The sequence below is a fragment of the Mixophyes fleayi genome, chromosome 11 (assembly GCF_038048845.1).
Source record: "Mixophyes fleayi isolate aMixFle1 chromosome 11, aMixFle1.hap1, whole genome shotgun sequence".
NCBI lineage: Eukaryota > Metazoa > Chordata > Amphibia > Anura > Limnodynastidae > Mixophyes > Mixophyes fleayi.
Genome location: NC_134412.1, coordinates 39,339,349 through 39,411,437, shown reverse-complemented (window position 1 = coordinate 39,411,437; position 72,089 = coordinate 39,339,349). Strand labels below are relative to the sequence as shown.

General features: G+C 39.5%; 1 protein-coding gene across 1 annotated transcript; it reads right to left on the bottom strand.

Annotated features, from left to right (window-relative positions):
- Positions 1–15,101: 15,101 nt before the first annotated feature.
- Positions 15,102–66,550, bottom strand: LOC142106604 (vomeronasal type-2 receptor 26-like). The gene is made up of 7 exons (XM_075189607.1): positions 66,455–66,550; positions 66,078–66,215; positions 65,674–65,760; positions 25,686–25,910; positions 23,261–23,263; positions 17,814–17,937; positions 15,102–16,024 (listed from the first exon to the last, which is right to left on the bottom strand). Exons 1-7 carry the CDS (start codon positions 66,548–66,550, stop codon positions 15,102–15,104), a joined length of 1,596 nt encoding a protein of 531 aa, XP_075045708.1.
- Between the last annotated feature and the right edge of the window lie 5,539 nt (positions 66,551–72,089).

Genomic DNA, 72,089 nt, shown 5'->3' with positions numbered 1-72,089 from the left:
GTCCCCATAACTTATGGCCTGGGCTGCTTTGAACCATCTGAAATATTCCATTGTATAGGAGGAGTTACTTAGATTTGGGGCATGTCATATTAACATTAAATATGATGTCTTTCTTTGTATCATTTCCTTTTTATAAAAATACTGATACATTAGAATAGCTACAATCAGAAACCCCTACATCCTTATTATTGTTTAACATGAAATTAAATTACCTTTTTTATGAGTCTGTGTAATAAATTTTCTTACCCACTGGGCTCTTAACTAACATACAGATATCAGAGTTACCAAACACACCTGCCAATCTCAAATACTGATTTTGAGGGAGGTATGTAGCTGAAGTATTTTAAACTGAAGGCATATTTTGTTTCTAGTATCCCTCTGCTTTACTACCTTATACCAAGAGACTGGTACTACATGAAAAGGTGTATTTTCTGCTGTGGGAGAGTGTCACCCGCCGGGGTATCAGGCAGCTCACCCGACCCCCGGCAAACTTACCTGCCTCCGATGGTCCGCTCCGTCCCGTTGCAGACCCGCAACTTATGAAAACTATGGCTGCTCTCCTATTGGCCAGGCAATCCTGGCGCCTAATACAAAAAGGCACTTCCTGCAAACCTTCAGTGCCTGTTCCTCAGTTGCCTTTGGGTACCTTAGACGTGGCTACTTTGTTTCTACTCGTCTGCAGAGCTGACACTCTCCTCACGTACCTGCTACTACTCGTCTGCAAAGCTGACACTTCATTCAGGTACCAACTATCTATTCTACTCATCTGCAAATCTGACACTTCATTCAGGTACCAACTATCTATTCTACTCGTCTGCAAAGCTGACACTCTACTCACGTACCTGCTACTATACTCGTCTGCAAAGCTGACACTCCATTCAGGTACCAACTATCTATTCTACTCGTCTGCAAAGCTGACACTCTACTCACGTACTGCTACTATACTCGTCTGCAAAGCTGACACTCCATTCAGGTACCAACTATCTATTCTACTTGTCTGCAAAGCTGACACTCTACTCACATACCTGCTACTATACTCGTCTGCAAAGCTGACACTCCATTCAGGTACCAACTATCTATTCTACTTGTCTGCAAGGCTGACATTCTATTCAAATACCTGCTATCCTACCTGCTGGTCTCCAAACTTCCCAAGAGGGCCGCGCTCAGTACTCCAGCAGGGGCCGCGACCTGCGAGCAAGACACAGCTAAGACCATACTGCTTTGCGGCAGTTCCTGGTAAACACCGTCTGCTCGTTAGACTCCACGTCCTGTTGGTGTAGCGCTAAACTGTGCAGACCCTAGGATTTGCATCGTAAAGACCTGCTATCGCTTGAGACCGTGACAGAGAGATATGTGAACATACCCAACAATTCATTTTATTGGTTAGTTGAGCAATAATTGTGTGTGTCCATAGCAACAAGTTTTCACTCCAGGAGTAGTAGTAGTAGTAGTACAGAATCTATAGAAAAGAAGCATTAAGACAACTTACAGATATTAACTTTTACAAAAAATTGTCTAGTAATCCGATGGGTTTATATCAACAACAACTAAAAGCTCTTTTGGATGCTGCTGTGCTGGATCAGATTATTACCTGTGATACACTGGGATTTCTGTTCATTCCCTTTCTCATCACTCCCATATACTATCACTTAGCAAAAATTCATAAGTCACTTTTGTCACCTCCTGGGTGTCCCATTATCTCTGGGTTGGGTTCCCTCACTTCTAATTTATCCCAATATGTAGATCATTATTTACAACCTCTGGTGTGTTCCCTTAGATCAGGGGTAGGCAACCTGCGGCTCCCCAGGTGTTGTGAAACTACAAATCCCAGCATGCCTTGCCACCTATCTGCTGATTATCTACTGGCAAAGCATGCTGGGACTTGTAGTTTCACAACACCTGGAGAGCCGCAGGTTGCCTACCCCTGCCTTAGATCATATATCCGAGATTCGTTGCATTTACTTCAGCTAATTAAAGATATTGTATGGTTAGAGGACTATCATTTTTTAACTTTAGATGTACAAGCTTTATACACGAATATTCCACACAATTTTGGAATTAATACAATCCAAAAAGCTTTGCGAGATCAAAATATTCTTTCTGAAAAACTTCAGAAATTTATTATTGACTATTTCATTTATTTTAACTCACAATCACTTTCTTTTTGAGGGATCCCATTTTCTACAGGTGATGGGAACGGCCATGGGGACCAGATTTGCCCTGAGTTATGTTAACCTCTATATGGTTGCGTTCGAACACAAGCACATCTGGTGTGGTGAATTCGGGGTGAACCTGGTCTTCTATGGCCGTTATATTGACAATCTTTTTATTAATTGGAAGGGGAGTGAACAGATGGCTATGGATTTTGTTCACTATCTTAATCATAATTCATATAACTTAAAATTTACATATAGTTTTAATGATTTGTCTATAGATTTTTTGGATTTAACTTTTTTTATTAATGAAACTAAAATAGAAACACGTACAATTAAGAAAAAGGTGGATACTAATGGTTTTCTCCACTACCGCAGCAGCCATTATAAAGCTTGGAAGAAGAAAATTCCTAAGATGTAAATGATGCGGTTAAGACGCAATTGCTCTATCTTGGAGGATTTTAAACAACAAGCAAGTGATTTAATTATTTATTTTGAAGAACGTGGTTATCCATCATAACTGTTACAAGAATCATATAAGGATACTTTAGCAATGGGTAGGAAAACTTTATTGCCCGATAGATTTGAGAAAGTACATACAGAGCCAAGTTACAGTGATTTGGCTTTCATTTCAAAATTAAATAGTGCTTCGTACCAAATTAAACAAATTATTGGCAGATTTTATCCGATATTAAAACAAGATCTCACTTTGAAGACCCTTCTTGCAGACAACCCTAGAGTTATTTTTAAAAAAGGTTATAACCTAAAAAATCTATTAGCTCCGAGCTTTTTGAAAGTAAATAGTCCATCCAATAACCCAGTACATCAGGGTTGTTGTTGGCTACCTAAACCCCCTTATGGTACATTTAGATGTGGTCCAATCAATTGTATCACGTGTAAATTTGTTCAATATGGTTCTAAAGAAGTGGTTTCTTCTATCACTAAGAAGAAGTTTAACACTATAGGGTTTATTAATTGTAATACTGCGTATGTGATTTATTATTGAAATGCAGTTGTAATCTACAATATATTTGACGAACAATGGGGCCCTTAAAAAGGAGAATAGTAGAACATACGTGTAATATTCTAAAAATGTATCAATATCACAGTGTATCGAGGCACTTTGCTGAAGTCCACAATGGAGATCTGACTGGTTTGGTTGTTCAAGAGTTAGAACATGTGACTACCACCTTGAGAAGTGGGGATAGGTATAACAAACTGTGTAAGCAAGAAGTTATGTGGATGCACAAAATTAATTCGGTCCACCCAGAAGGTCTAAATGAGGCCATGGAACTAAACAATATACTTTAAGGTCGGGCTGAATAGTTACATATGATGTTGATATTTGATTATATAGGTGTTTAATTATTCTTATATTAGTCACCCACTATCTTTATCAATGGTTCTGTATATATATTTTTTTGGTTGTTTCATTGAATGTAGCTAAATAGAAAAAAAATAATAAAAAAGTGGAATACTAATACTGAAGAATAGAGATTGAAATATACATGTTTGTAATATAGATATATTTTTTATTTTCATTATTCTTTATTATTTATTTTTTATTTTTATATTTATGTTTACATTTATTTTTATTTTATTTTTTTCATTTTTATATATATATATTTATTTTCATTTTTATTTATTTTTATCTTCATATTATATATATTTATTTACTTTTATTATGTTTTATTATTTATTTTTTATATTATTTATTATTTACTATTTTTCATTTTCTATCTATACTCTTCATTTATTATTTATTTTTGTTCTACATTCCTAGGTTTAGTGTCATTATTAACATGATCAGTAATATCTAATTGGATAGTATTCTTTTATTATATGGTTTTGGTTTTTCAGATCTATATAATGATATTATGATGCTAAGGCATTGGACTACGTTGGGGTTAACTTTTATATATCTGTTTTAGCATGTGAACACCACCTGAATCGCTTAATTCTTTGATTGTTTAATTGATGTGCTTTTTTAACCACACTCTATGTGTGGCTCTAGACATGGTAATTTTCTCCTCTGATCAAGTTATTTTATAACGATACGCGTAAGCAGTTCATTCTGATTATATAGATGATTCACTAATGCAACCTTATATTGAACTGATAACCTCTTGAAGTTTGGAGGACAGAGCTGCGACTACTATCTCCAGGTTTCAGGACAAGTCACTTTTACATGACCATCCACAATTACAGGCACCGATTGCATAAGGCTATTCACTCACTCATCTAAAGCTCTGAATTAGGAGTCTGCGCACCTAGAAACAGTGGAAAGCCATGCCCGGGATTTCCGTGAGCTGATCTTTGCCGCCGGAGGGTCCTGCTGGAGGGTCTCACCAATACAGCAGAACATTAGAGCCTATGTGGTTCAAACCCAGAGTGAGGATGCTGCCATATTATTCTGGTGTCTGTGAGTAGTAAATCAACCTGCTTTTGGTTCCCCCAGAGCTACCTGATGCTGACTGATACAACTCCAGCCTGGGGTTTATTATGCCTGTCTAAACTGGTGTACCTGGAGTTGTTGTCGCAAGAAGACTGGGGATAGTGTTCTTTTACCGATAGTATAGGGGAAGCAGTTACCTTTGTCAAAGATGTTTTATTTTGGATGAAGACAATTTATTAATATGAAAATATTTATATTGTTCTGTCTTATTTTGGTATATCATTGATAATTGATGTGGTGTTGTTGTGTCGGTTGGAGCCTTGCGTGTGAGCTGGAGAGAAGGAACGAGAATAAAGGAGTTATTCAAGGGACAGATGTTTCTAATCACAGATGTTGGAACAAAGAGTTGCAAGAATATCTTCAGAGTTTCCATTGCATCTAGGGAAGCCGGGGGGATCAGGATACGCCTATATACCATCTCAGCCAATTGTAATATGATATTTGTAAATTGTAGTACAACCTATTTTTTAGTTTGAACAAAATCTACGTGTCTGGTCTGTTGAAGATTAGAGTTTTCAGTTTGAAAATGGAAGTGATAATGTTATCACAGCACTTGCTTTTTCTTTTGTAAATAAACAATGATATCATTTTATTCTTAAAGTTTCTTTTGCTGAAGGAATTATTTTATTACTTTATTACCTTCTTGCAGTGTGGGATGTGTGTCCACATTGACTTCTCTCCCACCTTGACTGAAGTTGAAGAAGTCAGGAGAACTTGGAAAGGACCTTCCCACTAATCAGTCAGTCCTCTTTTTCTTATGAACAGCTTTATCATCACACGGTCACCTGGACTTAGATCATGACATTTATCATTATCATATCTCAACCTTTCCACTGGCTTGTGGATGGTAAGGGGTGTGTAACTGTTGCTCTTTACCAAAAATCACACATTACATTAAACACCTTTCCTTTGAAATGCGTACCTTGGTCTGAGGATATCACTTTTGGTAAACCATACTTATTATTATTATTATTATCATTTATTTGTTAGGCGCCACAAGGTTTCCGCAGCGCCGCACATAGTACAAACAGTAGACTATACAGGGTATAACAGTACAGAACAATAAACAAAAGTACCAATACTTCAGAAACTCCAGGCAGGCAGATGCAATAGACACGGAGCAGAAGAACAGGTAAGGAGACTGGAGGGAATAGGGCCCTGCTCAAGCGAGCTTACATCCTAAGGGAGGGTTAAACAGACCAGGCACAAGAGGAGCCAGTTGAGGGAATGGGAGAGAGGGGAGAATGAGTGGAGGAGATGGGGGTTAAGTGGATGGTTGGTAGGCTTTGAGAAAGAGGTGAGTTTTGAGTGCACGTTTGAAGGAGCACAGAGTAGGAGAGAGGCGGATGGAGCGAGGGAGGTCATTCTAGTGAAGGGGGGCTGCACGGGAAAAGTCCTGGATTCTGGAATGGGAAGAGGTGATCAGAGTGGAGGAGAGGCGGCGGTCATTGGCCGAGCGCAGGAAGCAGGTGGGAGTGTGAATGGAGAGGAGGTTAGAGATATAAGGGGCAGTAGAGTGGGAGAGAGCCTTTTAAGTGGTGGTGAGGAGTTTGAAAAGAATTCTGTAGGGAAAGGGGAGCCAGTGTAGGGCAAGGCAGAGAGGGGAGGCAGAGGAGGAGCGGCGTGAGAGGTAGATGAGTCTTGCGGCCGCATTGAGTATAGAGTGGAGGGGGGAGAGATGGGAGTGGGGGAGGCCGGTGAGGAGGAGGTTGCAGTAATCCAGGCGGGAGATGATGAGTGCGTGTATGATGGATTTGGTGGCCTCCTGAGAGAGAAAGGAACGGATGCGGTGATGTTGTGTAGTTGGAAGCGACAGGCTTTGGCAAGAGAATGAATGTGGGGGGCAAAAGAGAGAGAGGAGTCAAGGGTGACACCCAAGCAGCGGAGTTGGGTGACAGAGGAGATGGTGGTGTTGTTAATGACAATGGAGAGGTCATGGTGGGATGGGAGGCTGGGAGGAGGAAAGACAATGAGTTCAGTTTTGGAAATGTTGATTTTGAGAAAGCGCTCCGACATCCAGGAGGAGATGGTGGATAGGCAGTCAGAAACCTGAGCGAGGAGGGTGGAGGAAAGATCAGGTGAAGAGATGTAAAGTTGAATGTCATCAGCATAAAGGTGATACTGAAGGCCAAAGGAGGAGATGAGAGCACCAAGGGAGGAAGTATAGAGCGAGAAGAGTAGAGGGCCGAGAACGGAGCCCTGTGGGACTCCTACAGCGAGAGGGTAGGGGGAGGAGGAAGAACCAGACATGGATACAGAGAAGGAGCGGTTAGCGAGGTATGAGGTGAACCAGGCGTGGACAGAACCAGAGAGGCCGAGAGAGAGAAAAGTTTGCAGCAGGAGGGGGTGATCCACGGTGTCAAAGGCTGCGGAAAGGTCAAGGAGGATGAGTAGGGAGAAATGACCCTTGAATTTGGCTGATAGGAGATCATTAGTAACCTTGGCCAGGGCAGTTTCGGTAGAGTGGAGGAGGCGGTAGCCGGATTGGAGAGGGTCAAGGAGGGAATTGTCCGAGAGGTGCCTGGTTAGGCGGCTGCAAACAATTCGCTCAAGTAATTTAGAGGCATAGGGGAGAAGAGAGATAGGGCGATAGTTGGCAAGAGATGTGGGTCGAGATTGGGTTTCTTGAGGATAGGAGAGATGAGAGCATGTTTAAATGAGAGGGGTACTACACCAGAGGAGAGTGATAGGTTGAAAAGGTGTGCAAGGTAAGAGCAGGCAGTGGGAGAAAGAGAGCGAAGGAGGTGAGAGGGGATGGGATCGAGAGGGCAGGTAGAGGGTGGAGAGGAAAGAATGAGAGAGCGAACTTCTTCACCTGTTGTAGGGCCGAAGGAGCACCAGAGTTGGGTGTTGGTGGGAGGTGAAGCGAAGAGGGAGGCGGGAGAAGGGGAGGAGGAGATGTTCAGTCTGATGGCCTCAATTTTGGAAGAGAAAAAGGTGGCAAAGTCAGAAGCGGACAGGGAAGTCGGGACAGAAGGGGGTGGGGGGGAGAGTAGGGAGTTGAAAAGGTGGCAAAGAGGCGGAGGGGATTGGAGGACTGAGAAGAAATGAGGGACTTAAAGAAGGATTGTTTGGCGAGGGAGAGGGCGGAGCAGAAAGAAGAGAGGATGAATTTAAAGTGAAGGAAGTCGGCCAGGGAACGAGATTTCCTCCAGAGGCGTTCAGCAGTGCGAGAGCACTTTTGGAGGAAGCGGGTGAGTTCCGAGTGCCAGGGCTGGGGAATAATGCGGCGTCTGCTGACAGTAAAGGCCGGGGCGACAGCGTCCAGGGCAGTAGAGAGGGAGAGATTGTAGAGGGAGGACGCCTGGTCAGGACAGACCAGGGAGGGAAGGGGTGATAGGAGAGTTTCAAGAGAGGAGGACAAGGAGGTATGGTCAATAGCGTCAAGGTTGCGCCTGGTGTGGGTGGCTTTGGGCGAGGCAGGAGCAGGGGAGGAGGACAGAGTGAAGGAGAAGAGATGGTGGTCAGAGAGTGGGAAGGGAGAGTTGGAGAAGTCAGAGAGATCACAGAGGTGAGAGAAGACAAGGTCAAGGGAGTGACCAAGACAGTGGGTGGGGGAAGAGGTCCACTGAGTGAGGCCTAGGGAGGAGGAGAGGGCGAGAAGTTTGATGGTGGCGGGGTCAGAACAGTTGTCAATAGGAATATTAAAGTCACCAAGTATGATGGAGGGAAGGTCAGAGGAAAGGTAGTGGGGGAGCCATGAAGCGAAGTTGTCAAGGAAAAGGGAGGAGGGGCCTGGGGGACGGTAGATGACTGAGACACGGAGGTGGATGGGGGAGAAGAGCCGGATGGAGTGTACTTCAAAGGAAGAGAAGGAGAGGGAAGGTAAAGTGGGAATGACCCGAAAAGTGCAGTTGGGGGAAAGGAGGAGACCCACTCCACCTCCTGCACGCTCATCCGGTCTGGTGAAGTGGGTGAAGGAGAGGCCCCCATAGGAGAGGGCGGCAGGTGAGGCCGTGCCAGAAGAAGTAAGCCAGGTTTCAGTGATGGCAAGAAGATTTAGAGAGTTGGAGATGAAGAGGTCATGGATGGAGGCCAGTCTGTTACGGATGGACCTGGAGTTCCAGAGGGCACATGAGAAGGGGAGGGAAGGAAGAGGGGAGATGCGGATGAGATTGTCAGGGTTGATAGAGTTAGGGGGAGGGGGAGGGGTGGGGCAGCGAGAGATGGGCGAGAGAAGGGGGCTGGGGGAGAGGATGGGTATAGGAAAGGAGCGGGGTGGCATGGTGAGGGACAGGGATGGACGGGGATGTACTTCCATACAAATTCCTAAACTATCTGTTTGCAGTAGTTTGCTGTGGCTGTGACCACGGGCCGTGCCTCCAACCACCCAGAAAATATGTCTACGCAAACCAAAACATATTGCAACCTTCTTCTCTTTGGGAGTTAAATAAAATCAATCTGGATTACCTGGAATGGTCCCTCTATAGATGGGAGATGTGTTGGTTCTGTGGGAACAGTGCATTCAGGATTTGCACAGAATTTTGTAGCTAGTGTAGAGTCCTGGAGCATACCAATAGTCCTTAATCAATTGAGCGATAGCAGTCTTTGATAAGTGTGTTAAACCATGACTAAGCTGTGCCAAAGCAGGGTGCAAACTTTTTGGTGCAACAGGCACCACCACCTTTGTGGTGCATCTTTACTGCACCACAAAGTTATGTGGTCTGGTTCACATCCTTCCTGCTGCCAGCTGCAGACCTTCTGTGGAGAGCAAACTTTTGCATAGAGATTAACAATTGTTCATCAAGGATTACAGTTACAGTCATTATTTCACTTTTTTTTTCTTTTTCTGCTGCTGATTTTGATGTTCTGTATTGTTTGTTTGAGAGGCATGTTGGTGTCAGTAGCTGAGGGGGAGTGCTGGCACTGTATTGCCATTTGGAGGCTACTGGGGTACCTCTTGGTAAGTAAGATCTCAATTTAAAAACACATATATATATGGCCGAAATATATGGAATTCTCACTGTTTAGAGTTAGGGCCACCCTATTAGCAAAAGTGCTGTGGAGTAGCAGGTGGCTTAACATACATTTGCAAATGGGTGCAACTGAGACTGTTGCATTTTTATTTACAAGTGGAAATGGCAGTTCCTTTGCTGGCTATAGCAGTGTGCTGGGGGATTTTTCTCTGTGTTTGTTTCTTTCAAGATAACCCCACCCTTTCAAGCACCTGCTATGAGCCTATAAATTCATAGAGCAAGTTCCACTTCTGTATAGACTTTGATGTTTTGTCAGCTCTGTCATTACCTGTGTACACAACATCCATGTTTGTGGTGTGTGCACTTTGTGAGGTCATACAGCATGGCTGCTATATGTGAGAAATTTGGGATATATTGTTGCCAATAATGCATTATTCCTAGGAAGTTTCTCACCTAATTTTTAATTTTGGGACATTGTACTGCTTGCACAGCTTCTATTGTCTTGGTAGTAAGGTGTCTGTTACCTGGTGATAGACACAGGGCCATCTTAACAACATTATTGGCCCCAGGCAAAGCAGTGCATTTGGACCCATACCTACACAACCACTCACAGGAATAAAAATGAAAATTGACAATAAAATTAAGTTTATATTTATTGCAACAAAAATCAGTGTTTAAACATTAAAAAAAACTATAGAGCTGTGCCTTGATACATGGGTGAATAGATTTTTTTTTCTATTTGGCCCTGCCTATGGGGCCCCTATGTTCATTTGGCCCCTGGGCAACTGCCCAACGTGCCCATGGGGAAAGATGGCCCTGGATAGACAGTGAACAATGTATTCAACTTTTTGCTGTCACAACTGCACTTTGTCTTTAGAAACCTTGTGTCCTTTCTTAGCCAAGAAACATAGGAAGGCAACTGTATCTTGTTGAGTAATTTCTAAGCTTTGTGAACACAGCAAAATGTCGTTCACTTTTTGATGTGAAGTTTGAAGCCACCTGGTGGTGAAAAATGAGCTAAGTCTTGTGATAAAGCTTTGCTGAAAATTATGGGGCTATTAATGAACCCCATGTGAAATTTGGTCCATGTACAGTATTTTGTTACCCCTTGTAGGTAAATTCAAACAAATAATTACTTTCTGGATGTAAAGGAATGCTGTAGAAAGCGGAACATAAATCAATTACATTAAAATTACTGCTATTTTCTGGTATCTGCATCAAAGTTGTAGCTGGATTGGGTTCAACAAGAAAAATAGGTTGCACCACAACATTAATAGCTCTTAGATCTTGAACCAGCATGTCGCCACATCCACCACACTTTTTAATGGGAAAAAACGGGGTGTTGGCACTGCTCTTTGCTTTAATAAGCACCCTTTATTCTAACAATCTCTGTATTACTGGAAAATGCTCATTTCAACTTCAGGCTTCAAAGGAAATTGAGGCAACTTAGGTGGGTGTGCATGGTTCTTTAATGAGAATTGTACAGGAAAGACTGAGACAATCAATCCCACATTGTCTAGGCCATCTGTCCATAGTGTGAGAGGGACAGAAGAGAGGAGTGTTTCATCAAACTGTGTTTGCAACATGATGCTGATTGTGTTAAACTAAGTCAGCTACCAGTGGTGCCACCTCATGCCCATGATAAACACATTGCCATGCCAGGGCATAAGACCAGAAAAAGCACCTCTTGTGTTTAGAAATATTTTTAACATTTTAACTGTGGTGACATAATAAACATGTTGTCATTCTGAATGTCTACATGTTAACTATGTCAACATTCTGATTGTCAACCATATGGTGTCACCATATCATACCCAACCCAGATGTTTTATGATAGCCAGTTGCACGCTTATGTGTACTTTTTAATTATTATTACTAATTATTTTTATAAAGACTATGCCATAACAGTCATCACTATCCGTCAGCATTTATACCAGTATTAGTAGATGCAAATTATATAGTTGAAAACATGCACACTTAGGAGAAACTCAGCACTTGAAACGGTTGCATCTGCATCGGAACACCCTTACAGTACATGGCATCCGTTAGTCCACCTTTTCCCTTACCCTTCCCGCTTTTCAAGATGTAGACAATAGTAGATGTCATTTGCTCTCAAACAATAATTTCATGCAATTGAGTTTATTGGCAGAAGGTCTGCTTCTGAGCCTGCACAGAGTTATTTCACGCAGGGTAAGTTACGGAAATGAATATACATCCAAACATAAATCAGGCCAACTATATTCAGGGAGCTTTAATCAATGTTTGCTGTTACTACATGAATAAGCAAATCAAGGAGTTATTTCAGTGGATAATATGTTTTAACAAGGAATGATTGCTTTTTATGTCACGATAAAATGTTTAAAATTTTTTAATTATTTATTTGCCCTGGTTCAATTACACCACTGCTTAGCACACATCTTCAAGATCATTGGTCCACAAGGCCACATAACTCTATTAATCACAGGAATGAAGCAGCAAGTAATAATTTTTACCAAGAATAGCATATACTTTTATTTAAATATAATTGTATTCATGTCTCCGTCTCCATATTATAGTACATTGTTTTAACCCAGAAAATTTTAATTTAGTTAAAAGAATTTGGAAAGCAATATGGAAAATCCAAAATACTCTTTCAGACATCAGAGTGAATAGCATTGGTGAAATACATCTCTTAATTATCTGCAATCACCAAACTTTATTATAGCAACTCACTTCAAAGTTTTCCCCTTCTGACCAACTCATTGGCATGAGTTGGCCAGCTCAACATGCATTTCAATATGTAGAACTAACTGCTGATTTTTAATACAGAACATAGCTATAATTCAGAGCACAGCCTGAATAATTGGCTATAATAGCATTAAAAATGTTTGGTAAGTACAGAGGATTCACATATTTTTGCTTATAAAGTGTGGCTGCATTCTTCTTGCACCGCAGTTCTCATTTTATTTTACTGCTATTTATTTTATTAAATACTTGTGGTAGAACACATTATTACATAGTCTTTGTGGGTGTGAATATCTATATTAATGTGTATATATATATATATATATATATATATATATATATATATATATATACATATATAAGGGATCAGACCAGCCCTATTTTTCTCTCAAATGTAACTGGAATAAATGGAAAAAAAACTTATATTCAAGAGTGAGTGGATCTGATGTCCTTCAAAACTCCTCAATGTTGGGCACCAGGCATAAAAATACAAATTTACTATACACTGGTTTACACATAGGTATCATAGAAAGATTTTCATACACATATCTGAGTGATGCAGACACTCCTAACATGGTCATGGGTTAATCAAGCGTATAGTATACAGATGTAGCCGCCCGGGATGTCACACGGCAGACCTCCTATGTAGAAGTTCTTTCCAATGTAGAATTTTCTTCTTCTCTCAGGACACACTTTCCAATGTGTTGCGATCCTTCTCAACGATCTTTTCCAAGGTGACTACCTGTTTCAACCAGGGTATAATAAATTTGTATTTTTTATATATACATATTGCACTAGATTCTTTTATATATATTTTACATGGTGCTATTGAAATACTGGGAATAACAATTTGCTTTTGGACTTTGTGTGTGGAATTGAGACTGAAGAAGACCCCTAAGCTGTCCTTACATGAACATTTCAAAAAAATGTCCTGTAAGTAGGTTTGTTTTGGGAGAGATACATGTTGGAAGGTGACAGATACAAGCACATATTTGGAGTATTGACACAAGTAGTTTTTGAGTAAGTTTATGTACAAAAGGGAAAGTGCGGTGACAATCAGCATACAGAATATAAAACTGAAGAATCCACTCAACCTAGTAATAAGAACTCATCTATACATGTACAGTGTTGCACTATTTGTTTTTTGTTCTTGTTTTTGGCATATATGCCTGGTTTTCAACATTGAGGCGTTTTAAAGGACATATGTTCCACTTATTCTTGAAGTATATATCCATTTATTCCATGTAAATCTGAGAGAAAAATAGAGCTGGACGGACCAGTCTATTGTTGTTTATGTTCATTTGATTTATCAACCAGTATGTAGTTAAATTAGGGACCTTCCAGCAGCAGATATTTCTATATCTATATATCTATATCTATCTATAAATATATATATATATATATATATATATATATATATATATATATATATATATACATATACACACTTATACACACACACACACACACACACATAGTGGCCACTTTATTAGGTGCACCTGTACACCTGCTCTTTCATGCATATATCTAGTCCAACATTCACAATAGCAACTCAATGCATAAAAGCATGCAAATATGGTCATGTGGTTCAGTTGTTGGTCAAATGGCTTTGACGATAGAATGATTGTTGGTGCCAGACTAGGTAATTTAAGTATCTCAGAAACTGCTAATCTCCTGGGATTTTGATGAGAGAGGTCAGAGGAGAATGGCCTGACTGGTTCAAGCTGACAAGAGGGTCACAGTAACTCAGATAGGCATGTCTTACAACAGTGGTGTGCAGAAGAGTATCTCTTTAAAATGGATAGACTACAGCAGCAGAAGTCCACACCAGCTTCCACTCCTGTCAACTAGGAACAGAAAACAGAGGCTATAGTGGGCACAGGTTCACCAAGACTGGGCAGTTGAAGATTGTAAAAATGTTTCCTGGTCTGACAAATTTCGATTCCTGTTGTCGACATGCAGATGGTACAGTCAGAATTTGGCATAAACAACAAGAATCTATGGATCCATCCTGTCTTGTGTCAACATTGCAGGCTGGTGGTGGTGTAATGGTGTGGGTTATGTTTTCTTGGCACATATTAGGCCCCATAATAACAATTGAGCATTGTTTAAATTCCACATCCTTCCTGACTATTCTTGCTGACCATGTTCATCCCTATATGACCACAGTCTACTCATCTTCTAATAGCTACTTCCAGCAGGATAAGGCACCATGTCACCAAGCAGACATCATCTGAAGCTGGTTCCACAAACATGACAATAATTTCAGTGTACTTCAATGGCCTCCACAGTCAACAGATTTCAATCCAATAGAGCATCTTTGGGATGTGGTGAAACAGGAGATAAACAGCATGAATGTGCAGATGACAAATCTGCAACAACTGTGTGATCTTATCATGTCAACATGGACCAGAATCTCTAAGGAATGTTTCCAGCACCTTGTTAAATCCATGCCATGAAGAGTTCCGCCTGCTCTGGGGGCAAGGGGGGGTCCTATCCAGTACTAGAAAGGTGTACTTAATAAAGTGTCCACCAATCGTGTGTAGCAGATGACATTACAGGTAAGCTTTCATCTGCCGATTGAATTTGCATGCATGTCCAAAGATGATTAAATGTCTTTGATCAGATTTTTCTCTGGGCATTGCACTAAAATTAGTGACTATTTACCTGCTGCAATTTGTAACAATATTGTTTTAAATAGTGTCTAATTTTCATTTTGCAACTGATTTAAAAAAATCTCAATAAGCAGTCACAGTTTCTAAAAAATATTCTAAATTGTTTGGTGGGTATTCCTTCAAATAAAAATTTGGATGACATACAGGAAACCCGCCAACTAATTGAAATATTTTTACTTTAGGAACAGTCTATGTTATATCGACTTTTTTTTCCAATCAGACGTTTTTTAGTGTTTAAATCTGGCCTTATCATAATAATATAACACTTAGGAAGGAATATGCAACTCAGAAGTCCAGTACTGGAAGCCAATATTGCAAATATTTCAACAGCCACCATGTATTTGCCTTTAGTGCTTAAATATGCTGGAAAAAATGACAGCCAAACACTGCAAAATATGAACATACTGAAAGTTATATGTGTAGCCTCATTAAAACAGTCAGGTAATTTTCTTGCTAAAAAAGCAATTATAAAGCTCAGCGAAGCTAAAATTCCCATATAACCCACAAGACAGTAAAAGGCAACAACAGATCCTTGATTACATTGGAATGTCATATTCACAGATCTTTCACTTGTATCAAAATATGGAAATGGTGGATTGCACAAAAACCATATAAAGCATATTATAACTTCACCAAGTGAGCAAATGAACACTAAATATGTAGTAACTCTGGATCTTATCCATTTTCTTGATTCACTTCCAGGCTTTGTAGCATTGAAAGCAATAACAACAGTTAAGGTTTTAGCCAAAACTGAAGAAACAGCAATTGCAAAACTAATCCCAAAAGCTGCTTGCTGAAAAAAACAAATGATATTATTTGGACGTCCAATGAATAATAAAGCACAAAGAAAGGACAATGTGAGGGAAAGAAGCAGAATGTAACTTAGATTCCTGTTGTTTGCTTTCACTATAGGTGTGTCTTTGTGTTTAATAAAAATAGCCAGGACTCCTACAGCAGCAACAGAAAGAAGAATAGTAAAGAAAGATAATAAAATGCCAAGAACATCTTCATAAGAAAGGAAGTCTATGGTTCGGGAGATGCACTTGTCTCTCTTCTCGTTAGACCATTGACTTTCAGCACACTTGATACAGTTCTCCATATCTAACAAAAAATAAATACATATCTAATTCAGATATTTTTGTCTTGAAACATTGAATAGAATGATACGGAAACATTGACAGAAGGCATAGAATAGAGTCAGGTTATCAGCGGGTGTGAAAATCCCAATGTTAATAACAATAATAATAATAATAATAATACTAATAATAATAATAATATTCATTTGGGAAGCATGGTGGCTCAGTGAATATCCTGAAATATACAGAATATACAGAAAATATCCCGAGTGTACTATACCATATTTGTTTCTATCTTTTTTTCCTTTTTAATCTTTATGGCTTGCCTGGCTGGAGTTCTACTATTTTGGAAGCTTTATGACATTGGCTCAACATTCAGAAGAGATTTGGACTTCATGAACTGAGTACTGTTTAATTTATATTTCTATGGTAAAACTTTAAGAGGCATCATATTCTTTTACAATGTGAAATTAGCACTGATGGTTGTATATATGGTTTTGATATATACTTTTTGGTGTGTTTTGGTGATCACTCCGATATACTTCTTAGGCAGCCACCTATACAAAGGAGCGCTCTCAGCTGTATACATAATTATTTACTGTTTGTTATGAATAAATAACAAATTAAGCTAAATAAAAAGCATTTTTAAAAATTAATGTGGTTTGACTTTTTATCTGATTGTAATTAAATATCAGAAAGACAATTTGCATTCAAATCCCACCTCAGAAGTACAATCAGGTAGAAGCCCAGGTATGGCAGCACAGTGGCCTAGTGGTTAGCACGTCTGCCTCACAGCGCTGGGGTCATGAGTTCGATTCCCAACCATGGCCTTATCTGTGTGGAGTTTGTATGTTCTCCCTGTGTTTGCGTGGGTTTCCTCCGGGTGCTCCGGTTTCCTCCCACACTCCAAAAAACATACTGGTAGGTTAATTGGCTGCAATCAAAAATTGACCCTAGTCTCTGTCTGTCTCCCTCTCTGTCTGTCTTTGTGTGAGTGTGTGTATATATTAGGGAATTTAGACTGTAAGCTCCAATGGGGCAGGGACTGATGTGAATGAGTTCTCTGTACAGCGCTGCGGAATTAGTGGCGCTATATAAATAAATGATGATGATGATGATGATGAAGCCCTGCTGGAGAAACCTAATTTCTTCACAAAAGCCTGTGCTGCTGACTGTGTCAATTGCCCGCCCCTCCTCTTTTCTTCAGATGGAGCAAGGGCAGGCAAATAATGGTTTCTTATGGAAATCTTGCACAAGCAGAAGATAGAAGTTGAAAGAATATTATTATTAAAGGGGTATGGAGGTAAAAAAAAAAAATGTTTTAAACAACTGTGTGTGTGCGGGTATATAGGCAGATATACTATGCATGTGTCTGGTCAGTCAGCATCACAATATAAAATACATTTCTATACACCACATCTGAACAGGCATTAGAAACCTGGCTAAAACAAACTGTGCCACCAATTGCAAATAAAGGACAGAGAGATTTTTGAAAGTGAAAGATCTATTACATCTATCAGAGTTTGAGGTTGTATCACAAGAATTATGATTTTGTACCAGGAAGCAGTGATGGGCATTGGTAATTTATGACAATTATAAAGTGGTCTATGTGGAAACAACCAACTATCAAAACTGCAGTGGTCTTATGTCAGTTTGCTCTGTTTCAATTTTTAGAACATTGCACATAGAAGAAGTATGTTGAATTATCCGTATTAGTCTAATTATGTTTCACAGTTATCTCAGAGTGTTATGCAGAAAACTCTAAAATTCTAGGTTAGGTTAAAGAATATTCACTGATCTGTAACACAACGCACCTGTACTATTAGAAATCTCTCCCTCTGAGCAAGCAATGCAGTCATAGCAACATTTTTGCTGTAATTTTCTGAGTGCCTTTCTATATCCAGGAAGACAGGCCTCACTGCATACTGAACGGGGAACCTAAGGAAATAAATGAAAAGAAATGTTTTGGACGACTAATAAAGTAAACCTTATTTATAAAAAAACCAAAAAAAACCTTACTTTTTGGAGTATGAGATTTTTTTTTACTTTTCACTAACTTAAAGTGCAATTGCAATATACTGATAAGCCCCACCCCATCCTTGAACACCAGTTCTTCTCATTGTAAACAGATCTACAAACACAGAACTTCATCTTGTGCCACTAAATCCCTAAGCACTACATTTTTCATACCACCACTTCTAAATTGACCACTGAGTTTCATTGTAAAAAAGCTACTCAAACCGGTGGTAGTCATTATTTCGGCTGCTATACAACAGTTAGTTCAGCGTAAAAATTCTGATTAGAATAAGGCCTACAAGGGGGAAATAGGGACTTACCATATAGCAGACATACAAGAGTCCCCACACACTTAATTGCCGGCCGATGTAAATTGCGATTTTCTAAAATGTCTCCAGCTTGAATGACATCAGTTACAAGGGCCACAGTGAGATTGCCTGTTTTAAAGCAGCAATGGCCGGACCCGCCGCTTCTATAGTGTAATCCATGCAGCGGGTCCACCCATTGCTGCTTTAAAACTGGCAATCTCACTCTGGCCATTGTAACTGACTCCATAAAGCTGGAGACATATTAGAAAGTCGCAATTTACATCGGCCAACAATTAAGCATGTGGGGAATCTTGTATGTCTGCTATACTGTAAGTCCCTATTATCTCCTTGTAGGCCTTATACTAATTGGAATTTTTACGTCGTCCTAACTGTTGTCGGCATTACTGCAGCCACAAAACATGGAGTTTGCATATTTAAAAATGAAATGACAATGTGATTTTGATTCATCCATAATTATTTAAGTAATATTTAATACGGTTTTTAGCAATTAAAAGTACACAACTTTTGGCAATAACAGACATATATTTGTAAAAAATAACTGTCAAAGTGTAGGTGGCAATTGGACGAATAAATAATGGAGTTGAAACCAAAGGAATATACAAATCCATTATTGGAGTATAGACTACTCCAAGATCGAGATGGAGTCTAAATGATGTAGATATCAGTCTGAATTTCCATAAATATATCTTTTACAAGCTAATGTAATAAACAAAACATTACATTTATATTTCATTTGATAGAGCTATAGAAGGAAAGAGGGCATACAATAGTGTGATATTGTTGATAATAACAAATGCTTAAATGGTGGCTTGGTATACTAATAAGTTAAACATACCAGAGCGCCGGGTATTGTAAATAGACTATTTTTGTCATAAGTACGCTTCTTTTTAGAAGTAAGGTTTGCACCTGACGGGTGATAGTGATCACCAAGCACAGCATTGCCTCACATAATATAATGGGGTGGCTGCCAATTCATCTACACAGCTGACACCACTCATCACAACAACACTATCTTACACCATTGCAGGGGGATGCCATTGTGCCATTTCGACCTATAACTGCATGCTAAAGAGATAGGTAAAACTTCACATAGCAGTAGCAACAAAACAAATTTATTTTCTTTTATTTAAAAAGTATTGCATACATTAACATGTGCAGATGTTTTACATTGTTTTTCTGACCCTTTGAAAGCACTTGCATACAATAGCATTGTTATATTGTTCTTTAAATGTATATGTGTAGTTGCATACATTAGCATTGCTATTATATTTTTTTAAATGTTATGCTCTTTTATGCATAGTTGCATACATTAGTTGGCTTGTTTCTAAGTATAATATTTGTTTAAATACTATTTCTAACATTGCAAGCTTTATTATAATTAATTGCAATTAAATTGTTTCTTAGATTATTTTTGTTCTCAAACACAGAACCATAAAAAATTACTATAATATAGAAGATGCCGTGCTAGCTGCAAGTATTTTGGTTTCTAATGTGTAATTTCAAAGAGGTCCCAAAAATCTACAATGCATAAGGTAATTTTTATTTAGAATTTTGTTCTCTCTATCTTTCTCACATATAGCCTTTGCTGCACAAGCAATGACTCTAGAGGACTATATATGCTGCAACTGGTACACATTGCCGGCCAAGGGAGCGTATCTTCAAGCCACATGTCAGCTCTTTAGGGATGTCAGATTCTAAGGTGATCCGTTGCTATCGGCTTCCACCTCATGTCATCATGGACACCCTGCTCATTGTGCAGAGTGACCTAGAAATTCTGCACAACATCCCAACAATACCGCCGCTGACCAAACTCTTGGCAATGTTACATTTCTGTGCGTCTGGGTCAGTCCAGACCATAGTGGGTGTCGAAGCAGGTTTGTCCCAGCCCACCTTTAGTCATGTGCTGAAGGTGGTGTTGCAGACTTTACTGTCACGCATCCATCAATTTATCCATCTGCCACTCGATGAGGAATCCCTTGTGCCCAAAAAACTTTCCACCATAGCTGACTTTCCGCATGTTATAGAGGCAATAGACGGTACACATATAGCGCTGATTCCATTGAGTGTAAATGAATCTATATTTCGGAATATAAAACATTTCAACTCTGTAAATGTGATGCATCTTTCCAGATTCAATGCCTGGTTGATAAATGGCCAGGAAGCAGCCATGATTTCTTTACCATCAGGCATGTGGCGCAAATTAGCTCAGAGGCAAGACCACATGGAGATGGGCTGCTATTAGGTACTTTTTACATTTATATAATTGTTTATTGTTAGGCCATTTTTGTTCCTAAATAGATTTGTATACATTAGACGATTAAAAGGTTTGTTTGGAACGTTGACAAAATTATAACAATAATTATAATTATTGCATTATGGTGCATGGAATACTGCGGAAAATCACATATTATGCCAAAGTTTCACCCTTATTTGTACGCAAATTTGTGTCCCAATACAGATATGTAATTTTTTTTTCAAAGGAGACATTACTTACCCTTTCCACCCTTTGGCTCATCACTAAAATTTTACATCCACACATAGAGCAAGAGATTGCACAACAATGCCGCACATGCCTCAATTAGATCAGTTACAGAACAGACATTTAGGCTTTTGAAAGCCAAATTCTATTGCCTTGACCAGTCTGGGGGAGCCCTTATGTATGCACTAGATATTGTGTGCGACTTCCTAGCTCTGTGTGTGATATTTCACAATATTTCCATCCAAAATAGGGCTCCATGGGTGGAGGAAGCCAAGGTTGCTGACCAGGAGGAAGATGACATCGATCTTGATCCTCCAAAGTCACAAAATTATTCTGCCTTCAAAATGTAATGCTTACAGTAAATGTACAAATAACCAAGGAAGCATATTTTTTCCAGTGCATTTAGTGGAACAAATAGGGAAAATAGTGACCCACACAAACATACAACAATCATTGTGATCTGCGCACTTGCTTGCCCCCTGGCTCAATATTCCCAGTACTGGTGGGTTGCAGCTCCCTCCAAGTCACCTGAGCAGCAGATTAAACAGGTACAGAAGCAGGTGGTATAACCTCTAGGTCTGCCTGCTCAGGCTCCCCGAAAGTAGCAGTTGCCACAGGGGCTGGTGTCATACCACTTGGTTTATTCCAATAAGTAATGATTGCCCCACACAATTTTACAAATATCAAATTAATATATTTTAGGTGCTGGCATATCTCATTGAGTTTACTTTGAAAATTGTCTCTGTTTTTATCATCTGGCTCATTATTTGTTGAATTAGTGTCATAGTTTCACTCTCATGAGATAGAGTTGCAGTTATTGACCTTTCCTGAGGCGCCACTTGATCTTCCTCACTGTCAAGAGGGTTCTCGGCATGTGGTTCCTCTTCACCCTCAATGGGATGCTCTCCATGTACAGATCAAATAATGGAAACAAAAAAGAATTATAGTCATGTATGTTATATTCCATAACATGGATTTAACATAGGTTATAGACATTCTAAAGTTCTATATCCAACATTTAGCATCATATGTGTAGATCAGTTTACTAGTAAACTTCATTACACACATTAGTAATTGCACATGTGAAATATATACTCTTTTTTTCATGTGTGTATATGTGTGGTAATTTAGAGAAAACCAAAAAGGACCAAATGGATTAACAATATACATATAGTGCACACTTCATTTTCTAGCATGTATTATAATATGATAGTTATCTGAAGAGGATTGCTGTGTGCCTTAGGGAGGACTCTCACCAGTGTCTATGCATCCCACACCCTGTACCAGTTGTTCATTGAAGCAGGGCAATGCTGTGCACTCGAGAGGGGTCAGGTCCAAGGATGTCATCGGACAGCCACCTGTCCCCCTCGCATGTTTATCTCACTTGCAATGGAATTATAAAAGTTTTAGCCCTTGGAGATGTGCTTTATTTGTTATTCACATGACTTATACAACATTTGTGTGTGCTATTTTTATAATGTATTCTGAGCATAATATATTTGAAAACATTTACCTCTTTTTGACAGATCTGCGAATAGAAGCCCCACCATTGACGTGCTCAATTATAGCCTCCCAGATGCAGTGCTTTGCAGGAGCAGATAGCTGTCGGTTAGTTTGGTACAGCCTATCCACAAGAGCTGTACGAGTAGCTCAACCTCTTTGTAGTTGAAGATGGGTTGCCTGCGCTGAGTGGGAGCTTGACTTGGGCCAGGTGTCTCTTCCTCAGAATAGGACATAATTAAAATTCTAAACAAACTATATGCAGCAGATTACCAAAATGGATACAGAAATTCACAAAATGCAGCATTCAGCCTTCAAAAGAGTATTTGCAGCGCAGATTGAGTAGCAGGCGGTCTGTTGCTCAGCCTCAGCGCAGCTGGAGTAACCTCTGCAGAAGACAACGGCAGCTCCTTGTCGAAAATAGTGGGACATAGCCTGGTATAAGTTCACAATTACAAATAAATACATATGGTTAGAATGTTATCTGGACCATGTAGCTATATCCCATTATAGAAGATAAAGTATTATATATATATATATATATATATATATATATATATATATATATATATATATATATATATATATATATATCAATGTGGCTTGTAATACTCTTCATGCTACAAAATGCAAGACCTGTTATGTAATAGTGATGTGTCAATATAATGGTTACCTGTAAGAGAGATAATATGTAATAAAATAATAACGTGTGACATATTTCTTCAAACTGAACACTGCCATCACTATCACTATCACCAACAGGAGCCCATGGAGGAGCCCTAGCTAGAGGAGACAGAAGAATGTAAGTATTATCGCCATTTATTTATATAGCGCCACTAATTCTGCAGCGCTGTACAGAGAACTCACTCACCTCAGTCCCTGCCCAAATGGGGTTTACAGTCTAAATTCCCTAACACACACAGACAGACAGACACACAGACTAGGGTCAATTTGTTAGCAGCCAATTAACCTACCAGTATGTTTTTGGAGTGTGGGTGAAAACGGAGCACCCGGAGGAAACCCACGCAAACACATGGAGAACATACAAACTCCTCCCATATAAGGCCATGGTCGGGAATTTAACTTATGACCCCAGTTCTGTAAGACAGAAGTGTTAGCCACGGTGCTGCCCAGTATATTGAGTATATTGAGTTAATGTAGTAGCATATTTAAGTGTGTTGTTTCTGCAGAAAAGTATAGGCCTCACAAATCATCTCTTTGCTAAATCTGTATTTGCCTAGGCCTAGACGAAGATTGCTCTGATACAGGTGTATGACTTAATGAGTCTAATAATTGTTTGCCCTTTAGTAAAGAAACCCCCACAATACATCTATGTGTGCCTCCAAAATAGAGTCTTCTGGCTAGTACTGTGTTAACATTAAGATGAATCTTAATGATGCGCCTTTATTTATATTAATGTAGCACCTCTGAACTCTGCAGAACTAGAAAATATAGGACTAAACTACTCCCATAAAGCAAATATATGTTTCTAACATATAATAATGGAGTAATGTTTAAATGTAGTATTAATGATTTTTTTCCAGTTTCGGAACCAACACACCCACTGCACATTTAATTATAATTTTATTCTACAGTTTGTTAAATCTTTATTTTTCTGCATTTATTTATAAATAAAAAGTTTATAGATGAAAAAAAACCTTTGTTTGTGTGTTTAATTTTGATAAGCAATTGTTTGATAATGAGACACATTTGTTATTAAAGGATGTAATAATGGAGTTATTGTTAGCATGTGTTATGTTCATATGTATCGTTACCAATAAAGATGCCAATGCGATCGCTGTGGTTCCAAAGCACAAAAGGTTTTATTATCAAAGCATAAAAAGACAAAGTTTGGTATACATACGCGTGCGACAGTTGGCACCAACGCAAGCTTCAATCGGAATGTTCTGGTCTCCAAAAACCAGAGCTTACATTTATACACAGTACAGTTGTAAAAGTAATAACATCACAGTGACACACAGTTATTATTATAAAGTCTTTATTCATTGGTTGAAGGGTCTTGCACTCTCAGATACTCAACGTGGCATTGGTGGATTCCTCTGATCATTGTTCTCAGGAATGCCAGCTGCCCTTACTTCAGATTCCCGCCTCTAGACTTGTTCAAACTGGTTCATAGTGATCCTCGACTGCTTACTATTTAGTGTGTAGAAAAATTATATTATCCATAACTAGCGTACGCTAAATGAGAGCACTACATAAATAGCACCGTAAGTATTCTCATTAAATTGTATGCAGAGTGATACCAAACACGATATAACTCAGATGTTGGAAACATTATTTGGCACCTTGTTGTCAGGAAACATCAGTTTTTAGGAGAAATAAGATCAATTAGGGAAATAAAAATGCACGCATGTGTATTCAGATGTGAATTAGGAGAGAATGCACATGTAGTGAAAAAAGGTATCTCAAATCAATTCCAGTCAACAAGTACAAAACAATTCTGCTTACATGCGAGTTACTACTGTATTCACATCAGAATGTATTTCACAGGTACGCTTGGTTATGAATACAGGTGTATGTACAAACAAGCTGTTCTCTTTACAAATGCAAGTTGCATGCAGGTTACGCTCAGATTTTGATCAAGCCCTCACATTTTTTGATAGGAAGAACATCACCACTTCATGATGTAGTTCTGCTACATCCCCTAGGAACTTTAATAGCACTTTTTAAGCACTATACCACCCCAAATCCTCTTCCCCTGCCCTTCCCTAAATACACCTATTGCACTGCCACATGCGCCCGTTCTCTGCATGGAGTGGAACATTTCTCCCAATATTCCAGCAGCTAGGACAAAAGTCCAGACTACAAGGACAATGGTACTGTCCACTCTGAGGATGGATATGGTAATGTACTGTATAACTAAACATTATTCTAACACTCACAGATCAAGGGGTAGATTTATCAAACTTTCTAAAAAGGAAAAGTGGAGGTGTTGCCCATAGGAACCAATCAAATTCTTCAACATTTATCTAGTACATTCTAAAAATTGATAGAATCTGATTGATTGCTATGGGCAAAACCTCCACAATTCATTTTTAGAAGGTTTGATCAAATAAGTCTTTTGGTGTTTCAGCAAATCAACTGGATTGCAACATGTACCAATAGCATTAAAGCATTGCAAATAAAAATAAGAACAGGACTGTCTTGATAAATCTGGTATGCTTAGGAGACCTACCTGTAATATAGTTTAACTTTACATATTTTGCATTTATAATTTTATATTTTCTAATCCTTTAGCTTATATTCAGAATTAAAACTATAGTAACATGATTACTTCACTAATATAAATATATTAGGACTTAAAGAGAAAGGGTCAGATTATAGGACACTGTATAAGTTACCTCTTTAAACTTTTGGTTCCACTGTATCAGCTTATCATTAATAATCAGCTGTTGTCCTGATGGTGCAAAATCGATGTAGCTTCCAATTTGAGTATACTGAATTGTTTTATTGAGGGTGATAATCCAGTTCATAATATCATATTGACTTCTAGTTTCTCCATTGTCAAAATAGAAATTCTCACCAGATGTTGATTTAAAATGAATATTTCTAAGGTATTGATTTAGCTGTAAAAATATGTAAAAACATGCACTTAAAAACACATAGTTATGTAATGCATTTTAGTAAACAACAACTCATACCTTACAACATTTATCCAAACAAAATCGAGACAAAATAAGCCCTTCCCCTGATCTATCCAAGCCATGTTCCCAAATTATTAAAAATAAGCCGTAATCAGACCACCTGATTTCTGAAAAAGACCCACAATTTCACCTTAATCCAAGTCTCTTTCAGGGTCTGCAATTCAAGACAGTTGGGAGATATGATAAATACATACTAATAAGTACAAGAGTAATTCTAGATATTTACTAAAAATATTGCATTTGTTCAATAACTGCTATATGCAGACTTGTTCTAGCAGAGCTCTATTATCAACATATTGCTTGGAATAAATAACAATTACGGGAAGAAAATCATAACTGATCATAATGATAATCAGATTTTAACATTGGTGTTGCACTCACAATTTGACGGGTGATTTTCCACTTTTACACAACCTTAATTTATTGTAGAATACTGAGCAGAGAATCTGTATTTTTTCTAATGGAGTTTGAGGTTGCAATCACCCATATAAACAATATAAGGGCAGATTTATAAAAGAGCAAAAAACCCAATCACCGGCGAAAACATGGGTATCAAATGGTGATACCCCTACCGCTGGTAGGATTAGTCAGCTTTCGCTTGCAAAGGTTTCCAAGTGTACTTGCATGGGAAAGCCTATTGAAATGGTTAATTACATATATACGTTTACAGTTGCATTCATTATTGTAAAATTGACAGAAAGGATCTATGTTTCAAAGTATTAGTAAAAAATCTTTTATATGTTGTTTAACCTACTTGCAGTAATATCAACCTCAATTATTATTATTAAATGTGCAAGCTAATGTTTTCGATTCTAAGTGTTCTCGTAAAAAAATATTGTTTTCCTAGGATAAAGTTTATGATGTATTGTGCATGTGTGTAATAGGTATGTAAACAAATGATTACAAAACATATAAACAGCTACTTAATGAGACTTTTGAAGCCATCTTATAGACAAAATAGCTGTGCTTGATGGAGCCAAAACAAATTTATTTTGCTATATTTTTATGATATACTTTGATGTAATAAAAGGATCATTCTAAACACTTACAAAAGTTAACAACTGTTGTTTTTCCACCACACTAATCAACATGTATCGCAGCAGTATTGGTATTGCCGCAATACCTGTTCTGTTACAGTTGCCTAGGATGATGACAGCAGATATAAAAATGCTTTATTCTTTGACAAAAGCACATTTACTAAATAAAGGTTTTAACATTTGTTACTTTTTTTAAACAATCTATTTTTAAAATCATTTTAATTTGTTTCACATTAGTGGAATTTATATCCCAAATCTGAGCTTTCGGCTTCACTGCGCATGTGTTAGCTGGCAAGCTGCCTCAGGCATGCAGACATCTACAAAGACTGGCCTAGGGACACGGTAAAATAAGAGTTTTCTGTCTAGGCCAATATCACTTGGTAGCTGAGTATCATTCAGCTGCCCTGGCAATGTTTTTTTTTAATTGAGCTGATAACAGATGGCGATAAAAGATCAGCCTTATCATTGCGACCACTTTGTACATGGAGAGTGTAGAAGATCAGTGTCATTTGTCATCTAGCCTTCTCAATTTGGTCCTTGTCAAATCTCTCAGATCCTTACGCTTGCCCATATTTCCTGCTTCCAACACATCAACTTTAAGAACTGACTATTCACTAGTTGCTGAAGAAAGAAACAAAGAGCTGAATTGAATTGTGGTGCATTATGTAGTCCATTGTATTTTTTTTTAAATCAAATCACTAGTATTATTAAAACATAACTTTTATTTATTCATATAAAAACGGTCTAAAATTTGCATCGAAATATAATGTGAAATAATATAGGTGATAAGGCGAAATAAAGTGATTATTAAAAATTGCTCTGTATGACTCTCTATTTATGAATTTAATATAAAGTATCGGATTAGGAAAAGTCGTATAATAATTCCTGCTTCCTTTGCTAGAACACCTAATAGATGATTAAAGTAATGCTATGGTATATACTGAAAAAGGTTGACTATTATATCTCCTAATTGTCTATTGATCTATTATAGGATGTCACATAGCTTAATCGTAATTAAACCTCAATAGTTCAGTAACCGATTCTTATATAATTATTATAAATTGACAACGGAGTTTTTTGCTATTACAGCGAAACGCGCATCAGCGTTGTTGCTGGAATATATAGATAGATAGATAGATAAGTTGTAGTCTAGATTTATACCATTGGATGATAGCTATGTAGGTTGACACTGACCAAACACAGAGTTAGACCTCAGTTAGGCTGCCAGCAATTCACTCCCTATCACCTGAATTTACTTATTAAACCGGAACACTTTATTAGTTTGTGAGCCTGTACAATAATTTTGGGAGTAGATGATACTTTTGATATTTTATAACAGCACTATCTTAGGAGGCACGGGGATATTTTAATCTCAGTAGTCAATCTATAATAATTATATATGAATCGGGCACTGAACTATTGAGGTTTAATTACGATTAAACTTTGTGACATCCTATAATAGATCAATAGACATCTGTCCAAAACTGTATAGAAAAGCACTGTTTTGTACTGAAAATTGTACTTCTTGTTTCCTCTGACCTGCTCATTGGTACCTTCAACCACTGTGAGCAAATAAATATCACTTGCTTCAAAGACCTGCTTGGAAACTTCTCTATCCCTCTGACCTACAGATTAGAACCAACTCTAATCCGTTCCCAGCTGTTCTGAGGTTTGGACCCAGCTTTAACGGTACCATCACTCTGCCCGCTACCCAGCAGCTCTGGTCAGTGTAATAGGTCAGGGGGGATCCATCCACAGCAACCATGATCCATAGGAAGAGGTCAGGGGTACCAGCCCTGGTACACCAGCAACGGGGTACACTAGCAGCGTCAGTTACCCAGAAGAAACCTGATACTGGATGCCCGCAAGGAGTCCAGTGGTGGCAGCTTTTGGGATAACAAAAAGGAACGGTGGCAAAGTAAGCCCAGCTGGTTACCAGCAACAACAGACAGGGTGGCATAAGCAGTCCATACTGTCACAATTCTTAATCACATTTTCTTTTATTTATGTCCAGCTAATGTGGAGTTTGAATTCTCAATGCCTTCTGTGACTTACTTATATTAGTTAGATGCAAGGTATTCACTATGCAGTCTATTCCAAATGAATGAACAAGCTGCTCCTGGCAGCAAGAAAGTGGCCTTGGTCACTGCCACATGTATAAGTCAGTAGTTTGAAGGAGTTTGAAAGGAGAAGGCTGAGGGCGTAGGCAGAAAATATCTCAATAAATCAAGAGCTGAAATACTTTTATTACTCACTACCTTCAATATACCGAATAATATCTCTTCTCAAAGTAGGTGACTATAAACTAAATTACTGTACTAGAAAGTAACCAGACAGTTTTATGAAAACCTAGATGTCTGGCTAGTTTTGTGTTGTGTACCTATTTAGGATATTGGCTGGAATACACAGTAGTTTAGGAAGTTTAGGAGTCTCTCTCTGATCTTTTTGAACTGGAAAGGATACATCTGGACACAAAGCAGCAATTACTTAATCAGCAGAGAGAAAGGGAAGGATATCAGATGAATCTTTGTGTTATGTTATACATGCAGGGTGTAGAGCTCCATTTAGCAAATTTAACCATAAATGGCCATTTGACTGCTAGCGTTTCTTGGTTACCTATGTTGTAATATTTTTGGAATTTCGTGGACAAACATGCAAAGGGTTAATGTGGTTTGGGTTGTTCCACAATATTGAGAGAAAACAGCACCATTATCACTTCATAATGAAAGGTTGCATAGTATCAGGGTAACACAACACTGGGCTAAGAATTGTTCTTTAAAGTTGGCTTAACTTTTTCAATAAAAAAATGGGCACAATTTAATTTTCTTATTGATTTATTGTTTTTCTGTTGTTTAATCTGCATTATATTTTCAATCTATATGCAGCACGGTGACTAGGTGGTTAGCACTTCTGCCTCACAGCACTGGGGTCATGAGTTCAATTCCTGACCATGGCCTTATCTGTGAGGAGTTTGTATGTTCTCCCTTTGTTTGCGTGGGTTTCCTCCGGGTGCTCTGGTTTCCTCCCACACTCCAAAAACATACTGGAAGCTTAATTGGCTCCTAACAAATTGACCCTAGTCTGTGTGTCTGTTGCTGTGTATGTCTGTCTGTCTGTGTGTTTGTATGTTAGGGAATTTAGACTGTAAGCCCCAATGGGGCAGGGACTGATGTAAGTGAGTTCTGTGTACAGCGCTGTGGAATTAGTGGCGCTATATAAATAAATGATGATCATGATGATTCATGGTAATTCAGTTTTTATGAAAAAATATGCCTAACAGATTTGGGGATTATTTGATTTATAGGACTTCCTTTATATAAGATTGATTCGTAACGCCTTTGCACCATCTACATTTGAATACCTAACTGGGAAAGTTTGTCTTCCCTTCTCTAATTCAACCATTATTGCTAGAAGTTATCAACCCCCTAAAACCTCTATCCAGTCCCTAACTGATGTGATACACTCTCTCCTAATACAAAAAAGTGAGTTGTTGATTCTTAGTGATGTTAATTGAATTGACTTGACCACAAAAACAGCAAATTATGCAGCAAACACAAGTCTTTAAATCTAAACTAATATCCCAACCTCTGAATATGTCCAATCATTTACTCATAAACTGGATCTACCTCTACCTGATGTTTGCCTGATATCTGCTAAAATATTGGTTGGTCATTAATAGTTAATAAATAATATAATGAATACTTTGCAGGGTGTCTAATTTCCTTATTTCCTATTTTCAAAAAAAACATATATAATACCTTCTCCATCAACTTGTAATCACAGATTCACATTTACTCCATATGGAAACAAAGGTTGCATGTGAGCTTATTTCACTTAAACTTCCCAAAAAATGTGGGCCTGACTAGTTGCAGTAACAGTTCCTACAACTTACTGCCCTGTTATTGCTAAGCCTATTGCTTTTTTGTTTAATTCTAATTTGTCACCTGTTCAAATTCCACAAGCAATGACTAAAGTAATCCCGCTCAACAAAAGTGGTGCCAGAAGCATTATTTAAAACTATAGATCTACCTATTTACTGCCTATATTTCCAAAGTTATGGAAAAATGTGTTCATTCTCAAAGTTTTACAAAATAACAAATTTATTTCACTAAAGTGAATAATTCCTATTTATTTGTGTGGTAATTAATTACAGAAGGAGCACAGGGTGGCACAAGTTTGTGTAGTCTTTCCTGCAATCTCTGTAAAACAGGAATGGACAGTATAAATGTAGTAGGGACAGGAGAGGGAGAGGAAGTATCCTTTCTTTCCTGTCTCTACTCCTTTTACTGTGTCAGTCACAGATAATTCAATTCCCCGCAATGTACTGCATTGTGCCCCTGGTACAGTAATGAATGCACACCGAAGCAATGTATCTTTGATGATTTTTCCTCACACCCCAAAAGCTGCACAAGAAAACAAGCGATCATTAGGTATCATAGTACCCAGAAATGAGCACAGCCAGACATCACAGCACATCACAGGTAATTAAATCTCCCCCAATGAGCTCTTTCTGCATCTACTTGTGAAGAATTACCTCACCCTGTACAAACCTCAGATGTAATGGAGGAGTCCTGTGACAGCCTCTTCAGCCTCCACTATGCCCAGTTCTCAATAACCACCTCTCCCAGATATGATAAAGAAAAATAATAATTAACTAAAAGAGCAAAAAAAACAGAAAGAAAGCAAAGAGAAAAAAAATACTAACACAGAAGAGAAAAAAAAGTAGAAATTTAGATTAATTCCTAAAACTTCCAGTGGTCAGGGAGAATAACATAATGCTAACTATTGTGAGACATTCAGTTATTTGCAACTTACTCTTCGTTATTATGAGTGCTATTCTGCAATTTTGTTGGAAATTGTAATTTCTCATATCTACTAATACATAACTTCTCTAGATACAATATCCATACAATATCTATCAGACTATTGGCAACAGAATGAGTATACTTACCTGAATACAACTAAATGTAATTTAATGCATTACTGCAAAAATCATTAATAATATAATGGCAATACAAAAGGATGGAATTCATCAGTTGTACTCTATTAAATGTGTGTGGGGGAACACTGCATTTTCAAAATTGGTAAAGGCTTTCTCATTTCTTCACTTTCTTTGAAAGAAATTACTGAGAAAATCTAATGTTCACACTTTTGTGCATTCCATGTAAAAATATATTTTCTTTTAGACCTCCTTTTGCTCAATATTTAGAACGAATGTTAGACATTTCAACTGCATGCATAGAATGGTTGTTGATCAAGTTGATTACAACTACAAAGCCAGAAGAAGCAACAGTATGTCAGGATTCGAACCCAGAGCTCCTTCTTCTGAAGACTACTGTTCTGCTGACTGAGCTCTTCTCTCTGCTGGACACCTACCTGCCTTCAGTCTGTGTTCTCGCTCAGTTGAACTATTCTCCGGATGTTCCAGCATGCCCTAGCTCCACCCCCTGACTTCCTATAAATGTCTTTCCTGTTCCTGTCTCCTTGCCAGATTATTGTGCTCCTGACAATAATCTATTTCCTGTTGTTGTTGCTGCTTTTCTGCCTCCAGACATCCACTATTTGTGCACCAACCTCAAATTGTCCTTAAACTATGCCTCTGCCAGAACCCTTTGCCTTATTGCTTGACTGTGTATCAAACCTGGCTACTGTTGACCATTCTTATAATATTATCTCTGTGTGGTCTGGCTTCCTTCTTGCCACCAGACTCCTATTCAGTCTCTAGACCATTACACTATTCTATTTACTTTCAAAGTTCTTTGGGCTGTTAGCCTGGGAAAGGTGACGGTTGAAGCACTGTTGGGTATTTGTATTTACCAATCGACAGGGACCCTAGAACCTCGGTGATCCTACTGATGTGAGGGATGGGGGTTATTGGGAAAAAATATTTTTACATGGAATTTTTCTTAGATTAGTCAGATAAGAAACAATTCACATAGCAGGAAACTTGAAAAGCATCATCAAAGAGGCACAGACTTATAAAAATCCTTCTATTACTGCAGCAGTAACATGGCTGTGTTTTTGTCATAGTATATACAATCTATACATTAATTTAATGAAGGAAAAGAAACATTGCGGCACCTATTTAGATTTTTGTATGACTCATTATTTATGACATTTTAGCACGTTAAAAATTGATATATGAACATTTTGTACATGTTCCTCTAAAGAGAAGCCACGATTTATATGATGTTTATATTTCATCTGGATATCAGGGAATTTCGTGTATAAACACAATAAGAAAACCATATAAATAGTTAATTGAGATTTTGGCCTAACGTGTATGTATTAATATTCCTTTACCTTAGATGGCTGGAAAGCTGATCTGTAATCAGGCTGTTGATTGTTTTTCGAGAAAAACATGTCGTGCACTCCATATGCCAAAGCGTATGTAGCTCTGTAAATAGCATATGTTAGTCTGAAATTGTTGACATCAAAAACAGCTTCATACTTTGTTAGTGTTTCGTTTCCAGTGCAATTTCCAGTTGAACCAAACTTTTTCCTAAATGTGCTCTCATTTGCAGGTAAACACAAAAAAAAATCACGCCACACTTCTGCAGTAAATATATTATCTGGAAGTGTGAGGGGGTTACCACTGTAAATAAATTCTTTCAATCCTGGGATGTCTCCTCTGTGAATTGCAAACATGAGTGAACCATTAAGTGCACTTAAATATGCCCCCTGTGTGGCCACAGAAAGTGTTGCTGGTATAATCCAAACTCTTCCAGGCATAGAAGCTCTCTGAATGGAATACATTACATTAAGAAATGTGGTCAAACCACAGAAAATGAAAATTACATTAGCAGATGAACGTGCAGTGGTTTGAACTGCTGTCTCCATGGTGCTTAAACGTGAGCTTAAAATAATTTCATAGAATGCAATGCAAATTCCACTTTTAAGGAGCTGGTTTTTAACGTCATTGCTAGTTTTAATATTGTTTTCATCATCAGAAGCAATAATTCCGATCCACATCCAGCCAAAGTGTTTGAGGAGTTGTATGAACCCATCATACTGAATGCGTTCATTTGGAACGGTACGGAGTAAAGATGGGTACATTGACGTATCACTTAAATCTGGATCCTGAGCTCCATAACTTACCTAAAACATGTAAACAATTATCATGAAGGAAAAGACAGCAGGAAAACAGAGAAGACAAATCTGATGTAGTATATTAGCGAAATATAAATAACGCACCTACGTCATGCATATAACAAATATATGTTATACAAAAGTAGTATTACAAAAAATACTTGTATTGATAACCATATGACTGATAAGTGCTCATTTAAAATGAATCTACTTCCACTTCATAGTTGTGGAATTGGGCAATTACAGTGCACCTTAAATAGCAAGGACTGTAGCATATAAAAAGAAAGGAAAACTGTGTAAGCTTTGCATAGTGTTAGCAGATGGTGAAAATCGAGCAGTTAGTTATTGTTGGCACACTCTTATAAATTATTGCGTTATTGCATTTATGCTTATTCTATTGAACTATTCATTACTAATTTTATGCAATCTATGTTTGTAAAAATGTACCTGGCTGTTAGGAACCCCTCCAGTCAGCACGACAAAACCCGGAGTTTGCTCCGAAAGTCTGGTGTTCGCTGGAGCCCCTAGTGGTGGGGACAGACTTGGCTGCAGACGAACGGAAGGTCGTGAAATGTGCACTGACTGGGGAGAACCCAGGGGTAGCGTGAAGTAGTACACAGCAGAGTGAGATCCAAGCAAAGGTCAAGGGCCAGCAGCAGACAGCGATACCAGATAACGAGCCGGGGTCACAGGCAATACAACAAAGTCCAGAAACAAACCAGGGGTCCAAACTAGAATACAGCACAGGAGCAGGGAAACAAGGAACAGGAGCCTAGCTACACTGGGAGCTATAACTGGCAATGAGGCTCTGTCCTCACTGCCTTAAGTAGCGAGGGGAGCCAATAGGAGTGAGTGCCAGTGAGACCCCTCCCTACTGCACTAATCTCAGAGAATAGGCCATTTATATCAGAGCCAGATATAGTAACTTCCCAGCCAAGACTCTAACCACAGAATCTACACAAAAAACAAACAAGAAGTTACCTTTTTCTGCGCGCATGCGCCCGGGTGTCAGACCGCTGGCCGGGCGCTGCGGCAGTGGAGTTAGAGCGTCCCGGTTGTTGCCCAGGCAACCGGGAAATAGGAGGCGGAAGTAACGTCCCAGTCGTCCTGGAGACGGCCAGGACGCCTGGAACCACCGGACGTGAGTCGCGGCGGCCCTTCGGGGAGCTGCGGCTCATAACACTGGCTTTATGAATAAGTCCATGAATTTAAACAAAAAAAGAAATATGGCCGTGCTCAGTATATCCTATGTTACATATGGTACCAGCTGCATGGCAATATAAATGTCCATATATGTATACAAAACAAAAAGACAGTTGTCAGCACTTATCCTTAACATTGCATATCTGTGTGTATCTAGCAAATTGAAAACATGAGGTATTTGTTCATATTTTGATCAAACCATTTAAGTCTGCATCCCAGCGTCAAGGGCACCTCATTATATACAGGTCCTACACTGACCTACATGCTTCAAACACCATTAAATGCAGTTAAAATCAGATGCACTCACCTCCCAGGTATAGGAGTTTACATCTAGCAAGGGCTAGCTTGTGAGCCACACCCAAAAAAGCCTTTAATAGGCCGGATAGACAGCTGCTAAAACAACATAAGGCAATATCTGAAACAAAAGCAAAAGAGGAAATACGCCCATGCTCGGTATATCCCATAGTATATATGGTAACAGCTGCATGGCAATATAAATGCCCATGGACTTGTTGGTTTAGATACTGGCATTAGCAGAAGTGCAAAAGAATGTAGTCTCCGGTGGGTAGAGTTGTCAGATGGGTGGCATTACTTGGGGGCTACAAATTAGATGAATAAATGCATCTACTTTTGCAGCCATATGCAAAAATTAGATTTTGCATTGTGGGATGAGATATTTAAATGAGATATAAAGGTGAGAGGGCATATTTAGGGGGTATCCATTGTTTTGCGGGAGGGAGCACAGCTTTATCCTCCTCACAAAATAACACCATTTCCTCACTACCTCTCAGTTGATAGAGATTGTATCTTGTCCTATATATTTTTAATTATGCGCATTTTGCACTTTAGAGTTGCAGAAAATAGCATTTCCAGGCACATTTTCACTACATTTCGTAATCAAACGCAAAAATGTGTCAATTGCAGTAAAGACAGTCCCAACAGAAACATAAATGAAGTTAAGCCGAGCAGTATTTTAGAACACAAACAGAGATGTTTGAAGAAAAGGAGTGGTCATAAAGTGTCAACAAGTTGAACTTTGAAGTGACATTTCACTTGTTCCACCATGTGCATATTAGGTAAACCTGCAAAACTAGGTACAGATGTAATTCCAGGGGCACCAAGGACCATGAACCTTGAAATGTGCTAGACAGACTAGTAGGAGCACTTAGGCAGATAAGGAAGAATTGCATGTCTGCTTTTTGTACTTCACAAAGGAACTGCAAAAGCAGCATTGGAATGGTGTGATCCTTAATTGGTGCAAATGCATGTAAAGTACTACTGGGATGCATAGGTTTGCAGTGGAGCAGTAGACTGCACTGGCAGAACGAAGTAGTTGGCAGAGCAAAGGCATTCCTAGTAAAGTAAAGAATAGAGGGAGCACCTTGAATTGTGAAGTAGTGCAGAAACATGATTCACTTTTGTAGTGCAAGATTAATGAAATGAGATACAAGTGTTCCCTTCCCACTCCACAAACCAATTGAGCCCCTGCCTGCCATAGTGAAAAGCACATGTCTGGTGCCTCTGTGGCGAGGGGGGGGGGGGGTGCAAGAAACAGCCCTGGTGCCTCCGTGGAGAGGGGGGGGGTGCAAGAAACAGAATGGCATGCACCTCCCAGAGACTACATTCCCCATGCTGAAGATCACTCAAACCCTTATTGACCTCCATGGACTGTGGGCAATGAAGTAATCAACAAGACTGAGGCCCCTAGAATTTGCGAGTATAATGGATGATGAGGCCTATGACCTTAACACCAAAGCAAGAACACACAAACACAATTTTCAATTCATGTTGAATTTAATATAAAACTATAGTTCCTAAAAACATGTTAACCACTTTATTACATATAAAAAGACTATTTTCTTATTTTGTCTCTTCAGTGCAGTAGTTCAAATATAGAATATAGATAAAGTCTCTTAGAAAAAACTCACGTGTTCACTATCACAACAAACACTAAATAATTAAGGTTGGCAGTCCTCACAAGTGGCCGGCAGCTAGTGAAGGAGAGTTGCATCTATAATTAATCAGAGTCAGTCAGCCATAGTGAATATGTGGATTTTTTGTTTTTCTTTAATAAAGTGGTAAATGAGGATTTGGGGAGTATTTTATTCAATTTAAGCACATTTCATTAAATCTTGTTTGAGAAGATAACATTTTGAATGCCAAATGAAATTTCTGCTGGAGTAGCTGAAGAGGAAAACCAGGATTTGGACTGACAAGTAAAGAAGGGTGAATTGATCCAACCAATTAAAAATTCCACTGAATTTTAGTGATTTACAAATCAACAAGAATGAACAAATGTTACATGTGTATAGCCTTAAGAAAGGACCTTACAGCCCCTCCGGCACGCATTCTTCATGGACTGTTCTAGGGAAAGCATCCATCAATGCTACTATTTGTGATTGGGACTTGTGATGTGAACTGTTACCAGGGGAGGGCTAGCAAATTGTAGCCAGAGTGGGGGTGGGGGTGGCAAGACTTGATTCAGCAGCCTATTAGGAACATTTTGAAAGAAACAAAATGCAGGTGACCCAGTGACCCAGCCCCCCAGCCCAGCCTGCTCCTGACTGTGACCTAGCTGTGACCTGACTTATAACTATTTCAATTCAATTTTCACCTTTACTACTGTTCTGGACACACTTGGTATATAGCAGCATGACATATTTTTATTTTACATCCTCTTTACTTAGCCCACTAGAGCTCAAGAGGTTTGTGTAGTGTTTTTTTTTCTTTTTCAATTTTTCCATAGATTTTCGTCTTTTTCTTTTGTTTCTGTAATTGTCATTGACCATACAAGTTTTCCATACATGTTGCTTGCTATTTGAATGGTGCATATTTTACAAGGCACTGACTAGCAGAAAAAATATTTTCTTTTTCTCCACTTGTTATTAGCACCAGTCACAACAGCACTGTATCACATCTAAGTGTACACATATCCAGGCTATACATTACATCTCCTCTGGTTATTTTTGTAACATAATGACTGAAGCAAACATTTTGTTCTGCATCTGCCATTAGTGTCATTTACTATTTAAGTGTGCAAATAATACCCAACAATACACAAGCATCTCAACTGACTAGTGCAAGAAAATACATTTTCTTCTGTACTGTTTCACACAACTTGTCAAAACCGCAATTGCTACCCCATACTGGAAGTTCAGATGATAATATAACTTTTGAATCTCTATCATACTCTTTATCAAATCATGGCACATGCTTTCTTTATTTAGTCACACGTTTGCGATCTTGAGGACAATAGGTCAAATCCTAGCACTGGTGAAATCAAAGTACATTTATAAACATTATTTAGTGCCACTAAAAAATACGTGGAGGGCACTGTGAATAAAGGAGGGCTCAAGTCGCTAAAATGTATTGCTGTATTATGCTAATAAGAAAGAATTGCACTTACATATGGTGGTTGTATGTGCTCAATGGATACTTGTGGCTATTTCTCATAATACAGCCATAACAGGTTAGCTCAGTCAAAGTTCTGCATAACGTTTCAAAAGTATATCTTTCTTCATCAAGCAATAAGGACACTATAACTAAACTAAACACAAGTCATAATGTATAAATGTTCCTACCTCCTCATTACTTAGTATATGATTCACCATGAAATCAATGTGTTACAACTTAACTCCCTCTCACATTAAGGTATGTTAAAACAAAAAAAATATGGGTTGTAAAGAAGCCAATCAACAAAAAACAAGGCATTTAAAATTAGAAATCTTACTAAGAGTTTGGAGCAAAGCAAGAGAAAAGAAACAAATTTACAGTCATGGCCAAAAGTTTTGGGAATGACACAAGTATTGGTTTTCACAAAGTTTGCTGCTTCTCTGTTTTTAGAACTTTTTGTCAGATGTTGCTATGTTATACTGAAGTAAAATTACAAGCATTTCATAAGTGTCAAAGGGTTTTATTGACAATTACATTAAGATTATACAAAGGTCAATATTTCCAGTGTTGACCCTTCTTTTTGAAGACCTCTGCAATTCGCCCTGGCATGCTGTCAATCAACTTTTGGGCCACATATTGACTGATGGCCGCCCATTCTTGCCTAATCAATGCTTGGAGTTTATCAGAATTTGTGGGTTTTTGTTTGTCCACCCATCTCTTGAGGATTGACCACAAGTTCTCAATGGGATTAAGGTCTGGGGAGTTTCCTGGCCATGGACCCAAAATTTTGATGTTTTGATCCCCGAGCACTTAGCTATCACTCTGCCTTATGGCAAGGTGCTCCATCTTGCTGGAAAAGGCAATGTTCATCACCAAACTGTTCTTTGATGGTTGGGAGAAGTTGCTCTTGGAGGATATTTTGGTACCATTCTTAATTCATGGCTGTGTTCTCAGGCAAAATTGTGAGTAAGCCCACTCCCTTGGCTGAGAAGCAACTTCACACATGAATGGTCTCAGGATGCTTTACGGTTGGCATGCTACAGGACTGATGGTAGCGCTGACCTTTCCTTCTCCGGACAAGCGTTTTTCCAGATGCCCCAAATAATCTGAAAGGAGATTTAACAGAGAAAATGACTTTACCCCAGTCCTCAGCAGTCCAATCCCTGTACCTTTTGCAGAATATCAATCTGTCCCTTAAGTTTTTCTTGAAGATAAGTGGCTACTTTGCTGGCCTTCTTGACACCAGGCCATCCTTCAAAAGTCTTCGCCTCACTGTGCGTGCAGATGCACTCACACCTGCCTGTTGCCATTTCAGAGCAAGCTCTGCACTAGTGGTGCCCCAACCCGGCAGCTGAATCAACTTTAGGAGACGGTCCTGGCACTTGCTGGATGTTCTTGGGCGCCCTGAAGCCTTCTTCACAGCTATTGAACATCTCTCCTTGAAGTTCTTGATGATCCGATTAATGGTTGATTTAGGTGCAATCTTACTAGCAGCAATATCCTTGCCTGTGAAGCCCTTTTTTGCAAAGCAATGATGACTGTATGTGTTTCCTTTCAGGTAACCATGATTAACAGAGGAAGAACAATTATTTCAAGCACCACCCTCCTTTTAAAGCTTCCAGTCTGTTATTCTAACTTAATCAGCATGACAGAGTGATCTCCAGCCTTGTCCTCCTCAATATTCTCACCTGTGTTTTTGAGAGAATAACTGATCTGATATCAGCTGGTCCTTTTGTGGCAGGGCTGAAATGCAGTGGAAATTTTGTTTTTGGGATAAAGTTCATTGTTGTGGCAAAGAGAGACTTTGAAATTAATTGTAATTCATCTGATCACTCTTCATGACATTCTGGACTATATGCAAAATGCCATCATAAAAACTGAGACAGCAGACTTTGTGAAAAATAATATTTGTGTCATTCTCAAAACTTTTGGCCATGACTGTACTTCTTGAGAAACCATGTTAAAATACAATTCGAGCAAATTAATTTATTTTTGCATGCAGAGAAAATACTGTCTGGTTTTGCTTGTAGCACACAAACAGTGGAATATAGAATTAAGCTAGGACACACCCCTTTCAAACTCTAAATCTGTGTGCACATTTTAACCCCATCCTCCCACCCACCCCTCAGTGCAACTTGGTTTTGCCAAGGTGCAAATGTATTCCATTCTTTTGTTTTGCTCCTAACGCTAAGTGAGGTCCTATATGTATATAGGCTTATAAAAGGTGTATACAATTTCCCTGGCAGTGATTCTTCCTGGATTGTTCTAGAGAAAAATGTATGTGGATGCCATATGTGACTCCTGATATGACTGGTGATTAGCAGTGGCCTGACTATTCTCATCTCCATCTACACTTCTGTGCACACCTGGTACATAGCAGCATTGACTGATTTGTCTATTTTTGCTTATTTTATACCCTCCTTAGTTAGCCCTATCACTGCTTGCTACTTCAACTGGTGTATTTTTTTTTACAAAGCACAAAAAAATAAACACTTTTGCCATTAGCATCAATAGACATCTAAGTGTAAAAAGATTCATGCAATGCATTGTCATTTTAACTAGTGTATTTTTTTAAAAAGTAGTGGCTGGTGAAAAATTAAATATTGCTCTCCGCTTGACGATAGTGTCATTTACTAGTTAATTGTAAAAATTTCTAGGCAATACACCAGAATCTTAGCTGTGAATATCTTGTAACACACAGATTAGTGAAAATAAAAAAAACAATTCTTCTACATGCTGACACTTGTAGCCCCATAAGTATGCAGTACAAATGTTTCCCCTATCATGAAATAATTAAGTGCAGCAAATGGTTTGTATTGAAATGATCATTCACTGCACAGCCCCTGCACCTCTGCTTTGATTTCCCTGTGGTCCTCTTGTCAGGACACCCCATGATCACATGAGTGTCTGGCTGTGATCAACACTGGAAATGTCAAGGACCAAGTGAACTATAACAAGTCTGATCATTCCTATGTATCTGTGAGTGGTGGAATTTTTTTTACATTTTTTTTTATGTGGAGGGGGGTAGACTTTGCAAACTGTTGAATCCACCTGTAGCTGAACTACAATCCTTAGCATGCCTAGCATACTTGGCTTGTAGTTCCACAATGGATGGAGCACAGAGTGGAGATACATAGGTTGCTTAGCTTGTTTCTGGGAAAGAAACATGCCAGATAGTTTTGAGTGCTCCTTAATAACCCCATGGTCCAATCTGATAAAATCCCCTGAGCCAAGATTTTCTTACAATCAAACCCTGGGAAAGTGTGAGGAAAGTAATTTGTTTTTACTTAGCCCCCAACATTAAACATGAAGGGCATGAGTCATTAAGGAGAGCAACGCAAAAAAAAAAAAGAGTAACTTTACACCTTGGCAAAATCATGTTGCATTGGATGGGAGGATACATTTAAAATGTGGGGACAGATTTATAGTTGGGGTATGGTATATCCTAGATCAACATTAGATTTCAGTGTAATAATAAAGCTATCAAGTATTTGTGTGCTACATGAAAAGAAAGCCAGTGTTTAACTTGTATGCAAAATAATAACTAACTTGCATCCCTTGCATTGTAACATGGTTTGTCCAGGATCAAATTGACTCCTTTTTTTTTGCCTTGCTCTCCTTAATGACTCGTGCCCGATATATGCAATTTGGGTACAGGTACCAGTTAAGGAGGACCTGTATTTTATGCCAACATGCAATAACATATGTTTTATGATTTTATTGACATAATGCTTTAAATTGCATACTCACTTGAGGGTATCTATAGATTCCTGAAAGCCTTGCCATGCTTTTAGTTGATGAGGATACTAGGTGTCCAATGATGCCAGCTAGGTTTCCTCTCTTTGTACACTTGTAGTTTGGAACATTTCTTTGTACACCTGTCAGTAATTGCATTGTGCTTTCTAGTGCTTTACTTTCATATGCACAAGAATCAAAAATCTCAAATCCCAATGTGATGTTAGGAAGAAGCACATTACTCCTGTTTATTTCCTCAGTGGCATAAATAATAGCTAAGACATGCCTGTAGTATCGTAGAGTCATTCTGGAAGTAAAATTAAATAGTCATATTAAGGATAAGGAGAAGGACACAAAGCATCACATCCCTCCTTTCACACTACTGTATGTACTCAACTATTTGCAAGAATAATCTCACAAATACCTGGAAACCCCACACATTACAGATTGTCTCACACTGCTGTCTACACTTAATGAAGCTTCACACATTACATTATGCAGAAACATTGGCAATAGTGTTACGTTTACACATATCCCTCAATCCTCACACTTTACAATATGCCTCTCTCTGCATTATGATTGCTACATGTGGTTTAAGAGTTCTACACTCATTACACTACATTCCCATTAGTATAGCCTGAACACTTGTTTTCATCTATATGTGTGCCCCAACAAATATTACACAACACTCTTTCCCCAATCAGTCAAACTCAGTCGACAGTCATAATTTGACCCTGTAACATCTACAACACTTCAGTCATGTTGCTGTACACCTACCATCATATACATCTCTAACATAAACCTCATTCATCAAACTCTTATGCCACAGGCATGCTCACTGTGATACACACACTACAATACCATCCACAGTTCATTATACATTTTAGTAATCGCCAGATTCATACTGTAGCAACCCCTTGGCTGATTATAGTACTAGGTAGGAATTTCTTTGGGTTGGCTGGATACACATATATCCTATATAGCTTAACACTCACATAACTATACATTGGTTTAAACACTCAAAAATGACTACAGTTACTTGCATTAACACCAAACACCATAGTGCAAACACCTGAATATACCAAAGAAATGTTGCTTTCATTTTCATATTGAATTTCGATTGTGCAGATTAACTTTTACTTTGGGTGTCTTGCACCCATTACACTTGTTTTTATCATATGGGCACAAGTTTATTAAGTTACATGTTTAGTTTAAAGGGGCATATTTCACCAGGAACACATATTTCTGTAAGCACAATTTATTGGGAAGTGACTCTGTAGATAAATATAATAAGGCATGTTGCTATCGGTAGCTCAGTAGAACATGTGTCATTATGTCTATTAAATAGCAGAGGTTCTATAGGTCTTCCAAATTTCTGTATCATGGTGGAGGGAGGTAGTACACTCCGTTCCATGATCCCAGTTGTTGAACATATTAGTACAGGGATATAAGGAGCTTACTGTAGAAAGTAGGTTTTGTGCATGTTGTTGTTATGGAGGGAACATTTTGATAACGGGAATTTGCTTATATCATGTTTTAAGTATATTACTCAATAACTAAATATTAAAATTATACTTTAGTATTTTATATATCATGATACCATGGCATTATTTCCATTTATGTAGTAGTTTAGAGTTCAGCTCCATGCTTTAATATAGAGAAGGTTAAGAAATTAGTAAAATGTAGGTTTTCACTTGGACCAGATATTAAGATAGGGCTGAAAAGAGAATTCCTTTACAAAACATTCTGTATAAAGCCAAACTGAATCTGAACCTTTTCATATTCTAATTAAGCATAATGGACCTATATGATAACTCTTATCTTTAATTTTTGCTTCTAGAAGCAAAAATGTTATATCATCCATATTAAAAGTTCAATTAATCAGTATTCTATTTCAGTTATCAAAATCATAAGGAATCAGACCAATCCAAATCCATCATAATATCTTGCCTAATTTCCAAATCAAATCCTGGATTCAATGCATCCATAATAAAATATAACCTGGCTAAAGAGAACAAAAGTTCTGGCTATTCAAAGAGAGAGACTTGTGTAAAGTAACAGCAGTACATATAAGACCAGCACTTTGCATCTTTTGAACAGAATACAAAATCTTCACCATCACATTTGTACTAAAGATACTTCAAGCAATTTAATAAGGTCTGTGCTTCTAGAACAACACTTGGTAACACAAAGATTTTCCGTGGAATGACAATTAATTGGCTCAAGAAAGTGAAAACTGTATCTACTGTTTGAGCTATTATATGATGTGCAGTAGAACAAAATCGGAAAACATGGTTAATGATGCCAGACTAATTAAGTCCTTTCAGTCAATTATATAAAATATATTGTGTTGTTCTGTCATTTCTGATTTGCATGGGTTGTTGCAGACTTACATATTGAAATATATTGAATTAAACAAAAAAATAAAAAAAAAACATCTAGATAACTAACTATAGGATAGTTATTCCATTTTTCTCATGATACCATTCAATTTGAAACCATAAGAACTATGGCATTTCTTCGCTCTGAAAAAAATAAAACATTTTTAAATAGAGTTGTTTTTTTGTTTTTCTTTCCACCCAGTAGTATTTTAACTCTATTGTTACTTGCAGATATAAAAATCATCACTACAGTATATAGAGCAATATTTGATATTATGATAACTGTGTCACAAAAGACAGATTTCCCATGGTAACACAATATGGTAAGGTAAAAGATTAGGAGTTTTAAAAAAAAATAAAAAAAAATACAACCTTTTTGTTATTAACATTTATTCAAATGCAAAAAGCATACAACAAGTGCAATGAATAACAATGATTACCTCTTTCTAATGACACCTGTGAAGTGGTGGGATATATCAGGAAGCAAGTAAATAGTCAGTTCTTGAAGTTGGTGTGTTGGAAGCAGGACAAATGGGTAAGCGTAAGGATCTGAGCGACTTCTACAAGGGCCAAATTGTGAATGCTAGATGACTCGGTCAGAACATCTCCAAAACGGCAGATCTTGTGGGGTGTTCCTGGTATGCAATGGTTAGTACCAACCAAAAGTGGTCCAAGGAAGGACAACTGGTGAAACGTCGATGAGGTAATGACGTCCAAGGCTCATTGATGCATGTGGGGAGAGAAGGCTCACCCATCTGGTCCAATCCCACAGAAGAGCTACTGTAGCAGGAATTTCTGAAAAACACACAGTGCATTGCAGCTTGCTGCATATGGGGCTGCATAGCCATAGACTTGTCAGAGTGCCATACTGACCCCTGCCCACTGCTAAAAGTGCCTAAAATGGGCACGTGAGCACCAGAACTGGACCATGGAACAATGGAAGAGATGGCACCATGATGCACTATGGGAAGCAGACAAGCCGGTGGAGGCAGTGTGATGCTATGGGCAAAGTTCTGCTGGGAAACCTTGGGTACTGGCACACATGTGGATGTTATTTTGAAATCTACCACCTATCTAAACATTGTTGCAGACCAAGTACACCCCTTCATGGCAACTGCATTCCCTGAGGGCAGTGGTCTCTTTCAGGATAATACACCCTGCCTCACTGCAAAAATTGTTCAAGAATGGCTGGAGGAAAATTACAAAGAGTCAGATTTGACAAAGATGACAAAGATCCCCAGGTCTCAATCCGTTCGAGCATGTGTGGGATGTGCTAGAAAAACAAGTCCGAGACATGGAGGACCCACCTAGCAACTTACAGGACTTAAAGGATCTGTTGCTAACGTTTTGGTGACAGATACCATAGGAATCCATCAAAGGTCTTGTGGAGTCCATGCTTCAATGGGTCAGAACTATGTTAGAGGCACGAAGGGACCTACACAATATTAGGCAGGTTGTTTTAATGTACCGGCCGATTCATGTATATCTGAAGGAACTGTCTCAAACAACCAAATAACAGTATATTTAAAACAAAAATGTTTAATCAGCTTAAGAATAAAGCATTAGAACAATCTTTTGTCACCGAGAATACCTCAGCATGTCATTTAAGTTATGGCTTTGTGTTTCATCCTGTGTTGAGCATTAGAAATGTTAGAATAATATAAATACTAGACCAAAATTAGATTGATAGAAGCAAAATGGAGGCCACAATTTCAATTGGGGAACATTCCTACTTCTTTTAAAACAACAAAATAAAACATTATGTATGTGTGTGTACTAGCTGATCCTATCCCTTAATGCCCAGGTTCCCTTCAAGTGCAGCATATTCATTACTGTACTTAATTCATGTCCTCTAGTTGATAATCAACAAATATCAAAATATTTATTTTTATTCTCCCTTATGGTTTTAAATCATCAGTTTCTCTACAGGGTTGATTTGCAAAGTGCTGCAACAATATTGCAATAATTCAAACCTCAATAGTCTTGGCTACCTGTTGGTTTCTATTGTGACCAGTGTTTCTACTTTCAAGTGGCAGAATTTCTGGTTTTGACCTGTTTTTTTCCTGGAAAACCAACAGGCTAAAAACAGGAAAAATTGGGAACAATAAAATATGTCAATGGATACACATCGGGACACCAGGAAAACAGGGAGAGAATCTGTAAATGGAAACACTGATTGTGACAAATAAGGGATAGAGAGTGATGCAAGAACTCCAATTCTATAAGCAGAACGTTTAGAAACTACAACATATGCTATTTTATCCACTAAAAGGCAGCAGAAAAGTTCATAGCAATAGTTGCCTTTAAGACCTTTTCCATGTTTACCAAGCTTGGTGGTATTTTGGAGTTTAAAGGAAACTGTAAACTATTTTTTTGAATAAGAATTATAGTTCATAATTATTGCTTATGAATGTGATTAACTTTCTACTTTGTTACTTTCCTTAAAGTTTTATGTGGATATAATAATGTATGTATGTTGTGCCTAGAGAACGCGTTGCTCTGTGATCCACAGAAGTGAAGAAACTTGCGGTTAACAGGAACGATGAAAAAATGAAAACATAAAACAGAAATATCAAGAAAATGAATTCAAAGTAAAGTCCATACTTCTATATTACATGTTCTCAAAAGCATCTGCCTCTTTATCCTTAAATGATATATCCACTTTATAAATATTAGAATAAATGTATTAATAACACTATTGAATACTGATAATACTTTCAATTGTCCTTACATTAAATCATAAATCTCATGTGTTCTATTATGAATGCTTTCATATGCATCTCTTAATTAGAATTATATGTTGGATATAGCATATGTTATTTAATAACTCTGCAAAATAATATGCCCAGTGGAGAACTGGTTAGGGGGGAGCAAAACTCTGGAAATGGTACTGCAGAATCTTCCCACTTGAGAACATCATTTATTTATCTGAAAAATTACAAATATATCAACTCATATTGACCCAATCGGCATACTCTCAAGTCTGACCCTCATGCCTATGATGTTAGCAAATCTGCTGTGTGCCTTCTTTTCTGGACCAATTACGCCAAGCGATCAGCCACACCTGTCACGTCAATGCTTTGTAAAGTGAATTCATTCTGCTGATCATATTCGCTGCAATAAAAAATTAAGCCTCACATTTCTCTCAGTTCCAGCACCCAGGTGTGCAATTAAGAGCTGCCTGTGGGGCACATATCCTCCTCCTCATTTGCCATCTAAATATGTACAATCAATTTCATGATGAAAAATCTGCAATATCTCAAATACAAATCATATATTATTTTAGGTACATAAATAAGTCAGCAATGTAGTCTCAGAACATTTTAAAGGTAATATGCTACAAATTAAGAGCTGCAAAAGAGCAGAGCATGGATTTTCATGCTCACAGGTCCTTTAAACTGCCAGGGAAGCATATAACAGTTCACATTTCTATCTCCGTTCAGAAAGCACTACAAAGCTGACAACATGCCTTGAGAATATATCTGCTGACCTGCACTTTATGTTAATGTTTGCTGTACAAGCAAATATGTGCAAAGTACATATCATTTTGTGTGCAAGGAACATCTGTAATATATATTTCATAGTAAATTATTTACTTTAAGATTCTGGCAATTTAAAATATAGTTCTGGAATGTTTAATAAGTTGCAGTTTTATTGTTCTTTTGTTCGTGTTATGTTTCAGTATGACAAAAACATGTTTATTTAAGGATATATAAAGCATTTAAAAACATACAACTATCATGTGTAAATAGATGCTTACCCAAGACATGACTGGGGTATGGGTGGTTTAGTAAAGGTGTATTTTCGTTGAAGAGTAAAACTGTACAATGTCACAACTGCTCCCAGGATAACATCACCATCTCGAAAGTAGCTGTCCAAGGCAGTATTGCTCAAAACGCAGCTGGCACTGGAGTTAAATTTAGTGTAATTTGTGGCGTCAGAAAAATGCAGAAAATGTGATAATATCAATAAAACAAGAGTCTGTTGATACAAACTCATCATGTGATAAAGTGGTATAAGATCTGATGAAGTTCAGTATGGTGTCAAAAATAATTGAATAAATGTTACATTTAGAAACAATGGTATCTATATATACATTTCTCAACAGTCCCTGATAAGGCAATAATTCATTTACAAGTGCCAAAATATATTTTTAGCTTTCAAAATAAGTAACAACTTCTGTAGTTTTAAGAAATTCCAAAATAATTTTGCCACTTATTTAATCAGAAATAATGTTTTTTCTGGAATTATATCCAATTCACCCAATGAATCTATCAAGTTTTCAATAACTCTAGCTTGCCTATACCATTTTACAACATAAAATATTTGCAATTAGGTCAAACCCAAAAGACCCAGCCTGTGACTGAGGCATATATATATAGATATATTTCTATATTTATTTATATATCTACATATAGTTTGTTAAGTCTCTATAGACCTCTAAAACATAAATTAATAGTTTGAAAGAAATAATAATGGGTTAGTCTAATCAACCTGGTTATTCTCTAAAGGAAGTGCGGAGAGCAAACATCTTATTAAGAAAAACATAGGCTTGTTGACAGTAACAGCTGGTGCTCAGTATAAAGACATGCACACTCTCTTTTAATATTTCCATCATTTTCACTGAATGGCAATTAAGGCAACAATGTGTAAAAAATTATCACATTTTAAATGTCCAGAAATAACCTATTTGTATATGCAATCACAATTTTCATAGCGTGTCAAAATGAAAGAAAGGGACATTACTTTAAACAGGGAATTGCATTGAAATACTCCTCTCAGTGATTTTACATAAATCGAGGAAATGTTTTACTATTATTATTTATTTAAGGACACGTAAGAAGGGAAAGTAGGGATTGACAAGTTAATTTCTGTAATATCTTGACCGTTCATGGCTAAGTACAAAACGTGGTATACCTTAAAAGTTTCACAACCCTTTATAAATATTTTAAATACACTATAAAGTTGGATCTTTAACACCTTATAATTCCTGGCAGAGTTCTCTTAATGAAGTTCAACATTTTGTAGGGAAAAAAACTAGCAACCAGTTCATATAAAGAAGGTAATGTATTTTCCTGCCAAATAACCTGTCTTTAGGAAGTTGTAGAATTTAAAAATAAAATATATATGGAGGTCGAGTAATGCACCCCTTTTTTACCCATGCTTAACTTTCCTTAGTTCAACATCATAATTCTAATTCACCCTACCTACCAAACATGGCAGATGCTTAGTGGTGGCCATTTGCCGGTATTTGCGCAACTGAACTTGGAGGCGCAGAGTCTAACCTGCCTTTGGAATCCCTGTAGGGAGGTTAGGTCTTAGCTGCAAGGGACTGGCAGGTCGAGGTTCTCCAAGACAGTCACCAGCGAATCGGAGGTGAACAAAGTATAGCCATGACCAACAAAGTATAGCCAGATGGCCCATGACCAACACCAGCTGGGCAGAGGAGTACAGATTCGGAAATTCAAAAGGGTGGCCAGATGAGCCAAAGATCTATACCAAGAGATACCATGCTTAACTTTCCTTAGTTCAACATCATAATTCTAATTCACCCTACCTACCAAACATGGCAGATGCTTAGTGGTGGCCATTTGCCGGTATTTGCGCAACTGAACTTGGAGGCGCAGAGTCTAACCTGCCTTTGGAATCCCTGTAGGGAGGTTAGGTCTTAGCTGCAAGGGACTGGCAGGTCGCGGTTCTCCAAGACAGTCACCAGCGAATCGGAGGTGAACAAAGTATAGCCAGATGGCCCATGACCAACACCAGCTGGGCAGAGGAGTACAGATTCGGAAATTCAAAAGGGTGGCCAGATGAGCCAAAGATCTATACCAAGAGATAGCATGGTAGCAAAATCAGAGTCCAGAGAGGGAGAGGTCAAAGTTCAGGCTGGGTCAGAACCAAATAGTATAGTCAGGACAGCTGGAGTTGAGAAGCGCTGGAGTAGGAGGATGACCTGATACTCTGACACCCTAATAGTGCCAGAGCCTGCTTTAAATAGAGACAGGGCAGCCCTGATTGGGTCTACTCCAGCTGTCAGTGACGTAACTGACTGCCAACAGCTGAGTGGAGCGTCCCCGTCACCTGGTAGCGCTGAGCAGTGCCGTCCAGGAGGGGCTGCATCCTATTGCTAAGCAACAGAAGAGACAGGCAGCCGTCTCCGAGCACGAAGAGAACTGCAGGGAAGGCGCCTGACATTTATTAACCTACAAATGGTGGCACTCAAATTATTATTATTATATTTAAACAGGAAATACTACGTTTATTATATTTAAACAGGGGTACAGCATATTTATTAATTTATAAGATAGCCACTAAAATTATTATTCTATTTAAACAGCGGGCACAAGATTTATTTTATTAGTAATAGAGGCACAAGTTGTAAATTACGCTGCTACCCACCAGCCAGGGATACCAGGAACAGACCAGTGCTACTCAGCATTGGGCCCGGTGCCTCTAGGTGCAGGAGCCCGATAGCTTTTTCGGGGATCGCACAAGAAGACTGGACCTGATGCTGAGTAGCACTGGGCTTGTAGAGAATGTAAGGGTTGTTTCGCTATTATTTATTTACTTTTTACCATTCTGATAGGCAAGTTAAACCCAGCTGCACAAATTAAAGGGATAAAAAGATAAAGCCTTATTAGGAACAGACAATTCAGAAAAAAAAGAGGAATTGAAGGTTTATTTACTACTAAGCTCATTTCTGGACTCTGGGATGATTCTGGCACCCTTCATCCCAGGTATAGTGCCATAGTAGACCCAGTACTTTTTTATTCAACAGTCTAGTAACATCTCCAACTTCTCTTCTATTATGGTCACTAGTATGAAGTTATATCTTAGATAAAGAAAGATGCTTGAAAGTGCTTAGAAGCATATGTCTGTTAGAAAATCAGGTAATCAAAGTTCTCAAATTTTCCCCAAACTCAAATGTAGAACTCTGCATTTTTAAACTATATTAATGCAATTTTTAATGTGATACCCAATGTGATAACAATATGTTCTTTCCCACATGCAAAAATTAGTATTCACATCCCTAAAACAAAAGGATACATTTTTTTTGCAGGTGTTCAAACAAGTCTGGGAATACAGTCATATTGCATTAGTGTTTTTTTCCACATACAAAGATGCAGTAAACAAGATCCACAATCTCTATCAAAGACTTGGCATGGAGGAATTTTTAGTTCTAGAATTGCTAAATTGACAATTTCAAAATAATATACCTAGAGAGATGATCTCAAAAATCCCATGGGGAAGCATCATTTAGACTCAGATTGAGACATTATTTCAGAAAGAATGCAGATGGAAATATTTGCTGAGGAATATTATACCATGGGACCTTAGTGGTGAGTTACTTTTACATGATTTTTGGGGTAAAATGTCACCTTAAAAATACAATATAATGCAATGACAAATAATAGATTTTTAAGCACATATATAATTGAACTATTATGATTCTTATGTATGTTATAAGTATAGTTTATTTTGATATCAACATATGATTTCTAGAGGTGACAGGATGGGATCCATAACTATGCTACGTATACGTTTGACACGCTCTTCTTATGCCCTCCAGATTGATATACCATAATGAATAAGGTTATTTAAACATTATTATAATTATTTTTATTGTTATTATTATTATTATAGTTAGAAAGGAATTGAAAGAAGATAATGGTAGCAATAGTCTACAAAGTCCCAGGAGGCAAACAAGAGACAGCATTTTCATTTTAGGAGCAGATTCTTTGGCACGTTCCTGCAGACCCTTTTCACATTCTACCTGTCAAAGGCCACAGTAACCTAGGTGGGGCAGGATGAGGAGTTTATTGCGCTCCCTATGTCTACTGTACAAAATACTAATGTTTCCACTTTAGCAGAGTGTCTTATGAGAAAACCTGTACCTTAGAAGAGATCAGGTTCCAAACAGTAAAACTGACAGGAGGAACTTTTGTTTAGTATCAGCAATGCTCAGGTCAGAGCATCAACAGGCCAAGAAAAGCCAGAAAACCACATCAAGATAAACCCCCATAAATTTTCCTAGGGAGTCTCTAAGTATGTAATACATTAAACAGTTCTCATGGCACCCCCAGTATATCAGATAATAGAATCCTTTTTCCAGTCATCCATTTTTCTGATATGCATTGGAGTATAAAATATAAGTTTGAAAAAGCACCTGCTCCCTTTTGGTACATTAATATCTTTTATTTATAAGGCTCCACAAGGGTCTGCAGTGCTGTACAGAGAGCATGCAGCAAAATAGAACTTTACATTACAAGACAATGGAATATAGACAAAACAGAACAATACGCGGAACAGCTATGAATAACTAAACAAGAAGCAATGACGTGCAAGGGGGTAAAGCATCTCACTATAACTTGAGAGATGCAGGAGAAGTTGGGGACAGGATATGGAGAAAGCAGCACAGGCTGAGTGAGCGCTCAGGAGCATGGGGGAAACAAACTTAATCAGAGTCACTTATTGAGGTAAAGAGACCAGGCAGGCATGCAGACCAAAGGCTGAGAGCCCAGGGAAGAAGTGCAGACACAGGTGTGATAGTGGCAAAGGAGAAGAAAGGGGATAATATGATGGAAGAGGGTCCTGCCTGTGAGAGCTCAAAATCTAGATGGAAGGGGAAGGCAAATGGGTGACACAGAAGGTGTGAGACAGTGTGAAAGGGAGACAGTAGGGAGGGAATACGAGGAGAGCTTTGATGAAGAAACGGATTTTGAGAGCCCATTTAAATCATTGGAAGGCAGTGGAAATCCTAACTGGGAGAGAGAGTTCCAGAGGTGAGAATCAGAACGGGAGATATGTCGGAAGTGGGATTGAGACGAGGTATGACTTAGGAGAGGCAGCAGTTCTTGGAAGAGCAGAGAGGGCAGTAGGGAGGGAGGGAGAAGGGGTTAGAGATGTAGGGTACACAGGATTGGGTGAGAGCTTTATAGTTGAGTATTAGGAGTTTGAGAACTGCATTCTGCAGGGTAAAGTGAGCCAGTGTAGTGCCTGGCATAAAGAGGAGACAGATACAGAGTGAAGGGGAAAAAAATGAGAAAGCATTGACATTGGCACTCAAGAGTTGCCTACTTCTCTTGACGCTCTAATCTCTCTTTGTCACCAAGTGGATACCCATTTCAGAGAGAGAGCCTCCGAGAAGGACACCACTTAACGTTCTGTAATTAAACTGGCTCCCCAGTTCCGGCAATCCAGTCGTCCTGAAGAACCTATGAAACTTGGCCATTCCATATTGTCGTCTGATGAGAGACAGAGAAGAATATCCAATAACCTCTGCATCTATTGTGGTGAGTCTGAACACCACTTAGTCTCTTACCCTAAATGCCAAGGAAATGCCAGGCCCTAACCTGCTCGTTAGAAGTCAGGCTAGGGTCCTCAAAACCCTCTCCAAATTCTCTTTAGGCTTCTGCATGCTCCATCCCAATTACTATCCATGGGCCTTCCGCCCTGTTTGACTCTTATGCTCTTTTGGATTCTGGAGCAGCAAGGAATTTCCTTTCCGCCACACTAGGTAAACAACTTTTACTACCTACTGAACTTCTACCTCGACCCATTACTATTACAGCTATTGACGGCAATCGTATTGCCAACGGGACTATTCTCCACCAGACCAAACCTATTACTCTCCAAGTAGGTGCTCTGCATTGTGAGAAGATCTGTCTCCTTATTCTCTCCTAGGTTAGTAGTCCAATTATTCTGGGCCTCCCCTGGCTCCAATGGCACTCTCCTCATATCGATTGGACTTCCTCTCATATCTTGGCTTTGGACTCCTCCTGCCATTCTCGCTGTCTTATCCACGTTAAACCCTTACTAGGCACATCAACTAATCCTGCTGATTCTGGGACACTCCTGCCTCCTCATCTCCCACCTTTTTCCGATGTCTTCGATAAAGCAGGCTCTGAGACTTTGCCTCCTCATCATGTCTGGGATTGCCCTATCGATCTCCAACTGGGTAAAACACCTCACAGTGATCGGGTGTACCCACTAGCTATACCAGAGACCCAAGCAATAGCAGACTACGTCAAGGAGAATCTCCAGCGCGGCTTTATTTGCCCCTCTACTTCACCAGTTGGTGCAGGATTCTTCTTCGTAAAAAAGAAGGATGTGTCTCTACATTCGTGTATTGATTATAAAGACTTGAATTCCATCACAGTCAAGAATCGGTATCCTATTCCACTCGTGACTAAACTTTTCGACCGCATAAAAGGTGCGCAGATTTTTACCAAGTTAGATCTCCGAGGGGCCTACACTTTGATCCGCATTTGTGAAGAGGATGAATGGAAGACCGCTTTCAACACCTGAGATGGCCACTATGAATACCTGGTGATGCCTTTCGGGTTGTGTAATGCCCCAGCAGTATTTCAGAGCTTCGTCAACAAGATCTTCAGAGATTTGATTTATTCTTGTGTCGTTGTATACCTGGACGATATTCTGATTTTTTTTCCATGGCCTCAAAGCAATTGAGTGGTTTCTGGGATTTGCCAACTATTACTATCAATTTATACAAGGATATTCTACCCTGGTGGCCCCTATCGTGGCACTTACTTGGAAGGGAGCAGAGACCAAAACTTGGCCTCCTGAATCTATTGAAGCCTTTAAAATTCTTAAAGAATCTTTCTCTCCAGCCCCTATCCTCAGACTGCCTAATCTCTCTCTACCTTTCCTTGTAGAAGTTGATGCCTCTACTGTGGGTGTAGGAGCGGTACTCTCAGTGTTTCCCATCGGAGAAGAAGTCCCATCCCTGTGCCTTCTTCTCTCGAAAATTTTTACCAGCGGAGAAAAATAACACTATGGGAAATAAAGAGCTCTTGGCCATGAAATTAGCGCTGTCAGAGTGGAGGTACCTTTTGGAAGGATCACAGTTTCCTGTTAACATTATCACTGATCACAAGAATCTGCTTTACCTCCGAACAGCCCAGTGTTTAAATCCTCGGCAGGCACGCTGGTCCTTCTATTTTTCCAGCTACAACCTGGCTCTCAAAATAAGAAGGCTGACACCATCTCTTGGGCTTTCCCCCATGAACTATAACCAGCCGAGCCCCTGTCTCATCCTAACCTGGATCCCAACTGTCTGATGGCTACATCTGTATCCTCTTCCCCCATGCCACCGCCTGGGAAAACCTTTGTGCCTCAAGTTCTCCGGAGGAAGTTACTTCAATGGTACCATGCTGGAATCCGGAGAACCACTGAGCTCATCTCCAGAAGTTAATGGTGGCCCACTCTTCGCACTGATACCAAGCAGTTTGTGTCAGCACCTCGAGTAAAGCCAGCTGGTTCACTAGTTCCACTGCCTCTTCCAACCAAACCATGGCTATTCATCTCCCTGGATTTTATCACGGATCTCCCTTCAAGAAAAGGTTATAACACTGTTTGGGTGGTTGTTGACTGTTTTTCAAAAATGGCTCATTTTGAACCCCTTCGGGGCCTACACTCGGCCGCTCAACTTGCCCAATTGTTCGTGAAGGAGATTTTTCGGCTACACAGGTTTCCCTTGGAGATTGTTTCAGACCGAGGGGTTCAATTTACATCCAGATTCTGGAGATCCCTGTGCAAACTTCTCAATATCCCACTCAACTTTTCATCAGCCTATCACCCACAATCTAATGGGCAAACAGAGAGGGTAAATCAAGAACTGGTGACATTTATTCAAATTTATTCTTCTGCCTCTCAAGCCAACTGGTCTGATCTCCTGCCCTTGGTGGAATTTGAACACAATAACCTGTACCATGAATCTACCTCATCCACACCATTTTTTACTACTTGTGGGCAACACCCAAACCTCACTTGAAACCTCCAACCTCAATTGAAAGTCGGCGATAAAGTGTGGTTGGCCACAAAGAATATCCGACTCAGAGTACCATGCATGAAATTTGCACCCCGATTCATCGGTCCATTCAAAATTCTCCGGGTCATCAATCCCTGTTCAGTGAAGTTGAAATTGCCTGCTTCTCTCCGGATCTCCAACACCTTTCATCTGTCCTTACTTAAACCTCTCATCATTAATCAAATCTCATCTATCAGGATACCTCCTGCACCTCTCCCTGCTATGCATGATGAGGAATTCAAAATAAATCAGATTCTGGTTAGTAAGATTTCTCGGGGCAAGCTTAAATATCTCGTGGATTGGAAAGGCTATGGTCCTGAAGAACGCACATGGATTGATTCTTCTAGCGTCCATGCTCTTGTCTTGGTGAAGAAGTTCCATTCTGCAAATCCTAAAAATCCAACGCTTACGTGTCCAGTGTCCACCTGTAAAAGGGGTGGGTACTGTCACACATTGCACCAGCTAAACCTGCATTATGGGCACTGTTCTCACCTGTTTTCCTCTTCCTGCATTCACTTTCTGGTCTGAACTGAGCATGCACACACCTGGTTTGCTCGATACTTCCTGCATCCTCTTTATTGGCTAATTGCCTGCCAGCTCTGTCTATTTAAAGCACCTGCTTCTCTACCAAGTTGCCAGATCTTCAGGTCTACTCTCCTGTTCAGATGTCCTGTTCCTTGGCTCCTGTTTGCTACCTGTTCTCTGAAGTTTCAGCACATCTATGTGCAGATCATCACAGCCTATGTGTCTACTCCACTATCCTGTGGTAACGCTCTGCAGATTATTGCTACCTGTTCTCTGAGTCTCTAGCACATCTATACGCAGATCATCACAGCCTCTGTGTCTACTCCACTATCCTGTGGTAACGCTCTGCAGATTATTGCTACCTGTTCTCTGAGTCTCTAGCACATCTATACGCAAATCATCACAGCCTCTGTGTCCACTCCACTATCCTGTGGTAACGCTCTGCAGATTATTGCTACCTGTTCTCTGAGTCTCTAGCACATTTATACGCAGATCATCACAGCCTCTGTGTCTACTCCACTGTCCTGTGGTAATGTTCTGCAGATTATTGCTACCTGTTCTCTGAGTATCCAGCACATCTATCCGCAGATCATCACAGCCTCTGTGTCTACTCCACTATCCTGTGGTAACGCTCTACCGTTGCCCTGGGAAACTGAATCTTAGTCTCTCAGTCATTGAGCTACTTCTCATCCGTGGTATCTTCAGTTATTATCTTGGTTCTCACTACAGCCTCGCTCATCAGCCCCTAAGAGGGCCGCGACCTGTGGTCTAGGAGCAGCTACCTCCAAACTCCCTTGCGGAAGTCCCTGGCGAACACCTCCCTCACCGTTAGACTCCTCGCCTATAGGGTAGTAATATCATGTGAGCCGGCTGTACGGGCAGTCCTCTGACCCTAACTCAGTGACAGGAAGGGCCAGATCCTGGAGATTTTTCAAAGCTGAAAGTGTCATAATTTGTAGAGGGATTAAATGTGGGGAGTGACAGAAAGGGATGAGCTAAGGATAAGTCCAAGGCATTGGATCTGACAGAGGAAATGGTAATGTTATCAACAGATAGAGGAATGAGAGGAGGTGAGGGGATTCAGAAGGATGGGAGCACAATGAGTTTAGTCTTAGAAATAAAAGGTGTAAGGAAGAACTGAGAGATCCAAGAGGAGATGGCATAGAGACAGCTGGAGAAGTAAGATAGGGAGTGACTTCAGGGAAGGAGGGTTCAATTTATAAGTTATCAGCATAGATTTGCTATTGGATGCCAGAAGAGCTGATGAGATCACCAAAGGAAGAAGTTCATAGGAGAAGGGGCCAAGAACAGAGCATTGGGGGACACTGACAGGTAGCGGAAGCTGGAGGTGGAAAGTCAAAAATAGAGAGAGAAGGAGCAGTTGATAAGGTAGGAGAACACCCAGGAGAGTTCAATGTCGTATAGATAAATGAAGTGAAACATTTGTAGGAGGAGAAGGTGTTCCACAGTGTCAAAGGCAATGGAGATGTCCAGAAGGATGAGTAAAGAGAACTGGCCCTTAATTTTGACAGCAAGAAGGTCATTGTTCGACTTTGGTAAGGGTCGTTTTTGTAGAGTAGAGGAGGTGAAAGTCCTATTGAAGGGAGTTAAGTAGGGAGTGGGAGGAGAGAAATGTGGTGATGTGGTTATAGACAATCCGCTCAAGGAGTTTGGAGGTTAAAGAGAGAAGAGGGATAGGGCAGTAGTTAGAGAGAGATTTGGGGTATATGGTGGGTCTTTTAAGGATTGCTGAAATGAGGGCATGATTGAACAATGAGAAGAATTGCCTGATGTGAGGGATAGGTTGATGAGGTTGAAAAGGTGGCAGATTTCATCCCCAGAGACTGGGGAGAATGAAGACAGGGTGGGTAGATTGGAGGGGGGGTCTGGTGAGGATGGGCTGGTGTGGGGTGAGAGGAGCCTGCTGGGAGACAATGTCCTGATGGGTAGATTTTATCAGAGATTGACTTAATAGGTCTGTTATTAAAGATATGAGCCAATGATAATTAGTACATGTCCATAATCCTTCCTTGTTTTGTTCACAAAAAAAGCATGTAAAGAAAAATTTTATGTTGAGTAAATTCATATTCTATGATATCACATCTTTCCTATTTATTGTGGGAGGGATCTACTTTTTGCAGAAAACAAAGTCACTGTAAATACATGATAATCCCTCTAAAGAAATAATGAATAGATAAACAGGATAAGGTAGACCCATATGTTTACCATCTAAACCCAATTTGCAGTGACTCTTCCTCCCCCTAACCTTGGATTTGCAATTTGAGCCCTTAAAGAGTGCTGGTCCTTCTACTGCCATTTTGGAGGCATCTGGGGTACTTTCTCATGTTATCTCTCAGTGGGCCCTGGGTGTCAGGGCATTCTGGCACTTGTGATTCTCTATGTGCCAGCATGCCCTAGCAGCAATGGGTATGCTGGTGCTTGTAGCTCAACAAGCATCAGCATGCCCAGTCTGTTAATTGCAGCCCAAGCTGGCTGAGACTTGTAGTTCCACAAACTAAAATAGTGTTATTTAAAATGTTTCTCCTTCTTTTACCACTTTATAACCCCACACCCATGGATGTGGAAAGAGCACGGGGCTGGGTATTCCTAGAGGGGGAACCCGTGCAATTTGTTTTTGCGTCCCTAGGGATTTCAGCCCTATGTTGAACAGCCTGGGGCTGGTTGGCATCATGGCAGGGGGAACCCCTGCTTCAGTTTCCCCTGCTATATCCCCCTCCCCTCCAATTTTGCGACTGCCAACACTAGGCTGCACAAGGGTTAATATTGCTAGGATGGGAGGGCCCACACATTTTTTTAAAAAAAATCTTACTTTTAACAGAAACTTAGACTGGCCCCAGAGCTGGTGCAAGAGAAAAACCAGTTACTCTGATGGCCGTAGAGCGGCTGTGTGCGCTCGAGTTTGGCACACCCCTACTGTAAAATTACTTCAGCAACATGCCCCTTCTCCGCCCAGTTCACCCCCTGATGTAGTAGGCTGTAGTATGTGTCGCTTTGGCTCGCCAGCACATGGAACAGGCCTGCATTTACTGCCGTATCTGCAGTTTCTGGATATGTGCAGAGTGATTGTGCGTTCAATACGCTCAAAATCGGTAGATATGTGCCTTGATGAATCAGAACCAAAGTGTGTAGAAAATGTTGCAAAAAAGGCCATATTGAAAGGGCGTGCAGGTTGAGGAAAACACAAGTGTCAAAAGACCCTGGGAGAAAATACACAACACCCCAGGTGCATCAGGTAGCAGACTCTACTGATAGTAATGGGAAAGAAAACAGTCTAAGTTGCCTGGAGGGGCAAACCATAATGGAAAAAGAGCTCCAGTTGATCTGGGTCAGTATGGAAGTGACGGGAATTAAATTGCAAATGGCATTAGATGTCATGGATAAGTGCAAGTGATTACAAACGCCTGTTTGCAAAGATTACATTAAAGAAAACACCAGTAATGTTCTGCACACATACTGGCGAACCAGTATCCCCGCTAGGAAAAATAAAAGAGCTTGTGAAATACAAAGGCAATACACATAAACTGTATTTATACTTACTTCCACAGGGTGGACCGGCACTATTGGGCTACAAAGGGATAAGTAAAATTCAACTTGATTAGCAGTTCATTCACATGTTTAAGCCTACCACATCTAATGTGCCAATAATGACGCAGCTACTAAAGGAATTTCGAAATTACTAGATGACACACAAACCATTTTCGAAAAAGGGATAGTATAGGGTTGGATTCAAATGGCGTTCCAAAAATTTCATAAAGCCTGTATGTACCATAGGCTATTCCGAACAGGGTGAAGGAGGAATTACGGAAACTGGAAGATTCTGGTATACTCTTCCCTGTAGAACGGAGTGAATGGGATAGACTTATAGTTCCCATGGTAAAGAAGGACAAAGTGGGAAGTATCCACGTCTGCAGAGATTTCAAAACATCAATAAATTCAGTCCTACGCTGTACAGTATCCTTTCTCTAAAAGGGAGGACACATTTGCTGCTCTCTCAGGGGGAGACTGTTTCTTTAATTTTGACCTAGTTCAAGCGTAAATAGAAATACCAAGAAATACCTGGCTATCAATACACACAAAGGCTTACTTCAATATAACCATCTTGTGTTTGGAATAGCTTCTGCCCCAGCGCTATGGTAGAGAGCAATGGAGCAAGTCCTACAAGGAATACCAGGTACATAATGCTACCTGAATAACATAATAGTGACAGGCAAAGATGATAAAAACCATCTAAACAATTTGGAAAGAGTATTGGCCCCACTACAAGAATACGGACTCAGAATAAAGACAAATGTGAATTTTTCCAAGAAAGGCTATCCTATTGTGAGCATGTAATCGATAGAGAGGCCAGCCCCAGTCTGTGTCACCTCTGAGATCTACTTGGGCCTAGTGAATTATTTCCACAAGTTCTTGCTGGATATCTCCATAGTGCTATACCCACCAAATGGCCTACTACAGAAAAACGCACATTGTAAGTGGGCAAAAGACTGTGAAAAAGCATACTTACAAACAAAATGACTGATTACATCTGATAGAGTACTCACCTATTTTAATTCAAAACTGTCCATCAGACTGGCATGTGATACCTCACCATATGGCACTGGAGCAGTGTCACATGAAATGACAGATGGAAGCAAGAAACCAATAGCATTTACTCCAAGGTCCTTGACAGTAGTAGAAAGAAATTGTGATCAAATTGATTGAGATGCCTTAAGTCTAGTATGTGGAGTAAAGAAATGTCATCAATATTTGTATGGACAAAAGTTCATGTTGGAAACTGATCATCAACCATTTGTATCAAAGTTCAGCCCTGAAAAGGGAATTCCAGCCATGTCTGCTTCTTTCCTTCTACAATGGTCATTGTTCCTGGGTGTACATACATATGACATTGAGTTTAAATTAATGAAACTGCATGGCAACGCTGATGTTTGTCACATTTCCCCTGTGAGTTGAACAATGGCAAAAACCCACTGGAAGTGTATCATAACATGTTGGTAGAACAGCTACCTATTACAAATGGCATGATCAATCGTGAAACGAGGAAGGACCCTGTACTGTCTAAGGTGATGGATTTGACTCTCAAAGGATGGCCTAAACATGGCAATGCTCAATATTATGGATTCTCGGCCAGGAGATATCAAATTTCAGTCTGCCAAAGAACATTAATGTGTGGGTCCAGAGTGGTGATACCCTCAAAACTGCGGAACAGAGTTCTGGAAAATTTGCATAAGGGACACTTGGGCATCATGAAAATGAAGAGTCTTGCTAGAAGCTAAGTGTGGTGGCCAGGAATTGATGGCCAAATTGAAACATTGACAAAAGAATGTGAAGAATGATAGAGGCTTAAAAATTCACCGCTCATAGCCCTGTTACATCCATGGGAATGGCCATCATCCCCATGGTAGTGTGTTGAGATTTCTGGTCAATTCATTGATTCTATGTTTCTTATTGCAGTGGATGCTCATTCAAAAAGGCTGGAGGTAATAAAGATGAGAAAACAATTGCTGTTCTGAGATGGTCTACCTGAACAAGTTTGTAGTGACAATGAGCTACAATTAGTGACAGCAGAATACCAAAAGTTCATGAAGGAAAACGGCATTAAACATTTCACGTCAGTTCCACACCGTCCAGCCACCAACGGCTTGGCTGAGAGATTCGTAAAAACTTTCAAAAAAATTATCAAATCCACGAACCTGGTACGTGTGCCATTACAACACAAAATTGAAATCTTCCTGTTTATATACTGTAGAACTGAGCATTCCATCACTGGTCAGCCACCTGCTGTGCTCTTTATGCTAAGGAATTTTCGGCCTAAATGACACTTGATAAAACCAGAGGTGAGACGAAAGTTATATGACAAACAATTTCAAACTGTTTATCAGTAACATACTCGGAACTTCGACAATGTTCAAGAATTGCTTGTACATGATTACAGAGGAGACAAATGGGAATAGTCTTTTTCAAAACTGGTCCTCTGCTGTATGTGATTAAAGTGGGAGGGGAGTTGAGGCAATGCCACATTGACCAAATAATAGAGGCCAGAATCCAAACAGTCTGTAATTCAGCACCAGGACATAGCCAAGCAAATGATGTGGGGGTTTCTGGACATTATGGAGACTGTATACCCATCTGAGTTTGCTACAGAGACTGTTCCTGAGTCTGTTATGGAGCCTGAAGTTCCCTTATTGGCAACATCTGAACCTGAACCTCCTAGTGTGATTCTGTTTGAGCAGCTTGTTGCTCTGGGATTTAAACATCGTTACCCAGACAGAGTTCGTAATGCACCACAAAGGCTTGGTTTGCAGCCTTCTGGCTTAAGATATGCATTGCATTGTGATAGCATTTTCTAATCTGCATTTTTCTATGTTGGGAGAAGTGTGGTGTATGTAGCTCCTGTTACTGTGTGTGTATTCAGTGGAAGGTTACACCGGTTCTTATTTTGTGTTGTATTTAGTTGGTGTATGAATCTATCTTCTGTGTAATGTGTTTTCCTGCAATTCTATAGTAAAGAAGTGTGCAATATCTCTTGTGGCTTGGTCAGTAAGAAAGACTTTATTGAATTATAAGGCACAGACTTAACAGTTTCAGCTCCTTTCCAGTAGATTCAGCAGATTTTAGCAGCACTAACTGTCAACTTGTAAAGGTTTAAACCCACTCTGGCTGACTTTTATTAGCATCAAAACAATACTTGCCTACTCTCCCGCAATTTCCAGGAGGCTCCCGAATTTCGGGGAGTCCTCCTGGACTCCTGGATGAGTAGGCATCCTCCTGGGCCATTGTGGGGGTGGAGCTTAATGATGCAATCGCACCGTTAACCCACGGTTAACGGTGCACTTAGTCTATGTGAGGTCTCGCTTTAGCACTCTACCTATCCATTCAAAATACTTATCTTCACTGTAGCAGTGACTGGGACTTGTTTCCTGCTGGCAGAAGCAATTGAGCTTTTGGCTCTCTTTAAACATACACCAAAAAATTTGCAAATGATTCCAAAATATGATTCTGCAAACAACACATTTAGATCAAACTGAAGGATGAATTATGTTCAGGTGGACATTTAATGGCCAGACCCACCACCCCAATATGAATTGCATCCGTTCTGATGCCATGGAACCTGCTGTAAGCATTGTAAACAGCCAGTGACTGAGGGTAGGAAAATATGACCATTTAAAATGTAATAACTAACTTTGGACAGCTAGGAAGGGTTCAGACCCCCTGGAGATTTACTATAGATCTCTTAGAACAATTATATCCCCATGCCTGCACCGGTTGTGGCAGAAAAGGCAGATATTGTGACAAGGATTATAAGCAAGTGTCTTTTCCACAGTTGATGTAACAAATGTGTCTTTTTGCTATACCATTTATAGGAAGTTGATACTACAAATTTGCCTTTATGATGCATTTAATAGTTATAATGTCAGACAATTTTACTTCTGGCCACCAGAGGTCTCTGTTCTCTCTTCATATCCATATAGTACCTAAAACTTGTTATTGAACTAGCCTCAGAAGAATCCATCTAGGATTCTGGTTTCTGTTTGGGACTATAAATAGTCACTGACTGAAGCCTGTGCTTGAATATTTTTTTTGCTCAGAACCTGCTACTTGAATCTGTCCTTCTTGTTTATCTACTTGTGTATCAATCCAGCTTACTACTGAATTTTGACATAAACACTGGCCAGACTCAGTGGCGGATTCAGGGAGGGGCTTGCTGCTGGCAGCTGCATGCTATGTGCAGGTCTGTTCGGCAGAGACAGGCAGGGACAGTGTGCTGCCCGCCTGCTCTGATTGTGTTTAAAACACCATAGTCCCCCCCAGGGCCGCCATCAGGGGGGTACAGGGGGTACTGTTGTACCAGGCCCGGGCTCACCAGGGGGGCCGGTACAACAGCGCGACACAAACTTACTTGGGGGCCCGCTGTCTTGCAGTCCGCTGGTCTCAGCTATTCTGATGTCTTCCGTGACAGCCAGGCACCAGAATGCAATCCTTCCGCCCCGTGTAAAACTATTTTCTAGATCCGCCCCTGGCCAGACTAACTGCTATGTGTGCCAATCCAACTATCATCTGGAGACCCACTTGTGTGCCAACTCAAGTTTTACAGTCTTCGATTAAGTGGAAGGTGGCGTTTAGTCAGGATATCTAGATGCATGTCTGCCCAATTGGCTCAATTAGAAGCACTAGAGATGAAGCTGCAAAAATGGCTGCAATATTCAAGGTCTTTGTGACTCAGACACTAACTCATTGCCTTCATCCCGCTGAACAATCCTTAATGAGGGCCCAGTGTTTAAAGCAGAACAAGCAAAATATAGTCTCTTCCAATTAATGGCAGAACTTTTTGGTGTCTGTACGCAGTATTGGATAGGGATGATAGTCCACACAGCATTAAACTTAACCAAATTCTTAGTTTATTTGAGAACAGGAACAACAGCAGTGATGCAGGTACAACTGCAGCAGTTGTAACAGTTATAGAATGCAGTTACGGTCATGGGGTCATACAGCAGGCTCATAGGGTCATAGAGCAGCAGGATGCTGATGTCATTAATCACATCCCCCTGCTCCACTTGGCACTAGAGGACCAATAGAGAGAGTGTGAGAGAGGAGACAGCAAATGGAGTGTACTTCTCTTCAACACCCACCATCGCTAAGCGTTGTCTCCGGTTACATGTATAGAACTTAACACTTTGTCAAAAACATTTCTCAATAGAGTTTTACCTGTAACCAGAAAATATGAGACTAATAAACAGAACAAGCAAACAGTTAAACATATCAACATTAATCAATCAAGCATATTCCAGTCCTCATTCTAACGGGAACATATTCAGCAAGTGTGATGTCAGTCCCTTCGTTAATATATCAGCAGCATTATCCTCGCTATATAACTCACACCAATATAATTTTTCTCCACTAATTCACGTATGAAGTGATGTCTAATGGCAATGTGTTTGGACCGTTCATAGTGCTGTGTACTAGAAGAAAAATTAATTGCACCTTTGTTATCACGCTCAATGTTGATGGGTTCACTCTGACAAGGAAAATTAAGTTCACACAAAGTCTCTTATATCCATAAAACTTCTTTTGCAGTTTCTGTGAGTGTCATGTACTCCCACTCTGTACACCTGCCAAGACAAACAGATATCCTATCTAGAAACAATGGTCCCCCCCAACCGGCTTCACAAAAAGTCTTCAAAGTTGAATCCTTTGACTTTGCAGATGCCAAATTTAAGGAACTTGTACCATTCAGGTATTTTAAGATTCTTTTACTGCGATCCAGTGCTGCTTTCCAGGGTTCATTGCAAACTGGCTCACGTGGTTCACAGCATTTGTGATGTCAATCTGAGTCCCAATACTTGCATACATTAAGCTCCCTACAGCACTTTAATAAGGAACTTTCTTCATTTCCTCTATTCTCTCATCACTTGTTGGTGACATGGCTTTTATCATTTTTATGCATTTATCAATGGGAGTGCTCACTGGCTTTGCATAAGTTACTTGATACTTGGTAAGTATTGCCTAAATGTATGCCTAGTGATCAATTGCAAGAGTCCCAGCTTTTAGATTTTGCACGATCCATGTGCCTAACACATGCACAACCTAGATCTTGTAATGTGAATTTCTGTTTTAACAGATGCTTTAACTGGTGATGTGCTTTACTTGGCCAGCTAGCAACAGATCATCTACATATACTACTATGATGAACTACTTTTCACCAATAGTTTTGCTATATAAGCTCTCTGACCTACGAAGTGGCATCTACATAGTGATGTACTGTCTAACAACTTTATTTACCGATAACAAAAACCACACTTACAAGATATTGCAGATATATAGGCAGATAAGCATAAAAGCTATGTGTGGGTGATGCGATATGCCCTGACGCGTTTCGTCCAGTTCTGGACTTTCTCAAGGATTTGATGAATGCTCTTGGGGTGGTTTGTTATAAAGGTAGGGTCAGTTAGTGATTGGTTCAGCACATGGGCCAGGTGGATTGGTTGACATGGTGGATACAAGTTATCCTGTGTCTGGCGTGCCTTTGATACAAGATTGGCCCTTGAACATGTGTAGTATAGTGTGAACTCTACCCAGGTGGTGATAATATGTGGATCATCAACTTAAGTGGATATGGAAAATGTAAATAGATGACTGTGGTGGTTGTAATGTATGTGATATAGTCAATCAATATAATGCGATTAGAAAAAGGGAAATGATGTGGCCATGGAGGGAAAAAAAACCTGAATTGAAAATGAAATGAAATGAAAAGATAAAATAAAATGAAAACAAAATTGGTCGAATCCGTGTGTGGATCATAGGTTGCTGAGCACTTCAAGGGTCATGTTACAGAGATCAAGAAACAATAGAGTAGAGCCTCAGCTGGCAATGGGGGCTGAGGAAGAAATGTGGTAATGAGGTTAATGGTGCTAACTTGCGAGGGGTCTTAGGTGAACTTGGGCTCAGGTTATAGAGGTGTATTCTTGGGGTTGTGGGGTGGGTGTGATTAGGTGGTGCAGGGGTCTGATTCATAGGTTGATAAGGGACTTAACCCTGAGATGTATCCTAGGGGTAGGTTACATGTTGCTCTGTGAATATTCCATTTAGGAGACTGAATTACAATGTATGATGATGAGGGATTCAGTTGTTGAGTATGGATTTAATGTTGAAGTCAATGTTCAATCCCCTGGGGGCAAAGGTCTTGAGATTGTAGATCCAACTTGCCTCCTCCCTGTTGGTTTGCTTAATGTAGTCCCCTCCTCTCCAGTTTTTTTCTACTTGTTTGATGGCAAGAAATTTTAGGCCCTCAGGGTTAGAATTGTGTATTTTGTGAAAGTGTTCAGATACACTGTGGAGTAAGAATCCCTTTCTGATGTTGCGAATGTGTTTGTTTATTTTTACTTTCAGGTGTTCTGATTGTCTGTCCTACATATTGCAATTTGCATGTGCACTCCAGTAGGTAGATGATATTTGTGCTATTACAAAACATGAATTGGGAAATAGGAAACTGTTTGGTCGTGGCATGGGATTCGAAGTATATTGTGGGTTTTTGCATCCCCCTAAATGTACTCGAGCGCCCAGTGGACCATCCCTTTACACTGTAACTCAAGAGTGTTGTTATCTCTTTTCCCACAGAGCAGCTTGTACATTTTTCCCTATCCCATACTGTATAGGTGCATCCACCACGCTCAATATCATCTGTAACCCAACAGGATGCATTGGATGCTTCTGATGACAGTTTCACCTTTAATCCTTAGGTACAATGTGATTGTCCGGACTTTTGTGGCAGTAAGAACCTTGTCTTCAATCACTTAGACTTACTATACAAAACAATATACTAATTTGCACCCCTTGCATTGTAACATGGTTTGTCCAGAAGAAAATGTACTCCTTTTTTTTGCCTTACTTTCCTTAATGAATCAGGCCCAAGGTGTATGATTCTTTTCATTTAGGCGCATTGGTTTCAGACTATTATACATGAGAAATATTATTCTAATTCCATATTTCATAAGGTCTAATTCAATGACCATTTTTTTTCAAGATAAGAAGTCTTTGTACTTCCCTTCTGTTAGGACTGCCTTTATCATGCATGTGGCCGCTGTACCTCAATAACACTAGAGGTGCTGCTTTTTTGAACTTGTACATTCCACCTCGCCTGAAGGAGTTAATTTCTTTCCCTGATTAGTGCCTGCACCAGTTCCACTGCATTATATACCTGCTTCGGTCAATGTTCCTTGCAGTTCATTGTTTGTTTCTGGCTGCTGCTGTTTGTCTGTTATCCATGTGAATAACCTGCTCCAGCTTGTTACTTCGGTTTGACCTCTGCCTGTGACCTAACCCTCCCTGATTGCTGCCTGGATTGATCATTGTGTCTGTGACCCTGACTACGCATATCGCTGCCTGGATTATTATTATTATCGTAAATTTGTAAGGCGCCACATTGTTCCGCAGCGCCAGTGTCACACGACGGTCCCATAAATAGGTATCGGTGCTGTGACTTTCCTCCTGCAAACAGTGATTGAACTTACTCCTGGTTCTGCGACATTACTTTTACACAGGTGCTCCTTGTTACCTTGTTCTGGACCTCCTCCCGATTCTCATTGGTTCTAGAGTATTATTTAAACCTCCCATGGTTTCTGTTCATTGCCTGTTCTTTGTGTTACTCACTCAGTACTAGGATTTGGCTTCCATAGGTTTGATCTTCCTATTGTCCATTGCTGTTTGTATTTGGCTGTCTCTTCATTGCCGCTGCTAACCTGCATGCTGAACTATTATTGTGAACTGCTTGCTGCACCTGTGGCTATTCCTACAGCTCAAGTTTTCCATCTTCATCCGGCTGGCTCAACACCGCTATCACTTCACTGTTAGATCTACTGCAGAGTTACCTGTCACCTGTAGTTCCACGCTTGGCTCAGCTGAAACTTCACTCCGCTGTTAACCTGCACACTGAACTATTATTGTGAACTGCTTGCTGCACCTGTGTCTATTACCACAGCTCAATTTTCTCATCTCTACCTGGCTGGCTCAACACTACTGTGGCTCTACTATTGGATCTACTGCTGGGTTACCTGTCACCTGTAGTTCCACGCACGGCTCAGATATATTTCGCTTCTCCGCTACTTCTAGGTAACGAACTGTTTGATGTACTTGTGTTCATCTATGTCACTTGGGATTGTTATCTGTAGAATCAACGAGTTCAACGCCTTTGCTTTCCTACAATGAGAATTACCGCTATACCAGTAACTCACCTGCTACGTTGAATCATCTTTGTTTACGGATCAGCTATCTCTATATTTTAATATTCTGTTTGGACTATTGCTGTACCAGTGATTCACATTCCTCTGCCGTGTGTTACTTTATTGGATCTAGCATTCTCCATTCATCATCCTCAGCATTGAACTATTGTTCTACTCATCTCCTGCAGTTGTTAAGGGTTACCAACTATGAAGTAGCATGTTGTGATTCGTCTCTTCATTCTGATCAACCTGCCGTGCATTCAGTCTCTGCCGTTATATATATCTTCTCATTCCAATTATACCAACAGCCAATATATTACTTTGCAGCACATCCCAGCTTACAGCTACTATCCTCCAGTGTTATTATTATCGGTGATGCTTGTGAGCCATGAACTTTTAATCTTGTGAATATCATCATTCTTTTCCATTGTGTCCTAACCTCCACTACCCTCTGCCAGTACTTGTCTGGGAGACCGCGACCTGCGGGACAGGAGCAGCGGAGTCCATATTCCCTTGCGAGGATCCCTGGTGAAGACCTCCTACCCATTAGACTCCGCACTCCTGGGCGAGTTTCATCTCGGCAGAGGCAAGGCATCTACAAAATCATTCAGAGTCGTGACAGCCAGTAGGGAAAATGGAACATACAAAAAACAGGAACATACATAAAACAAAGCCATACAAGGCAGACAAATTAAATACAGTCATGAAATCATAGGGTACGGAGGACCCTGCTCATTAGATGAAATTCTAAGTAGAAGTGGGCACAGCTGAAACAAGCGAGTGTGGGTTAGAGTGGAGATTGGTAGAGCAGTGAGAGTGTATAGGTTTGAATAGTATCATTAGATATAAGGTAAGCTTTAAAAAGAGATGGGTTTTTAGAGAGCGTCTAAAGATTTGAAGACTGTGGGAAAGCCTGATAGGGCGTGGTAGGGATTTCCATATGTGGGGAGCAGTACAGTAGAAGTATTGTAGGTGTGAGTGAGAGTTGGTTATTAGAGAGGAGACTAAGCGCAGGGCAGAGATAGATCTAAGAAGGCAGGAGGGAGAGTATTTTGATATGAGATTTGAGATATATGAAGGGTTGGTGTTGTTGAGGGCCTTGTAGGTAAGGGTGAGTCATTTTGATTCTGGTGGACACAGGGAGCGAGCAATTGTAGGGATTTGCAAAGTGGTGCAGCAGATGTGGAGCGGTGAGAAAGGAAAATCAGTCTTGCAGCAGCATTTTGAAGTGTGGATATATGGGTGTCAGGAATGCCAGATAGCAGGAGGCTGCAGTAGTCAAGACGGAAGATGATGAAAATGAATAAGAGTTTTACTAGCATGTTGAGTAAGAAAATGGGTGTATTCTGGCAATGTTTTTAAGGTGGAATCAATAGAACTGGGATAGAGTCTGGATGTGAGAAATGAAGCAGAGGATGGAGTCAAGTGTAATAACAAGGCAGAGGGCTTGGGAGACTGAGGAAATTGTGGTGTTATTGACAGTGAGGGAAATTGGAGGGAAGGTGGTGATTCTGGCAGGAGAGAAGATAATAATCTCTGTTTTGGATATGCTGAGCTTTAAGTAGTGTTGGGACATCCATGCGGAGATAGCTGAAAGACAGATGTTTACACAAGATCGCACAGAAGGAGAGAGGTCAGGGAAAGAGATATACATTTGGGAGTCATTAACGGACCAACCCTTTGTCTTTGACTCAGCCCTTCGTCTGCGTTTCCACTTCCCAGCCTCAGGTTTGTGGTGTCTGCTCCTTGAGACTTACCTGTGCTCACTGTGTTCCATTATCCAGATTTGCAGCTTGATCTGGCCTATGCTTGTTCTGTGTTGCTCTCCAGCATCATCGCTACACAGGCCACTATCAGCATTACACCCAACCTTGAATTTGTGTTGCTTTACACTGTACCATTAATCTCTCCCTGCATCCCTGGCTCAAACCTGGTTGACCTGCTACCTTGTACTTTGGTTAATCCTTAATATCATGGAACTGTTGTTGCTATGGACCAACTTGCTATTTCTGATGTCTGAAACATATAAGTGCTTCAACTGAGTTGTTGTTTACAGATTTCATACACCTATTGGCTTTGTTGTATACTTGCATTAATAAACATACCTCGCTTTATTCAAATACTTCCATTTTCCCTTGAGTTCATACTAGGAATCATAACACCTTCAAAATAAT

Coding starts and splice junctions, on each gene's coding strand:
- LOC142106604 (XM_075189607.1), bottom strand. CDS start 66,550: ATGTATGCAAGTATTGGGACTCAGATTGACATCACAAATGCTGTGAAC. Junction 66,216..66,454: donor GAAAGCAGCACTGGATCGCA/GTAAAAGAATCT, acceptor TTTCCTTGTCAG/AGTGAACCCATCAACATTGA. Junction 16,025..17,813: donor AGAGATTTCTAATAGTACAG/GTGCGTTGTGTT, acceptor ATTTTTTGTTAG/ATATGGAGAACTGTATCAAG.